At 61.2% G+C, this 63,247-nt stretch overlaps 4 protein-coding genes and 13 non-coding genes across 32 annotated transcripts in view; 15 read left to right on the top strand and 2 right to left on the bottom strand.

Annotated features, from left to right (window-relative positions):
• Positions 1-8,818, top strand: part of ZNF205 (zinc finger protein 205) — a 9,979-nt gene extending 1,161 nt beyond the window's left edge. Inside the window, exons 1-7 of one of the 3 annotated variants that reach the window (XM_017338719.4) lie at positions 1,227-1,378; positions 1,966-2,104; positions 3,988-4,174; positions 4,465-4,556; positions 5,068-5,188; positions 7,264-7,374; positions 7,580-8,818. In XM_017338719.4, the coding sequence (XP_017194208.4) occupies positions 2,048-2,104; positions 3,988-4,174; positions 4,465-4,556; positions 5,068-5,188; positions 7,264-7,374; positions 7,580-8,643 (1,632 nt within the window). In that variant the 5' untranslated portion in view covers positions 1,227-1,378; positions 1,966-2,047 and the 3' untranslated portion in view covers positions 8,644-8,818. Of the gene's footprint in view, positions 1-1,226; positions 1,379-1,965; positions 2,105-3,987; positions 4,175-4,464; positions 4,557-5,067; positions 5,237-7,263; positions 7,375-7,579 lie in introns of those variants that run through there. The other 2 variants (XM_008250634.5, XM_070064036.2) reach the window with 2 other exon arrangements.
• A 9,168-nt stretch (positions 8,819-17,986) lies between these two features.
• ZNF213 (zinc finger protein 213) lies at positions 17,987-24,343 on the top strand. 8 transcript variants are annotated; one of them, XM_070064041.2, is made up of 6 exons: positions 17,988-18,233; positions 18,774-19,019; positions 20,047-20,538; positions 21,186-21,309; positions 21,450-21,523; positions 23,186-24,343. In XM_070064041.2, the coding sequence occupies exons 3-6, from the start codon at positions 20,140-20,142 to the stop codon at positions 24,224-24,226; spliced, it is 1,638 nt and encodes a 545-aa protein (XP_069920142.2). In that variant the 5' UTR covers positions 17,988-18,233; positions 18,774-19,019; positions 20,047-20,139; the 3' UTR covers positions 24,227-24,343. The 8 variants fall into 8 exon arrangements, with proteins under 8 accessions (XP_069920139.2, XP_069920141.2, XP_089177447.1 ...); XM_089321320.1 differs by adding an exon at positions 21,651-21,774 and having other exon boundaries at positions 17,988-19,014; XM_008250639.5 differs by adding an exon at positions 21,651-21,774 and having other exon boundaries at positions 17,988-19,019.
• A 136-nt stretch (positions 24,344-24,479) lies between these two features.
• Positions 24,480-29,119, top strand: LOC100343179 (putative caspase-16). Of its 7 annotated transcripts, XM_008250636.5 has the most exons (11): positions 24,480-25,298; positions 25,392-25,532; positions 25,627-25,822; positions 25,910-25,998; positions 26,747-26,857; positions 26,977-27,144; positions 27,379-27,601; positions 27,831-27,950; positions 28,225-28,299; positions 28,560-28,663; positions 28,899-29,119. In XM_008250636.5, the coding sequence occupies exons 1-11, from the start codon at positions 25,224-25,226 to the stop codon at positions 29,010-29,012; spliced, it is 1,416 nt and encodes a 471-aa protein (XP_008248858.2). In that variant the 5' UTR covers positions 24,480-25,223; the 3' UTR covers positions 29,013-29,119. The 7 variants fall into 7 exon arrangements, 6 of the variants coding, with proteins under 6 accessions (XP_008248858.2, XP_008248859.2, XP_089177464.1 ...); XM_008250637.5 differs by lacking the exon at positions 26,977-27,144; XM_089321338.1 differs by lacking the exon at positions 25,627-25,822 and adding an exon at positions 26,080-26,181 and having other exon boundaries at positions 24,480-25,532.
• A 472-nt stretch (positions 29,120-29,591) lies between these two features.
• Positions 29,592-29,664, top strand: TRNAR-CCG (transfer RNA arginine (anticodon CCG)). Its single transcript has one exon. It is a non-coding gene; the product is annotated as a tRNA-Arg (tRNA).
• A 685-nt stretch (positions 29,665-30,349) lies between these two features.
• Positions 30,350-30,422, bottom strand: TRNAK-CUU (transfer RNA lysine (anticodon CUU)). Its single transcript has one exon. It is a non-coding gene; the product is annotated as a tRNA-Lys (tRNA).
• A 403-nt stretch (positions 30,423-30,825) lies between these two features.
• TRNAR-CCU (transfer RNA arginine (anticodon CCU)) lies at positions 30,826-30,898 on the top strand. Its single transcript has one exon. It is a non-coding gene; the product is annotated as a tRNA-Arg (tRNA).
• Positions 30,899-31,871: 973 nt separating this feature from the next.
• Positions 31,872-31,943, top strand: TRNAP-UGG (transfer RNA proline (anticodon UGG)). Its single transcript has one exon. It is a non-coding gene; the product is annotated as a tRNA-Pro (tRNA).
• A 2,019-nt stretch (positions 31,944-33,962) lies between these two features.
• Positions 33,963-34,034, top strand: TRNAP-AGG (transfer RNA proline (anticodon AGG)). The gene has a single exon. It is a non-coding gene; the product is annotated as a tRNA-Pro (tRNA).
• Positions 34,035-34,356: 322 nt separating this feature from the next.
• On the bottom strand, positions 34,357-34,429 carry TRNAK-CUU (transfer RNA lysine (anticodon CUU)). Its single transcript has one exon. It is a non-coding gene; the product is annotated as a tRNA-Lys (tRNA).
• A 2,518-nt stretch (positions 34,430-36,947) lies between these two features.
• On the top strand, positions 36,948-37,020 carry TRNAK-CUU (transfer RNA lysine (anticodon CUU)). Its single transcript has one exon. It is a non-coding gene; the product is annotated as a tRNA-Lys (tRNA).
• An 805-nt stretch (positions 37,021-37,825) lies between these two features.
• Positions 37,826-37,898, top strand: TRNAK-CUU (transfer RNA lysine (anticodon CUU)). Its single transcript has one exon. It is a non-coding gene; the product is annotated as a tRNA-Lys (tRNA).
• Positions 37,899-40,353: 2,455 nt separating this feature from the next.
• TRNAK-CUU (transfer RNA lysine (anticodon CUU)) lies at positions 40,354-40,426 on the top strand. The gene has a single exon. It is a non-coding gene; the product is annotated as a tRNA-Lys (tRNA).
• Positions 40,427-41,264: 838 nt separating this feature from the next.
• Positions 41,265-41,336, top strand: TRNAP-CGG (transfer RNA proline (anticodon CGG)). The gene has a single exon. It is a non-coding gene; the product is annotated as a tRNA-Pro (tRNA).
• A 4,988-nt stretch (positions 41,337-46,324) lies between these two features.
• On the top strand, positions 46,325-46,396 carry TRNAP-AGG (transfer RNA proline (anticodon AGG)). Its single transcript has one exon. It is a non-coding gene; the product is annotated as a tRNA-Pro (tRNA).
• Positions 46,397-48,925: 2,529 nt separating this feature from the next.
• TRNAP-AGG (transfer RNA proline (anticodon AGG)) lies at positions 48,926-48,997 on the top strand. The gene has a single exon. It is a non-coding gene; the product is annotated as a tRNA-Pro (tRNA).
• A 2,000-nt stretch (positions 48,998-50,997) lies between these two features.
• Positions 50,998-51,070, top strand: TRNAR-CCU (transfer RNA arginine (anticodon CCU)). The gene has a single exon. It is a non-coding gene; the product is annotated as a tRNA-Arg (tRNA).
• Positions 51,071-59,086: 8,016 nt separating this feature from the next.
• OR1F1 (olfactory receptor family 1 subfamily F member 1) lies at positions 59,087-60,670 on the top strand. Its single transcript, XM_089321391.1, has one exon. It carries the CDS (start codon positions 59,344-59,346, stop codon positions 60,280-60,282), a length of 939 nt encoding a protein of 312 aa, XP_089177517.1. The 5' UTR covers positions 59,087-59,343; the 3' UTR covers positions 60,283-60,670.
• Positions 60,671-63,247: the final 2,577 nt, after the last annotated feature.

Genomic DNA, 63,247 nt, shown 5'->3' with positions numbered 1-63,247 from the left:
TGCTCAGGCTTCGGGGGCTCCGCAGTGCGACCCACACCTCCGGACGCCCCCAGTGTCCCTGCAGTCAGGACACAGCCACTGCCGGGGCCTCCGTGAGCTCCTGGGCCTTTCCCTGCCCTGCGCCTGGGCTGCGTTCTGCACGGCGGACTGAGTGCCGGAGTTGCCGCTCTCCTGGGCGGCCCTCGCTCGGTTTCGGTTTGCAGCTCTCTCTGGATCGACTTCTGCTGTGTTTGTGAACGTCCTTCCTCTTCACCCCGAAGATCAAAATGCCTGGAACTCCCAACCAGAGTCAGCCCCCACGGCCACTTTCCTGTCCTCACATTGTCGGAGGAAGCGAGCAGAACTAAGGCACAAGCAAATGCCGCAGGAGCCCAGCAGGGGCCGTAGCCTCCTGGGCAGCAGGCCCTGAGTGGGGAGGGCGCGTGTCCACACAAAAACCACACAAAAACCACACGGATTTTATGAACTTTCCCCTAAATTTTGAATGTTTGAGACTGTTTATTTAAAAAAAAAAATTAGACCCGTGAAGGCCACACAGCACGGGGTGAGCTGGTCCTGGGGCCAGGTGCCGGTCCTGCTGGGCAGCTTCCAGAGCAGTGGGCGTGGCAGCGTTCTCTGCCTCCTCAGGACTCCCCCTTCCTCACACTCAGGGGCGATGGCTCTTCTCAGAGCACCCCCTGCCCCTTGTTGGGCCTCAGTTCCCAGGGTCTGAAGGGAACAGAATCCGAGAAGGGGACTCAAAGGATCTGAGGCCCCGTGGGGAGCCCGGGCAGATCCCTGTCCCTCCTCTTTCAGAGGGGTGGGCAGCAGGGTGGGCTATGGGGAGGGGAGGTTCCCAGGCTTCTGTTTCCTAAGTCCGCCCTTAGGGAGAGAGAGCTCTGTCAGTCTTCAGGGGACCCACGTCTTGGCAGGGCCCTCCGATGAATCCAGGTTCCCCACGGCGATGCCTAACGATCTTCAAAAACCCTGCCCCTGCCCACTGCGCCCAGCAGAGTGCCTTCTCCTGGGAGGCTGACCACAGTGCTCCTGGAAACGTGAAATCACACAAGCTTCCCACAGAATGCATTTTCTCGTTTTTCCGTTTCGGAGCCCCTGCTCTGCTGGGATCACGAATATGTGCCCAGGAACCGGCATTCCGGATCCGGGCGTCAGCTCTCCAAGAGCAGGTGCAGCCCGCACTAGGGACCCCAGACCCGGAACCTTCGAAGCCAGGAACCCTGGAGGGCTGCAGCTATACGGGGACTGGGATCTGGGAGGACTTCCTGTTGTCCCTAATCCCAGTCTCCACCCGGCTGCTCCAGCCGCCGGTGCAGGCTGAGACTCCCTTCCCAGGGGAGGGGGCCCCGCTGCCCGAGGTGCCCCCTCCACCTCCGCTCCGGTGAGAAGGGTGTGCTGGGGAGGGCACTTGGATCTTGAGATCGGCATGGGTGGCCAGCTTGCAGGAGGGGACAGGGTCAAAGGAGGAAGGCTTCGGACGGGCAGGAGGGAAGGGCGTGAGCTAGGACTGGGCAGGACACTGCCGCCTGCCCGCCAGCGGGATGGACGCCCCTGGGGGAGGGGGTCGCTGGACGAGGGCAGGTTGATCTATGGGCCCCACGCGTGAGAGCATAGGTTGTGTGTCCGGGGCTGGGGACGGCAGGCCCCGATTCCTGTGCCTGTGACAGGTGCCCCCCGCCCAGCTGGGGAGCGTCTCCCGCAGAAGTCTGCTCCCGATGACAGGAATTAGAGATTCCGATTCAGTGCCGTCTTTGCCTGCCGACGGCACTGGACGTGGGGTTCTTGGTTCAGAGGCAGAGAGAATCCTACAACACAGCGTTCTTCCCACAGATGGACGCAAAGACCTTGGAGAAAGCAGGGCCCTCAGGCTGGGTATGGGAGCCTGTGCCTCACTGGGACCTCAGCCTCGGGTCCGCCGTGGGATTTCAGGGCCCCTTGGCGGTGGCTGACTTTCTTCCTCTCTTCCAGGCTCCTGGCCACAAGCTGGAGGGGGCTGGGCAGACGCAAGGGAGAAAACACTCGGCGGATCTTCCCGGCTCTGAAATCAGAAATGTCTGTGGAGGGCGGAGGCAGCCGGGCTACCGAGGACCGGGAGCGAGCCTGGGAGGTATGGATGGGGGTCCTGGGAGGGAGGCATGCCATGGAGGAGATTCAGGGCAGGGCGTGGCCCTGGGAAGGGGCAGACTCCCTGGGGTTGGGGGTCACTGCGGAGGTGGCAGGATGGGAAGTAGCGGGGCTGGGATCTGCCTGTTGAGTTCAGTCAGTGGGCACACAGGACAGCACAGGGCCTGCGGCTAACTCCCTTCTGCCTGGGGCCATGTCGCCCGTCCTTCCTGGACTGGTGTGTGTGTAATTACCACCTGCAGGGTCCCCAGGTGTCCAGTCCTGGAGGCAGGAGTCCGAGTTAGCTGCAGGCAGGTGTGTCATCTGAAACATCTGTGGGTCACAGCCTGCTGGGGGGCTGCAAGGAAACCCTGGGCCCGGGAGTCTGGGGGCGACTCGGCAGCCCGTCCGTAACAGGTAGTTACTGCGGGAGCACCACAGGGCCAGAGCCCGCACCCGCTCGGCTGGCATCACCAGCGGTGCGTATAAAGTCCCTGTCAGGGTCAGTCCTGCCGCTTCCACGCCAGGTCATCACACAATGACTTCTTAGGCGTGCATGAAATGCCCGTCGGCGTTCTCTGCTGACGCTGGTTCTGTCTGGTTCTGTCAGGACGCACAGGTAGGGTCGTAATTACCAGTGTTGCCCTGTGTTTACCCAGAGCCTCCCAAGCAGCTGGTTCTCACTCATTAAGTGTGCAACTCTGACAGCTGGCCTGAGGGTTTTCCCTTTGAGCCCCAGACGCAGACGGGGAGGGGCGTGGGTGCTGGCTTCCTGCGGGAGCCGGGCCAGCTCCGTAAGGGGCTGCAGTCTGATGTCTGGGCCTGGGTGTTTCCTGCGGCTGCTGTAACAAGTTAGCGCAGCCGGGTCCATCCTCTCAGGCCTGGAGGCCGCAGGTGCAGAACCAAGGTGCCAGCATGGCCACACTGCCCCTGCAGGCTCCGGGGAGGGTCCTTTCTGCTCCTCCAGCTTCCGGGGGCTCCTGGCATTCCTTGGTGTGAGTGCCACTGCATCTCTGCCTCTGCCTCTGCTCTGCGCCCTGTCCTAGTTTCTCTTTTTAAGATTTATTTAATTATTTGAAAGGCAGCATGACAGAGAGAGAGAGAGAGGGACAGAGAGAGAGAGCAGTGTCTTCCATCTGCTCACCTGGCTCACTCCCCAAGTGCCCACAACAGCCAGGGCGGGCCAGGCTGAAGCTGGAAGCCATGAACTCCATCTGGGTCTCCCATGTGGTTGCAGGGGCCCAAGCGCTTGGCCCATCCTCCGCTGCTTCCCTAGCACATTAGCAAGGACCTGGATTGGACGTGCAAAGTAGCTGAGGCTCGAACCAGGCGCTCCAGCACGGGACGCAGTGTCCTAAGCTGCCGCTTAACTCTCTGTGCCACCCTGCCCTGTGTCCTATTCGTGTAAGGACACAAACCAGGATTTAGGGCCCACCCTAAGTCCAGGGTGACTTCAGGAGTGGGGTGACTTCAGGATCCTGCAGCCATTTGGGGAGTGAACCAGCAGATGGATCTCTCTCTCTCTCTCTCTCTCTCTCTGCCTCTGTTTCTGTAACCCTGCCTGCCTTTAAAGTAAATATTGAAAAAAAACTTTAAAAAATAGTTTAAAATAAAAATATTTAAAAAATAAAAATATTGTTTAAAAAGTTTTTAAAAAGAATAGCAGGCCGTGCTGCGGGGTCTGTGTGAGGCTGCAGGTGAGGCGAGCCACCTGCTGGGGGCACCTTGCCACTGGCCCGTGGCGGTCTGGCCGCTGCTGGCGCGACCTTGCCTTTGGGTGTGCGTCCTACCAGCCAGGTGTCTGCTCCCGCGGGCCCTCAGGTGCGCAGCTCTAGGTCTTTCCCCCACTCTCCCCATCTGGGTGCTGATGTGGGCTCTCATTCCTAGGAGCCAAGTCGAGAAATGCAGTCTGGGCCAGAGGAGACGGTGCCTCTGGGAGCTGCTCAGGGGTCAGCATGCGTTAAGACGGAGCCGGAAGAGCCGCGTCCAGAGGAGGCACCGCAGGAGAGCGTGCAGGGCTGGCCGTCGCTGGGCCCTGGCTCTCGGGAGAAAGCGTGCTTCCTGCCTGGTGCAGGTAGGAGGCGCTCCAGAGAAGGTGCTCCCAGGGAGGCGGCTGTGGCTGAGCCCAGGTGGGGTTGAAGGTGCCTACCTGGGGGAGGGGGAGGAGCTGGGGGCTGGGCAGGCTGAGCTGAGGCCCCACGTCTGCCCACCTGACTCTCAGGCCCCTCAGCGGTCTCACAGGTTTCGGCCTCTTCTTGGGTGGGGTCAGAGTGGAGTTTGAGGCGGGGGGGGGGGTAGGGTAGGGGGTATGGGCAAGGCCCAGCAGGACAAGGGAGCCGCTCTGAGGACGCCCTCCTCCCGCAGCCCTGCCCTCCTCCCGGATCCCCGTGCTTTCCCGCGAGGGGAGGACCAGAGACCGGCAGATGGCCGCAGCGCTTCTCACGGCCTGGTCCCAGGTGAGTGCCCCGTTGTCTCCCACGTGCCCTGGGGACCAGGCAGGGCCCTAACCTCGGCCCCCAGGTGGTGCGCAGTCCTTCCTGCAGCACCAGCCGCATTCCTGAAGCCAGGTCCCTGCCCCCACCCCACCTGGAGCTGGAGTCCATGCTGGAAAGGCCAGCGGGCTGCCCTTGTCCTGGCTCAGGGCCCACCGTCAGGCCCGGCAAGCCCCGTGGAAATGCGCAGGTGGAGAGTCCGTGAGAGCCTCTGGCTGTGACTCGTCCTCGGGGGTCTGAGCTGAGGCTGGAGCTGTGTGGGAGCCTGCGCTTGGCTGTGGTCCCTGAAGTTCCACTTTGTTCTTGTCCTCCACTCCCAGCCCCGAAGGCCAGCTGTGCCTGATGGCTCCCCCGCCCCAGCAGCAGAGCCAGGGGGCAGGGTTGGGGCCGGGGGCCTCCCTGCAGGTGTGGGCACCACTGCGCCCCTCCACCGCGTGCACGGTGTGTCCTGGAGAATGGCCGCTTCGTGTTTCAGATGCCGGTGACCTTTGAGGACGTGGCTCTGTACCTGTCCCGGGAGGAGTGGGGTCGGCTGGACCACACACAGCAGGACTTCTACAGGGACGTGCTGCCGAAGAGGAACGGGCTGGCCCTGGGTGAGGGCTCGCCTGGGGCCCTGCGATGGGGAGGCCGCCCTGTGCCTGGTGTGTCTCCCCTCCTTGCCCATCTCCTGCACTGCTCTCCAGAACCTTCTACAGTGAGGGGGACAGTTGTGTTCTGCATCTGTGCGGGCAGGGGAGCCACGAGCCTGTGGAGCTCCTGAGATGTGGCCAGAGCAGCTGAGTTTTCAGAGTTGTCAGCTCCGGCTTGTGCTGCAGTAGCCACACGTGGCTCCCATGCTGCACAGCGCTGACCCGGACCGTGTGTGTCTGCTCGCCCTCTGCTGGTGCCTAGCGTCCATGCTGCGTGTTCCTGCTCGGAGCCCCTCTCCAGGGTGGTGAGCGGAAAGCTGGGCTCTAGGCCTGGGTGCTGTCCTTGGGGGCCATGTCTCCCTGGGTTTCTCTGAGGGAAGTGTTTCAGTCCCAGGGATTTTTTTTTTTTAAAGATTTATTTATTTGGCCGGCACCGCGGCTCACTAGGCTAATCCTCCACCTTGCGGCACTGGCACACCGGGTTCTAGTCCTGGTCGGGGCGCCAGATCTGTTCCGGTTGCCCCTCTTCCAGGCCAGCTCTCTGCTGTGGCCAGGGAGTGCAGTGGAGGATGGCCCAAGTGCTTGGGCCCTGCACCCCATGGGAGACCAGGAGAAGTACCTGGCTCCTGCCATCGGATCAGCGCGGTGCACCGGCCGCAGCGCGCCAGCCGCGGCGGCCATTGGAGGGTGAACCAACGGCAAAAGGAAGACCTTTCTCTCTGTCTCTCTCACTATCCACTCTGCCTGTCAAAAAAAAATTTTTTTTTTATTTATTTATTTGAGAGCAGAGTTAGGCAGAGAGAGAGAGGTCGTCCATCTGCTGGTTCACTCCCCAAGTGGCTGTGGCAGCTGGAGCTGGGCTGATCAGAAGCCAGGAGCCAGGAAGCTTCCTTTGGGTCTCCCATGTGGGTGCAGGGGCCCAAGCACTTGGGCCGTCTGCTGCTGCTTTCCCAGGCAGGGAGCTGGACGTGGAGCAGCTGGGACTTGAGCCAGCACCCATATGGGATGCTGGTGCTGGAGGCAGAGGCTTAACCTACTAAGCCACAGTGCCGGCTTCTGAGTTCATTTCAGACTCATTTTCTGGTCAGAATTTTAGGAAGACTCAGTGTTCATTCATTCATTCAGCATTCAGGCAGCATCTGGCTGTTGCACACCTGTGAGTCCACACCGAGCTCAGGGGCTTGGCACTTCCACCCGGCACCTCCGTGGTGGCCCCAGCCCCTGCTCACCCCTGACTTAGGTTTGCTCAGCACTGTTGCTCACGGTCCTCAGGGCTCAGAGCAAGTCCAGGCAGTCCTGGGGGATCAGGGGGACCTGGCACCCACGTTCAGGCTCAGGGTGCCCTAAGCCACCCTGCTGGCCCAAGGCAGATGTCTGCTCCCATGGGCCCTGGAGGCCACACCCCTACCTGGCACCCACGTTCAGGCTCAGGGTGCCCTAAGCCACCCTGCTGGCCCAAGGCAGCTGTCTGCTCCCATGGGCCCCAGAGGCCACACCCCTACCTGGCACCCACGTTCAGGCTCAGGGTGCCCTAAGCCACCCTGCTGGCCCAAGGCAGACGTCTGCTCCCGTGGGCTCCGGAGGCCACACCCCTCCGTGCCCCTCCTGACTTGACCACTGTTCCCAGACTCCTCACCACTACTCTTCCCCGCCCCCACCTGCAAATGGGCCTTCCTGCCAGGACTCCTTGTTGTCAGTGGGTGCCTTCAGCCTCTTGGCCCAGGCCTTCCACTTGGCCGCTCTGCCTGCTTGCCCTGTTCCTGCCCTTGCTGGGCTACCACCTGGGGGCAGTGGTGCTGGAAGGGTTATCGCCCACTCACCTGGCCCAGCTCCCCTGCCCCCTTAGCCGTGGTGCCTGTTCAGGGAGACACAAGCAGGAGTGGGCGGTGACCCTGACCAGGGACAGACCCCAGACCCAGAGGGATTTCTCAGCCCACTCTACTTTGGCCCAGGCCCCTGGGGCCAACCTGCTTTTACCCTTCTGTCTGCCTGCGGGCAGCCCTGGAAGTGCCGGTCTGAGCGCCGCCTCTCTTGCACAGGCTTTCCCTTCGGCAGGCCTTTCTGGGCCGCTCACGTGCCGGGGAAGGGTGAGGCCTTGAGTTCGGGCCGGCCCGCGGGAGAGGCGAAGGAGAAGCGAGGCGCATGCGCAGGTGAGGGCTCCGGGGGCGGGGTGCCCCTTGTTCTGTGGGTGCAGATCCCTGGCCCTTCCTGTGGCGGGGCCAGACCCCTTCTCTGTAGAGGGAGGGTGGCTCTTGGTTCCAGGGTTTCCCCCCGGGTCCTGACCTCTTTTAGCCCTGCGCCCCCATCCCGCGCCGGGGCCCCTCCAGTCCTGCTGGATACCCTTTCTTCCTGCAGAATCGCTGGAGGCGGGGAAGGAGGCGCCATTCCCCTTGGTGGCCGCCCCTGGCGATGCGAAGCCCTTCGGAAGCCGGCTGGGGGCTCCAGGGGACGCCCTGCAGTGCGGGCAGCAAGCAGCCAGCGGCCAGGGCGCAGAGCCCGTCCGAGTGGAAACGGGGTCTCCGGAGGAGACGCAGCCAAAGCCAGTCCCGCCCGACCCTCGTGGCCCGAAGCCCCAGGAGGGCCGCGCCCCTGAGAAACCCAGCGAGGAGGAGAAGGGCGCCCCCGAGAGCGGCGAGGAGGGCCTGGGCCCCGACGGCGACGCGGCCCGGAAGACCTACAAGTGCGAGCAGTGCGGCAAGGCCTTCAGCTGGCTCTCGCACCTGGTGACGCACCGGCGCACGCACACCGGCGAGAAGCCCTACGCCTGCACGGACTGCGGCAAGCGCTTCGGCCGCAGCTCGCACCTCATCCAGCACCAGATCATCCACACGGGCGAGAAGCCCTACACCTGCCCGTCGTGCTGGAAGAGCTTCAGCCACCACTCGACCCTCATCCAGCACCAGCGCATCCACACCGGCGAGAAGCCCTACGTGTGCGACCGCTGCGCCAAGCGCTTCACGCGCCGCTCGGACCTGGTCACCCACCAGGGCACCCACACGGGCGCCAAGCCGCACAAGTGCCCCATCTGCAGCAAGTGCTTCACGCAGAGCTCGGCGCTGGTCACCCACCAGCGCACCCACACCGGGGTCAAGCCCTACCCGTGCCCCGAGTGTGGCAAGTGCTTCAGCCAGCGCTCCAACCTCATCGCGCACAACCGCACGCACACGGGCGAGAAGCCCTACCACTGCCTCGACTGCGGCAAGAGCTTCAGCCACAGCTCGCACCTCACCGCCCACCAGCGCACGCACCGCGGCGTGCGGCCCTACTCCTGCCCGCTGTGCGGCAAGAGCTTCAGCCGGCGCTCCAACCTGCACCGGCACGAGAAGATCCACACCACCGGGCCCAAGGCCCTGGCCATGCTGATGCTGGGGGCCGCGGCGGCGGGGGCGCTGGCCGCTCCCCCGCCGGCTCCCACCTAGGAGGCCGGGGACACTCAGGGCGCCTGGGACAGCCCAGTGGAAGGTGAGGCCCAGGGAGGAGCAAGGGCCTTGACACTGGGAAGGGAGCTGGGGCGGAGCAGGCATGGGGTGGGGCATGAAGATGTGGGCGGAGTGAGGGGAGGAGCAGCTGCCTATTAAAGGCCTTGGAATTCCAGCGATGGCCACAGCTCTGTCTCAGGGGCCCTGGCGCCGAGCCTGAGTGTGGCGGGTTCTGGACCAAGCGGGCGTTTGTTCAGGCATCCTGAGTCTGCCCCGTCGTCGGCTGCATTCCAGAGGGCTGGGGCCCTAAGTCTGCCAGCAGGTTTCTGAGTAGCAGGCTTCCCAGTGTGAAGCCAGCCAGTTGGCCACTGGTGCCAAGGGCACAGCCCACTGAGCCCTTTTGGGGGCCAGGAGTAGGGCAGAGCCAGCTAGGACACTTCTGCCACCCCACTGCCCATCTCAGGCGTGTCTGAGCGCTGGTCCATTCTTGCAGCCGCTGCATCACCTCCTTGGCCCCGTGGTAATTTGCCCTGCCCACTGTTCCCAGCTCTGTTTGGTTCCTGGCCTTCCTTTGGTTTTTAACTTCCGTGGCTTCCAGGTTCCAATCCCCCCCCCCCCCCACTGAAGGAGGGGTGGGCTCAGCCTGAGATGACATTCAGCCCTGACACCAACTGGCCACGAGACTGCAACCGGGAGGCCACAGCTAGCTCCGTGGGTCACAGGGCACCTGGGTGGCCACAGCCCTGGTTGCTCCTGGCTCCTGGGGGCTGCAGCGGCTCGAAGTCGGTGGAGGTCAGGCTGCCGGGCGGGGGACAGGCCCCGTATAGACGGCGCCTGTACTCAGCAAGGCTGACCAGGTTTATCACCCCAGAACAGACCAGGTGGTGGAGGCTGAGAGACATTCTGGAACAACTTGGAATCCACGTGTGGGGCTGCAAGGACCAGCCCTGATCCAGGGCCTGCAGCGGCAGACTGAGCGGTGTGTGGGATGGTGAGGCAGGGCTGTCGGGCGAGGAGGCCCATGGAAGCAGCTGGACGCCCGGCAGGACGTGGTGGTCTGCGAGGTCTCAGCGGCCGCTGGCAGGGTTGGTTGAAGAGGCCGGAAAGAAAGCGGATTGTCTCAGCCTGTCATGGCTGCCGGTACTCAGCTAGAGATGGGATTTTTCCGCTCAATGAGGTGGGGCCGGGGTGGGGGGCGTATTAGCTTTTTGTCATAACTAAAATACTTAGGAAAGTTTATTTCTAGCTTATAGTTTTGGAGGCTCACCGTCCAAGGTTGGGGGGCCCAGTTTGGCGTCTGATGATGGCAGAAGGTGTGCCAGGGAAGGGTCACCTGGCGAGCCGGGAGGCTCAGAGAGAGGAGGAGACAGGAAAGAGCCAGGTCAGTCTCCAGGAAGCGACCCTTTCTCAAGGAGCCAGACTCCTCCCACAGGGCCCACCGCCCAGATGCCGTGATTAGATCCAGAATCTACTCGATCTACTAGTATAGGACCAACCCCTCAGTATGTGGTCCTTAGGGGACATTGAGACCACTACGGGGACTCAGTCCTAAAGCAGGCTTGCGCTCACGGGGCTGGCTGATGACCCAGCGAATTATCCAGGGGCTGCACTGCCTCCCGGGAGCCCAGGGGCCAGGGTGTGGGGGGAAGGCTTCCCCTTCACAGCCACAGGACTCCAAGCGACCCACTGACTGTGCCACAGGTGGCCCTCCCCTGCCCGCTTGTGCCCAGGGACCCTTCCAGAAGTCACCATGCTGGGACAAGTGTGGCAACAAGAGTGGAACTGGGAAGTCCTAGATAAGAGCCAATGAGACCAGGGAGGCAGCTGGCGCTGTGTCGCGGCGGTGGGGGTACGCGTGAGGGGTGGGCGTTGGGGCCCCAGGTCCGAGATGGGGAAGCCAAGGGTCGTGGCGTGTCTGGGTGGAGGGGAGGCGGCTCAGGGGCTCGCCTTGGCTTCCACCGCAGACCCCGTCCTGACGGGGTTACCGCTGACCTGCGCGGTCAGCAGCAGGCCGAGGGGTGAGGGGCCGGAATGCTTCCGTGTCCGCTTCCACCCCCTTCCCTGCGGCCTGTGCGAGGCCGGCTGTGGCTCCAAGGCCCTGCTGTCGGTGCGTGGAGCCCACCGAGGGCTGCCGCCCCCGGGAGGGGCTAGGGTTTGCGCGCGCCTGGCCCCTGGGTCTGGAGGCCCGGGGTTCCCACGGCGCCGACCGCCGCGCTGGATCGAAGCCGGACGCTCCGCCCTTCCCGTGGCTCTCAGCCAATCAAACGTCGGGGCGGAACTAGCAGAACTGGCCAATCACGACGGGCGTTTGTGCTCCGAGCAGCTCCTCCCCTTCCACGGTTGCCCGGGTAACCGCCCACGGCCCCGGGCTGGCCCGCTTCGCGTTCTCCGCGGAGATCCCACAGATCCTTCCCTGACTTCCGGCTTCGCGCGACCGCTGCCGGTTCCGACGTCGGCCTGGTCGGAGGCGCCCTGAGTCCTCTGGGCTCCCGGGCAGTGGCGGGCGGAGCGTGCGGGGAGCCGGCCGCGGGGGAGATTGAGGCGGGCGAGGCCCGCGGTGAGGGTGAGGATGAGGGTGCAGGGCCGGGAGACGTGGCCGTCCCAGGTGCGGCCCTGCTGCGTCCGCGCGTTCGTTTTCCAGGACGAGGTGGATGCTCGCGGAGCTGAGGTGACGCCGGGGCTGGGGGCTGTGGCCCGTGGAGCGGACAGTGGCGAGGTCCTGAGGGCGCCCCTCGCGCTCCGGCACCCGGGGGCACCCCGCTGTTAGCTGACGAGGCTCCGAGCGGGCCGAGGGTTCGGAGGAGCCTCCCGAGACCATCCGAGCGAGGCCCGGGCGAGCGTTGCGGGGAGCCGGTGCGGGAGGCTTGGGGGCGGGAGCCGCTGACCTCTCCCGCCGCCAGCGTTTGCGAGTTGGCAGCAGCGGGACTGTGGCAGGGAGAGGGCGGGCGTAGCTGACTGACGGCGGGGCAGGTCTCCGCCCTGCTGTCCCTTAGGTGGCGGGTTCCCCCAGGGAGCTCGGCTGTTTGGGCTGGGGCTCTGGATCGCTCGCTCCCCCGAGGTCTGCGTCTTAGCCGTTCCCCGGCAGGTAGCCCCTGAAGGTCGCAGGCAAGCCCCTGCTGGAGAGGCAGTCTGGCTGGTGACGAGGCGGCCAGCGAGCTTTCTCCTGGTGCAGGAGGTGCCTTCCGCTGAGAGGAGCCTCGGGTGGGGGGTTCGGGCCGTGCTCAGTAGCTCTCCCTTCGGCCTTAGGTCCGTCTGGCGTCTTCCCCCAGAGCCGCCCACCGCGGAGCCCAGGTGTCCTCCCGCTGACTCTTTAAGCTTGAACTCTACCACGAACACCCTGCCCTGTTCCGCGTGCCGCCCCTGGAGTCCACTCTCGCCCTCCATCCCCAGGCTTCTTTTGTGCAGACAGGCACAGGCCGATACAGACTTCTCTGTGTGTGAGCCGTCTCCTCTTGGTGGGTCATCGGCGCGCTCTCAGCTGGGAGCGTGCTGAGCTGAGACCCCACTCGTGGCTCTGTTGCTAACCGCCGCGTGGGGGGGGGAGGGGCTCGAGGACAATGGGCACTTATCCCAGGATGCGCAAGCAGAGGGTTTCCACCGTCAGGGGAGGCTCAGAAGGAGGGGTCATCAAGACTGTGTTTCATCTGGACCCAACAGGTGCCGAAGCACCGCCCAGTAACTATGTTCTAGTTCTGGACTTGACCAAGAGAAAGAAGGAGCAAGCTGGAGAATAGCAAGCAGCACGTGTGGTTTTTTTTTTTTAATACTGTAATGCTGCAATGAATGTCCTTGAAATTTTTTTAAAGATTATTTATTTGAAAGGCAAGAGTTACAGAGGGGCAGAGAGACAGACTGACCTTCCATCCACTGGTTCACTCCCCAAATGGCTGCAACAGCCAGAGCTGTGCACAGTGCCGGCCCTCGGGCACTCAGGTGTTAGCAGTACACCACTGGGGTGGACATTTGTGCAGCAGGTAAGATGCTGCTTGAGGGGCCGGCGCTGTGGCGTAGCAGGTAAGCCGCCACCCTCAGTGCTGGCATCCCGTATGGGTGCCGGTTCAAGTCCCAGCTGCCCTGCTTCTGATCCAACTTTCTGCTGTGGCCTCGGAAAGCAGTGGAAGATGGCCCACGTCCTTGGGCCTCTTCACTTACGTGGGAGACCTGGAAGAGGCTCCTGGCTCCTGGCTTCGGATCAGCGCTGCTCCAGCCCTTGTGGCCGGAGTGAACCAACAGATGGGAGACCTCTCTCTCTGTAACTCTGCCTTTCACATAAATAAATTAAACATAAGTTGCTTGGGATACCTGCATCACCTGCATCTCACATCAAGTGCCTGGAATAGGGTCCTGGCTCTGCTCTGTAGTCCACCTCCCTGGTAACGCACATCCTGGGAGGCAGTGGGTGCTGCCCTGAGAGCTGGGTCTGTTCCACTCATCCAGGAGACCGAGACTGAGTTCCTGGCTCCTGGATTTGACCTGGCCCAGCCATGGCGGTTGTGAGCTGGGTCTGTTCCACTCATCCGGGAGACCGGGACCGAGTTCCTGGCTCCTGGATTTGACCTGGCCCAGCCATGGCGGTTGTGAGCTGGGTCTGTTCCACTCATCCGGGAGACCGGGACCGAGTTCCTGGCTCCTGGATTTGACCTGGCCCAGCCATGGTGGTTGTGAGCTGGGTCTGTTCCACTCATCCGGGAGACCGGGACCGAGTTCCTGGCTCCTGGATTTGACCTGGCCCAGCCATGGCGGTTGTGAGCCTTTCAAGAGTGAAACAGCTGGCCCCGCGGCTCACTAGGCTAATCCTCCGCCTGTGGTGCCGGCACCCCGGGTTTTAGTCCCCGCTGGGGCACCGGTTCTGTCCCGGTTGCTCCTCATGGGAGACCAGGAGGAGGCACCTGGCTCCTGGCTTTGGATCGGCACAGTGCACCGGCCGTAGCGGCCATTTTGGGGGGTGAACCAACGGAAGGAAGACCTTTCTCTCTGTCTCTCTCTCTCACTGTCTAACTCTGCCTGTCAAAAAAAAAAAAAAAAAAAAAAAAAAGTGAAGCAGCAGATGGGAGACCTGTGTCTTTTTCTCTGCCGTTCTAAAACACTAAAAACAGACCTATACTGCTGGACTTCTTGGGTCTGCAGCTTGCATATCATGGAATTTCTCAGCCTCAGAATTGTGCAAGTTAATGCTTTATCTTAAGCCTATATGCATTAGCAACTTGACATTAACAAATTGTACCAGGTAAAATATTTATTGTTTGGGTTAATTACATGATTAAAAGCACAAAGCCCACATAGCCAGTGATCCTGTAATGCTTAGGGTTCCCTGCCAACAAGGGGCCAGCATCGTGGCACAGCTGGTTAAACCACCGTCTGTGAAGCGGCATCCCACATGGGCACTGGTTCGTGTCCGGGCTGCTCCACTTATGATCCAGCTCCCTGCTAACGTCTTGGGAAAGCAGTGGCGGATGGCCCAGGGGCCACCCCGGATGAAGCTCCTGGCTCAGTCCTGTCCATTGGTGGTCATCTCGGGAGTGAACTAGCAGATGGAAGGTCTGTCTCTCTCCCTCTCTAACTTTGGCTTTTAAATAAAAATTGAAAAAAAAAAAATTTAAGAAAGCCAAAAAACCCCAAAGGAGACATTTTTATAGAGGGAAAAAGGTCTCATGGGACATGCAGGTCTGGGGCCAAGGAGCTGGCCTAGTCCCCATCTCTCCTGCCCCTGCTGCAGACCACTCCCACCCCTCACCCCCACATGCTCGCATTCGATTATCTTGTGCCTCTCAAACCAGAGGAGACGCAGCCTGTGCCAGTTCATGTGACCGTGCAACTGCAGGGAGAAGCGACTGGAATCTTCTGGATTCTGGCCTCCGGGCGGAGAGCAGCTCTCTGATCCGGTTTGAGCAGACTCAGGAGACACAGACGTGAAAGCCGGGAAGCCCCAGGGGCTGGAGTGAGAAGTGGAGGGGCTCGGGCGGGCTAAAGAGCAGCAGAGAGAGGCGTCACAGCTGTCACCTGTCACTCAGGACGACATCTGTCATGCATTTGCATTCCAGGAACATAACACATCCTTCACATTCCGGGGGACTGCGCCAGCCCCCACCCCAGGACCACAGCTGGAAAAACGCTGACCCCGGCGTTGCCCGCTGTCCACCATTCGTGGCTCCACTCCGCTGCTGCCTGTCTGCTGGCTCGTGGTCTCTTCCAGGTCACCTGTGTACCTGGGACACAGAGCTGGCCACTGCAGCACCGGTGGCTCAGGCCGGGCCTCCACGGCCTGCTGGTGCTGTCTGCGCACAGACGCGGCCTTGCTGAACGGCAAGAGGTGCCCGCTCTGAGGGCAGCAGGGAAGAACCAGGTTTGCCTTTCTGTCTTCTGCGACTTCTCCAGCGGAAGCCTGATGTCGCTCGCGGGCTGGCCAGTGTGTGCCGGCGGAGGGCGATGGGAGGACGCCGCCGGCCGCAGCTCCAGCGGGGGACGCTGTGCTTCCCGGCGCAGTGCTCCTCGGGGCCGGCAGGGGCCAGGCAGGGCGCCCCGCGCTCTCCCGCGAGGTCTCCAGGGGCGGCCGCTCGCTCTTATCGGGGGCGAAGCTGCCTCGACTGGAAGAGAGGGGCTCCTGTGACCTAAGAGCTGCTTCCTGCAGGTGCTGCTTCTGTAGCTTTTAGAAATCTCTGCTGCCCTTGGTAGTTAACCTTGCTTTTCAAGTTAGCATTTTTTTTTCTTATTAGAGAGAGCGCTGCTGTCGACGGCTTCATTCCCCAGCTGCCTGCAGTGGCCCGGGCTGGGGCCGCCACTCACCCCACGCTGCTGCCTCCTGGGCTGCAATCCCAGCTACTGGGCCCTCCCCTAACCTAACAGTTTTCATATCAAATATTATCTATTCAGATAACTGGTGTGGTTTTTATTTTGTGATCAGAGCAGACATACAATGGGGATAAACAGTCACAATTTTAAACTACCTTGGAATACACTTGAGATGCAGCAACTACATTTAAAAAGAAAAAAAGGAAAAGCTACAACATTTTTTAAGTAATGGAAGAGTTAAATACATGTTTCTGGATGTGAAAACTTGTATAATTTCTCCCCAATATTAAGCCATTTGTTTAATGAAAATAAATAAATTTCTGATCCAGCTCCCTGCTAACATTTGAAATTTCTGTATTGGAATAAAAACACAACATCCAAACACTTGATTAGTATGAAAAGATAAGCTACAATATGCGAAAATATTTGCAACACAACATATTTTAAAGAGTAAATTAACATTCAATACAATAAGCGGCCACTGAGTGTTTACTGCATGTCTGGCTGTGTTAGCATACCCTTGATGTGTAAAGTCAAACATTAATGTCCCAGAACAAGTGTTTAACCTAGTGGTGAAGACATCTGTGGGGCTTAATAGCTCCACTTCCGGACTCCAGCTTGTTACTAATGCAGACCCTGGGGGGCAGCAGAACAAACTGAAGTACTTGGGGTCCTGCGGCCCTTATGGGAGACCTGGATTGTCTTCCTGGCTCGTGGTTCCTGCCCTAGCTGTGCCCTGGCTGTTGTGGGCATTTGGGGAATGAACCTGTCGAAGGGAGCTGTGTCTGTCTCAAAATTTTAAAAAGAATATTGCAATAGAAAAACCAGGATATAATAATGGTCTGTTCACAAAATGATAAATAGAATAGTCAGTAGTAACTGAAGAAGAAAGCCTTTCAGCTTCCTTAGAAATGATAATGTAATCTGGAATTCTAATCGTGGACTAATCTGTGCGTGCAGTGAGAGCCGAAAAGCACTGGGCGCGGTGCCTGGCGCAGGCTCCATCTATCTGCTCACCGAACTGACTTCAAGGTTTAATGTGCACAACCCCAGAGCTTATCGGAAACTTCATGAAGCTGTTCACGAACCCTGTGGAACTGGGTTGTAAATCCCCGCATGTGGGGGACGGGGAGGATAAACATGCGCAAGATTTTTAACCCTTTCTGGAGGAGGACAGTTGGAAATATGTATCCGAAGCTGATTCACCGACTTCCTTACTACTTTTTCCCAAGGGAAGTTTCAGCAAATACACCAGGGTGTGTGTAGAAGGCAGATACAGAACAACGGACACGGTGAACGTCCAAGGGCCGGTCACTTTACGTAAGACATGCAATGCCGCGCTATGGAATACTGCTGAGCTTGCAGAATCGATGAATCATACACAGGGACATGCAAAGAGCCGGATACACTGCTGAGGACATAAACAAGGGGACGTTACCGATGGTCCCCGACGCGCTTCACAAATGCATCCATGGGCCAGCGCCGGCTCACTAGGCTAATCCGCCTGCGGCGCCGGCTCCCTGGGTTCTAGTCCCGGTTGGGGCGCCGATTCTGTCCTGGTTGCCCCTCTTCCAGTCCAGCTCTCTGCTGTGGCCCGGGAAGGCAGTGGAGGATGGCCCAAGTGCTTGGGCCCTGCACCCGCATGGGAGACCAGGAGAAGTACCTGGCTCCTGGCTTCGGATCAGCAGGGCGGTGACGGGTCTGCCCCCCGTGGAGCCCAGGCATTGGGAGACAAACAACAGGTGAATATATGTCAGCTGGCGAGGAAACAGGCACAACATTAAGGCAAGGCAGAGGCTGCCTACATGGCGGTGGCCTGTTTAAGGGTGGCACTTGGGCAGAGGGAGCGAGCTAGCGAGTATCAAGGGAAAGGGATGGCTTATTTCTCAACATTTCTTAATTTTCTTTTCCAAGCATGCAATACATGCATCATTCAAAATAAACCCTTTGCATTTCTGGAACAAGGAGGTCTGGAGCCCGGAGGCGCGGGTCCGAGCGAGGCGAGCCCGGGAGTCCGGACGCAGCCTGCCGGCTCTGGGTCCCTCCGCACAACCCAGCGGGACTCGCCGTGGGAAGCTGCTCCGCGCCCCTCGCTGGATTCCACTTCCAAGGGAGCTCCCCGGCCGCCGAAGACGAGGAGCGCGTGCCCGAGCAGCGGCTGGGCAGGCTCCCCGGCCGCCTTCGGACTGCTGAGGCCGGCCCGGCGCATCCCCACCGGCCGAGCGGGCCTCGCGGCTGAGGCAGCTGCGGTCTCCGCTCGCCAGGCCAGCCTCGGGTTCCTCCGCTCGCCTCATAGGGGCGCAGGGAAACGCGACACAAAGGCAGGGACCAAGGACAGGCCGGCCAGTCAGGCCGCGAACCCCCGCCCTCCATCGCAGGTGCCTGAATGAGGCCGCGCACGGCGCTTGGCGTCGCTTCCTTCTGATTGGTCGGCTCTGCGCATCCTCTCTGTTCATTGGCCACAAGGCAAGGGCCGTGGCCTTCTGGGGGATGTAGTTTTGAAGTCTGACGCGGTGTGGTCGCCGGCGAGCCTCGCGCGGACTTCCGGCGCCGAGAGCGGTGGCGGAAGTGGGCGGGCCTGGGAGGCAGTCGGGGGTGTGTTTCCCGGCGGCGGGGAGCGGCGTCGGAGGCATCCGCGGTCCGAGTCCCGCGCGGCGGCCGGAGGGGGCGTGCACCGCTGGCGAGAGCGCGCTCGGCCCCTGGGCTGGCCCCCGGGCTGGCCTCCGGCCGCCCCCTCCGCTGCGCGCGGGGTACCGGCTGGGTCGGCGTCCCCGCCCGCCGCGTCCTGCCGAGCGACCCTGGTGAGTCCGGGCCCTCTCGGGAGAGACCCTTCGGAGGAGAGAATGGCGCGCGTGCGTTTCGGGGGTTTTGTGAGGAGCGGAAGAATAAAGAAGGTGCTTGGTGTGGCGTAGCCACCCGAATGCCGCGGTCGGCTGTGGTCGAGCCTCCGGAGGAGCTCCCGCCGCCGAGGAGCCGGAGCGTGTGTGCCGCGAGCTCGCGCCCGCGGGGGCGCGCGTCAAGCCCCTTGCCCCCGTGTCTGTGGAGAACATTCCGGTAGAAAACGGGAGACGGTCCGGACGTCGGGTGTCGGACTGTGGGGGTGAGGCACTTGGCGAGGAGGGGAGAGCCGCTCTTTAGCGTTTCCTGCGTTGTTTAAATATACACCCCCCCCCCCTTTTAAATTGAATGGTGTGTGTGACTTTTATTGTCGAAACCTCAGAAATTAAAGGAAATTCCAAAATACCGCTTTTCGGAGCTCTTGTGAGGAGGCCACTGCGAGGGCTGGAAGCGCGCGAGCGTTCCCACGGAGTCGTGCGTGAATGGCGGGGGTTCTCCCACAGCCCTCGGCCCGCGGGCTCTGCAAGTCGGAGTCTTCGAATCGGAGGAAGCCAGCACAGCGCGCCTGTGATCCATCCCATAACGGCCCCCGAGCACGGTCGGTGGCACGCGCGCGCCATTTGTGACCGAGTATGCCACACGTGCAGAAGCTCAGGCCGTGAGGACGCCCCGGACGTCTGCATAGAACAATAGGCTGCCGTGTCTGCCGTGACACTGGACTGGCGCGGCGTGGAATCCGTGCAGGTTAGGTGCGTCGCCGTCGGCGCCGGGGCGTGCAGTGCTGCCTCCTGAGGGAGGGTAGGTGTTGCTGTCAGCTGACCCTGGCTCCAGGGTGAGGCCTGTATTAGCCGGAGTCACTGAGCCTCCAGTTCCGCTGGGCAAGCCGGCCGGGCATCGCTGGGCATCGGGGGCTGGAGTCCCTGCCGTCCTGTGGGCGGGGCTTAGCTCGTGGGTGGGCACGCTTCAGAAAGTTGGTAGAAAAATGGAATTAAAAGTGAGTTTTATTTTGGTGCAGAAGTTGAATTTCATATATAGGGTTATCATTATTATTATTAATATTATTATTGACAGGCAGAGTGGACAGAGACAGAGAGAAAGGTCTTCCTTTGCCATTGGTTCACCCTCCAATGGCCACCGCAGCTGGCGCGCTGTGGCCGGTGTACCGCGCTGATCCGATGGCAGGAGCCAGGTGCTTCTCCTGGTCTCCCATGGGGTGCAGGGCCCAAGCACTTGGGCCATCCTCCACTGCACTCCCGGGCCACAGCAGAGAGTTGGCCTGGAAGAGGGGCAACCAGGACAGAATCCGGCACCCTGACCGGGACTAGAACCCGGTGTGCCGGCGCCACAAGGCGGAGGACTAGCCTATTGAGCCATGGTGCCAGCCTATTATTATTATTATTATCTAAAAAAGTTATTTGCAAGGCGGAGTGAGAGAGATCCTCCCTGTGCTGGCTCACTCCCCAAACAGCCACAATGGCCGGGGCTGGGCTAGGTCACAGCCAGGACCCTGGAACTCCATCCAGGACACGAGTGTGGGTGGCAGGGACCCAAGCACTTGGGCCACCTCGGCTGCTTTGGTAGGCCCGCGAGCCGGGCTCTGGGAAGTGGAGCGGCTGGGACTGGAATAGGCACTGCGCCATGCCAGCGTCACAGGCGGCGGGTTAACCCACGGCACCAAGGCACCCGCTGTTTTTTCCTAATACACGTTTTCCATGAACTTTCTGAAGCCGGTGTCCCGCCCCCGTCCCCAGTCCTGCTCTTTTCCTCTCTCCCCAGGAGTGTCCAGATGCCAGTGCGGCCGTCGCAAGGGATCCCTCTGGGAGACTGAGAGGGCAGCCTCCGGGCCGGGCCGAGCACTGGGCCGGGGGCATGGCAGCCCCCCCGGAGCCCCCGAGCCAGGCCTGTGGGGAGGGAGAAGAGCTGCTCGTCGTGAAGGTGGAGGATTGCTCCTGGGAGCAGGAGTCTGCCGGACCGGAAGACAGCGGGGACTCGGAGGCCTGCCGCCAGCGCTTCCGGCACTTCCGCTACAGGGCAGCCGGAGGGCCCCACGAGGCCTTCAGCCGGCTCTGGGAGCTCTGCTGCCGCTGGCTGCGGCCCGAGCTGCGCTCCAAGGAGCAGATCCTGGAGCTGCTGGTGCTGGAGCAGTTCCTGGCGGTGCTGCCGGGCGACATCCAGGCCCGCGTGCGGGAGCAGCAGCCCGGGAGCGGTGAGGAGGCCGTGGTCCTGGTGGAGGATCTGCAGAAGCAGCCAGCCAAGGCCGGGCCCCAGGTGAGGGGCCCCCCTGTCCAGGGCACCTGCGCTGTAGAGACGGGCCGTCTGCAGAGACGAGTCCTCAGGAGGCTCGTGGGCCAGGGCAGCGTGTGCAGGCAGCGTAGAGTAGTAGGGAGTGCCCGAGACCCTCTCAGGTAAATGCGGTTCCTGTGGACTTGTTCCGGAAAGTGGGGCTTAGCGCCACGCACTCTCTGCAAAGGTGTATTTGTTTCTGCTCCAGGCCAGGCCTTGGGGATGCCGGGCATGCGCGCAGGTGCCTGAGGGGGTGTGGGAAGGTGGCACCCTGATTTCTCCTCGGGTGTTGGGTCCTGCACACTGGGAGCACCTGGCGGGAGGGGTGTGGGGCTGCTGGGTTGTGGGGTTCTGCCCTTGGCAGGAGGAGCCCCTCCTTCGTCCCTTTCCTAGTGGCTGTGCCTCCCGGCCTGTGGGGCTGCTTCTTGCTCCGAGGTTGACCGAGGCGTGTGCTCCAGCACCCGGCACTGCTTTGCGTCCCATCCTCCTCTGCACTTCCCTGGGCCTCCACGTGGGTTGCTTTCCCCGTGCCGCCGCATCCTCAGGGACACGCCCCGCGTCTCCTTCCCAGGGGTTAGATTCTGCCTCCATCTGCTCTCGGTGCTGACGGGCGTGTTGTGGTTCCCGCACAGGATGTGCCCTCAGAGGATGCGGAATCCAAGGCTGTGGCCCAGGAATCCTCGGATAAGGGGCCTCCTGCAGCGGCCGGGGCCCGGAGCCTGCCACAGGTGGCCCAGGAGCAGCCCCGGCGTGGTGGTGAGTGACCCTCTGGTGGCCGGCAGGGCCTGGCTCCCCTGGCATGGCTGTGAGGGGCACGTGCGAGCCAGTGCAGGGGGGCTGCGAGGCTCCAGGCCCCGGCCTGCGCTGCTGCTCTCAGGCGCCTTCTCTCCCTGCAGCCCCGCTTCCTGCTCCTCCTGAAGAGGGGGCTCCCAGAGACACGGCGCAGGCCTGCTTTGCACCTGGGGTCTGTGTGAGTTACCCGTCCCTCTGCACGCTCTGACGCCCCGCCTGCTCTGACCTCTCCTGTCCGCCCTCCCTCGGCTGCCCGGGAGACCTGATGGGTGGAGGCAGGCCTGAGCCAGGTCTTCTCATCCCAGGGCCCCGTGGCGTTGGGAGAGATTCCTTTCTATTTCTCCCGGGAAGAGCGGGGCTCTCTAGACCCGGCTCAGAGGGATCTCTTCTGGGACATAAAGCGAGAGAACTCCCAGAACACTGCGCTGGGTAGGTGGGTGCAGGACCTCTGGGCCCCTTCCCCGTGGGGGTCCCTCTGCGAGCCCTCAGCCGGTTTCCAAAGTGGGCCTTCCCTGGCCTCCTGAGAGCCATGTGGTTCCTCTTGCGCTGGCTGTGTTCCATGTACGCCATGCGTGTATCGTGTGCCGTGTGCAGACGTGTGCGCCATGCGTGTATCACATGCCATGTGCAGGACGTGTACTCCGTGTATCGCGTGCCGTGTGCAGGATGTGTACTGCGTGCGTGTATCGTGTGCCATGTGCAGGACATGTACTCCATGTATCGTGTGCCGTGTGCAGGATGTGTACTCCATGTGCGTATTGTGTGCCGTGTGCAGGACGTGTACTCCATGTATCATGTGCCGTGTGCAGGACATGTGCTCCATGTATCGCGTGCCGTGTGCAGGACGTGTGCTCTGTGCGTGTATCGCGTGCCGTGTGCAGGATGTGTGCTCCATGCATGTATCGCGTGCCTTGTGCAGGACATGTACTCCATGTATCATGTGCCTTGTGCAGAAGTGTGCTCCATGTGTGTATCGCGTGCCGTGTGCAGGACGTGTACTCTGTGTATTACGTGCCGTGTGCAGGACCTGTGCTCCGTGTGTGTATCATGTGCCGTGTGCAGGACGTGTACTCCGTGTATCGCGTGCCGTGTGCAGGACGTGTGCTCCATGTGTGTATCGTGTGCCGTGTGCAGGATGTGCCCGTGTTGGCCATTTTTCTCTCCGGTTCTCACACCTGGTGCATCAGGGTGTTGTCCCCACTTCACAGAGGAGGGAGCAAAGACTAGGAGCGGGTCGGGTGTGCTGTGAGGTCATGTCAGCAGGTGCAGGGGTGTGGATGGAGTGCACCAGCTGCCCACCAAGCCTGGCCTTGTCCCTGGCCACACGGGGCCCTCTTCGCCCAGGCAGAGCCTCTCAGCGACATCTCATTTAACCCGCACCACCCGGTGGGTTGGACCAGGACCCCTCCCTGTCCAAATGTGTGGCCTGAGACCGAGCACCCGAGCTTGTGGAGTGAGGGAGCCGTGGCAGCCAGCCCCAGTGGGTCCCTCAGCTTCCCACAGGGCGCTTGGGGGAGCTTGCCGGGCTAACGTGACTCTTCCGTGTTGGGGTTTGGACAGCCAGGTTCGGAGAGGGAGCGCCTGACTGAGAGAGACTTGTAGTTGGCCCAGGGTCAGAATTAGCAGGCGCCTCCGTGGGCCGGAGCTGGACTCCTGGACGCTTCCTGGGCACCGCTCCCTGCGGGAACTTGATCATCGTCCCCACTTTGTAGATGAAGAAGTGGAGGCCCAGGCTGTGCGAGAGCCAGGGAGGAGGGGTCCCCCTGAGCAGCGTTGTCCTCACTTGGCCCTGACCCCGAGCCGCGCGGGACTGAAGAGGCTGCCTCCTGTCCCCTTGCAGGCGCGGGGCTCCGAGGGCAGAGCAGGAGGTCGCGGCCAGAGGCGGCGGTGCCGGGCCAGGCGGGCGCCCACGGGACCGTGGCCTGGAGCCCCGAGGACAGTGAGGCCTGGGAGAGCGAGAACCGGCCGGGGATGGCCTTGGGCCGGTTGGCGGGGGCGCGGCGGGGGCGGCCGCCCACGCGCCGGCGTCAGTTTCGGGACCTGGCGGCCGAGAAGCCGCACAGCTGCGGGCAGTGCGGGAAGCGTTTCCGCTGGGGCTCGGACCTGGCGCGGCACCAGCGCACGCACACCGGCGAGAAGCCGCACAGGTGCCCCGAGTGCGACAAGAGCTTCCGCAGCGCCTCGGACCTGGCGCGGCACCAGGGCGTGCACACCGGCGAGAAGCCCTTCTCCTGCGCCGCCTGCGGCAAGAGCTTCAGCCGCAGCGCCTACCTGGCCGACCACCAGCGCATCCACACGGGCGAGAAGCCCTTCGGCTGCAGCGACTGTGGCAAGAGCTTCTCACTGCGCGCCTACCTGCTGGACCACCGGCGCGTGCACACCGGCGAGCGGCCCTTCGGCTGCAGCGAGTGCGACAAGAGCTTCAAGCAGCGCGCGCACCTCATCGCCCACCAGAGCCTGCACGCCAAGACGGCCCAGCCCGTGGGCTGAGCGGCCTGGGCGGGGGAGGGGTGCTCCACCCAGCTCCCAGGACCTGCCCAGCGCCAGCCCTTGTCGCCTGTCCTGCCTGCTCCCCTCTGGTTTCCGCAGCAGGGGAGCGGGAGGAGTCAGGCCTGGCCTGAGGACCCTTCCCAGAGCTGTCCTCAGTCCCCTTCCTTCCCTGTGTTCTGCGTGTGTCCACGGCCAGGCCCTCTGCCTCGCCAACCTGTGCCTTCCAGTGTGGGTGGAAGATTGGCCACGGGCAGCTGCTGGCTTTGGGATGGACATCGAGGCCTTCCGGCCCTCACCTCTCCAGTCATCGGGGCAGGCTGTGTGTCCTGGCCACGAGGAGGCGGGCGGCTCCGCTGTCTGCAGGTCTGCCCAGCACGGGCCAGCGTGGTGAGGGTGGCAGCGGGTGCAGCCACGGGGCTAACCCCGGAGACTGACGGGCCAACAGAGGCCGGCCGCCGCCCGCCGCTGCTGAGGCGAGGACCGTACTTAACACGAGCACTCCACTGCAGTTCTGGGTCTGTGCCGCTGTGTTCTCTAGTCACTGCCGCGGGCTCGTGGGCACTGGGATGGTCCTCCTCGCCCTGTGGGTCCTGTGGCCTGAGTCCCAGAGCAGCCATGAGCCCTGGGCCTCAGGACTGGAGGAGGGGGAGCAGGCCTTGGAGTGCTTGCTGGCTGCTCCCCCCACGAAATGAGGAAGGGGCTCGGAGACCCCGAGGGGAGTGGTGGCACTTAGGCTGCTGGCTGCGGACCCGGAGCATTCAAGCTGCCTCTGCGAGTCCCTTGGGGGAGGGGCTGACCGTAGCAAGAGGCCCCGCCCCCACTGCCCAGCAGCCTGTAAGATGCCAGCCTCTCCTCTGGCCCCGCCCAGGCTGGGTCCTGTGCGGGGCTCCTCCCACTCTGGCAGAGCCCTGCCTGCTCACCTGGTGGAGGCTGTCACTGTCCCTTGGTGCCTGTGTGCCAGCCCCTCTGTCCCCACGTAACACAGGGTCACACCGTCACCGGCACAGTCCCGTGGCTCAGATGCAGCAGCCGAGGTCTTGTGGCCCAGGCCGATTCCAGTTGGTTTCTTCCTAAGGGGCTGGGCGCTGGTGGGGTGGGTGGGGGAGGGTGGCAGGAGCAGCACAAGGACTGGCTGCACAGGGAGACACTCGGGTGTAACAAGATCAGATAGGAGCGGGCCGGGAGCTAAAAACAGGATCGGGCACAGGCTCTTGGTGCAGGTGAGGGCACGCCAGGAAGTCACCGGCTACAGCCAGAGGAAGGAGCCCGGGGACAGAGTCCAGCTTAGGTCCTGAACCAGCTGGTGGAGAGGGCAAGGGTCAAGGCCCAGGCTGCTGGGATCCAGGGCCAGGAGAGCTGGTGTCCAGAGGATTCCCCGCCTGTCCGCCATGGCTTTCCTGGTGGCTGGGACCCTGCAGGCGGCTGCACAGGTGGCAGATGCTCGAGACAGCCTGGGGAGAAAGGTAGTAGGAGGTGCCTCCTGGCCCTGCCTGCTTCGGACTCCCGCCCGAGCCTGGCCCTGCCCTGCCCTTCCCGCTCTGGCCTTGCCTCCCTAGGGGAAGTACAGCGTGCAGGGTCTGAGGGTGGCCCTGACACTCAGCAGCCCGGGGGTGCCTGCCGCGACGGTCGCTGCCCTGGAGGCCGTGTTCCAGGCCCTGGGCTTTGAGAGCTGGGAGAGGAGGGACGCCTTGGTCCAGGTGAGCCCACACCCCTCCCCTCCTCCCCAGCACCCCTCACCTCACCCCCACTGTGAGCTCCGGGCCACAGCCAGGCCTTTACTGCTGCTCCTAGGACTTCCTCCGGGAGCTAGCTTTGTTCAGGAAGCAGCTGGATGCCCTCCAGAGCCCCGTGGGCTGTGCCCTTGTGGCCCTGGTGGCCCCCCGCGGGCAGCTGAGGCAGCCCCGGCAGCTGGTTCAGGAGCTGAGCTGTTGTGAGGCCCTCCAGGGCTGCCCCAAAGTCGTCCTGCTGCTTTCAAGCGGCGCTGGGGGTGAGTGGGCAGGGACCTGGGTCCTGGGAGGGCCGGGTGGGGTTGGGAGAGCTGGAGCCCCACTGTAGACCAACGCTTCTCCACCAGCTGCCCTGGAGCCCGGAGCCTTCCTCGCCGGCCTCAGGGAGCTCTGTGGCCGCCGTCCTCACTGGTCGCTGCTGCAGCTGCTGACAGAGGTGGGGGGGCTGTGCTGTGCTCTGCTGAGCCAGCCAGTCTTGGCAAGTGGTTCCCCCACCTGTTCACTGCACCCTCTATAGGCTACACATGTGTCGGCCGCAGGGCCCTGCCCCCACCTTCTGGAGTGCACAGATACCCCAGACCAACCCCCGCCACACCTATCCTGAGCTGTTCTTTGCATGGTATGGCCTCCCTGCTCTGCTAGCCAGGATTCTACAGTCCCTTCCAGGCTGTCACTGGTGCCTTCCTCACTCTCCCCGCGTGCACACTTGTACCTCCAGCCTCCCGTGCAGGCGGTGGACGGCTGCCCTGTTATGCTGCAGGACCCTGGGGGCTGGGGTTGGGCCCAGGTCTGCTCCCGAGGCCCGAAGGTCCCTGGGTAGTTGAGTAGTCCCTGGGGTGGGCCCCAGCTCTGCTCCGTGGCGCGCTCAGTCGTGGCACCCTCCCCGGAAGTGCCGATCCTGGGAGCCTTCCCTGCCAGCCCTGCCCTGTTCCAGCGAGCATCCCCACCACAGTGCACCCTGACCCCGGGGTAGGGGACGTCCAGCTGGAGCCCCTCATTCCCAGGGCAGTCTGTGGCCTTGAGCCTGGACGAGAACTTCTGTCTTGCTTAGGCCCTTCTGCCCTCCCTGCCCTTCCTCTGCCTCCCCCCACTCCGTTCTGGCTGGTAGAGCCCTGTGGAGTCTCCCTGGGTGCTCCTCCCTACCTCTGGAACAGCCCCTCTGACGTGTCCTTGCCGCCCCCCAGCTGTTCTGCAGGGTGGCTGAGGAGTCCGCGGGGGACATACGCTGCCCCGTCTTTCAGAGCTCTTTGCGGGGGGCACTGTGCCTGACAAGCGAGGAGCCCTGGAGGCCTGAGGTGCTCGGGACAGGGCGGGATCCAGTCACGTGGCCATGGGACGAGAGGCAGGGAGCCCCGGCAGAGGAGGGAGGGGCTGGGGTCCCTGAGGCCACTGTGAGTGCCCGGCACCTCTGCAGGCAGAACCCGGCCCCGGGGCTCAGTATGACATGTCGGGGGCCAGAGCTGCCCTCCTGCTGGCTGTGATTCGAGACCGGCCTGGGGCCGAGCGTGACGTGGAGGCACTGGGGGGCCTGTGCCAGGCCCTGGGCTTCGAGACCACCCTGAGGACGGACCCTACAGCCCAGGTGAGGGGAAGCCCGAGACTCCTGGTGCTGTTCCCGAGGACTCTCCTGGGCCTCTCACCCATCACAGGCGGGAAGTGCACCTGCAGCTCTGGCCTCCACCCTCCCTGCTGTGTGCATGGGCAGTCACTTCCCTGCTTCCAGAAGCCCCCCCCCAACCCCCCCGGGCCCAAGGCCCGTGCCACTGCCTGGGTCTCCTCCCTGGCTCACAGTCCCCAAGGGTCTGTCTCCCTGTAGGCTTTCTGGGAAGAGCTGGCCCAGTTCCAGGAGCAGCTGGACACCTACAGGGGACCTGTGAGCTGTGCCCTGGTGGCCCTGATGGCCCACGGGGGACCACAGGGGCAGCTGCTGGGGGCCGACGGGCAGGAGGTGCAGCCAGAGGCGCTGGTGCAGGAGCTGAGCCGCTGTGGGGCACTGCGTGGCTGTCCCAAGGTCTTCCTGCTTCAGGCTTGCCGTGGGGGTGAGTGGCGCCCAGCATCCCACCTCCTCCTCCTGGCTTTCTCGGTCAGCTCTCGGCCACCCCAGGCTTGCTGCCTGGGAGTCTGGGGCACATCCTCTCCCCCACCCTCTCCTAGAGGTCAAGGCCATGAGCCTGAGCCCTCAGCGTTTGCAGCGTGGCAGGCCTGCCCGGGGGCTCTGGGTGGGGTGCCCACCCCCAGATAGCGTCTACCTGTTTCCCATTTTCCCAGGGAACAGGGATGCCGGCAAGGGCCCCAAGGCTCTGCCCTGGTACCGGCGCTGGTTGTGGGTACCACAACCTGCTCTCCCCTCCCACGCGGATGTGCTGCAGGTCCACGCCGATGCCCAAGGTGGGTCCTGTCCTTCCAGAGCCTGGGCTTGGGAAGGGCTGATGGGAAGGAAAAGTCTCCCTTGACCGCCGGGGCCTCTGGGAAGCTGGGGCGGCTTCCCCCGTGTGAACCTCACACCAAGCCTGGAGACAGCCCGGTGAACCAGCTCCTCTGAGGTCACCCAACTGGTCATTGGCAGGGCGTCCACCTGCCCCGAGCTGCCCTAGAGCCAGAGACGGGACACCTGGGGCTGGAGGCATCCGGGGCTGACGGGTGCCGGTGACTCTTCCCGCAGGCAGCTCCTGCAGTGGCCCTGCTCCAGGGAGCTCCGGACAGGCAGACGTGCTGACCGTCTACGCAGCGGCCGAGGGTGAGGACAGGGCCTGAGGAAGCCCGCTTCCTGGGGTTGGGGTGCAGAGGCTGCTTGCTCAGGCTGGTCAGTCAGCAGGCCCACGGCAAGGGTTCATTGTTATCTCCCCGAGGACTCCCCCTGCAGCCCCAGGCTGGCTCCGGGTGCTGGAGGCCCTGTCCTCTGCCCTGACCTTCGGCCGCCAGCTCCCAGCACTAGGCCGCTGCGGGTGGGAAGGCAGAGAGGCCGTGCCCAACCCGGGTTGGGGTCCCTTGGTGTAGGCTGTGTGGCCTATCGGGATGAGATGGGCTCAGACTTCATCCAGACGCTGGTGGACGTGCTCAGAGTGGACCCCGGGCGGGACCTCCTGGAGCTGCTCACTGAGGTGCGCTCTTCACCCTGGGGTCCTGAACACCCCCACCCCCGCCCCACTGGGGAAGGAGGAATCCCCGGCCCCGAACAGTAGAGACCACCAAGCCCGCACGGAGGGGAAGCAGCGTGGGGTGGGTGGGGGCTCTGGGCCCTGGCCACAGGGGTGGGGGTGCGACCCGGGAGGGCCTGGGGGCGCGTTGATGCCGGCGCTTGACGCCTGGCCTCGCCGGCCTCGCGGGGCCCCGCAGGTGAACAGGCGCGTGTGTGAGCTGGACGTGCTGGGGCCGGACTGCGACGAGCCGCGCAAGGCCTGCCTGGAGATCCGGAGCTCGCTGCGGCGGCGGCTCCGCCTGCGGGTCTGACGGCGGGGGCTCGCCCGGGCCATCCCCGTTCCCCTCCTGTCAACCCGGCGTGGCCGCGTGGGCCTGGCGCTCTGCTGGCCAGCAATAAACAAACTCCTGCGGACGTCCCCGGGCCTCTCGGGTCTGAGAAGCGAGAGGGCGGACGGGGGTGCAGTGTCTGGGGCCAGGGGACACCGCGAGGCTGGGCAGGGGTCCTGAGAGCACCCCAGGGGGCCCACCTGGGAGGCCCCGCCCCTCTCCCAGGCGCGCCCCTGTGCACCCTCCCAATCTCCACCACAGACACGAGCCTGGGCCCAGAGGCCCCGGAGCAGGCCGGCGCAGGGGCTGCGCAGCGTGGGCGGCGAAGGCGGTCGGCGCGTGGGGGTAGAAAGGCCGGCCACGCGGCCTGCGGGCCGACTAGGGCTCGAACTCGTGCTGTAGCCGCGGTCCAGGGCAGGCGGCTCCGCTCCCAGCTCCGCCCGCGCCCAGCGCCGAGGGGCGGGGCGACGCTGCAGGCCGCGTGCGCATGCGCGCTGGGGAGCCTGGCGCAAGCGGTCGAGCCGGGCTTTATGGGAAAAGCGGCAACGTCTGACGCCGTAGGGCCGCGTGGCCTAATGGATAAGGCGTCTGATTCCGGATCAGAAGATTGAGGGTTCGAGTCCCTTCGTGGTCGCTGCCGGGTTGTCTTTTAGTGCCGAGAGATAAAAATTTTCCTGCCCTCAGGACCACACCTCACGCGGACCTGGGACCCCTCCGTCACTCCCTGGCTGCCCGAGCTGTGACGCGGGTGGCCCTACCCACTCCCTGAGTCCACCCAGCTCGGGTACTACAACGGCGCTGGCCCCCGAGAGCCCGGGGTCTCCGTGGAAACCTGCAGCGGCAGGGTCCGGGCGGGACCGCGAGCCTCAGGGGCCGGAGCCCAGGCCGTGGAGCCGGACACGCGTGTGGGGAGCTGGGCAGGGCAGGAAGACGCGCGCGCTTCCGACCGCGCAGTGGTGATGGGTGTCCGGTGCTGTGCCCGCGCTCAGTGCGCTCGAACGCGACTGAAGTGGCCAGATCTCCTTTCAGCGTGCATTTCGCAATTTTAACAAAGCAAGCCAACGGCTCAGAGGGTATCCGGATTTCTCGCAGCGAGACGGCGCCTGTGAGAGGCGGTGTGGAATGTGCCGGAACTTCGGTGTTCAGCCTTGCAGGGTGGGGTTGACAGCCCACGCGGGGGGAAGCTCCTGTGCACCCGTGAGCCGCTCGTGGGGCTGCGTGGTGCGGGCGTCGCCGGCACCTTCCTGCGGTTTATCAAGGGTTCATAAACGCGAGAACCGCGTTAAACTGAAAAAGCTAAAATTATGGAAAAAACACAACGCCCAACGTGGGGCTCGAACCCACGACCCTGAGATTAAGAGTCTCATGCTCTACCGACTGAGCTAGCCGGGCGCGCTGAATGCTGGATCCAGGGCGTTCTGTAAGGGGCCTCGCACACCCGGGTCTGCCAGGGCGTCCCGACGCGGGAGCGAGGGCGCAGGCCGTCGTGGGCAGCACCCGCACCACGCCCGCTTCTGGCTACACCCGGGTTAAAGAATTCACCCGGATCAGAACCCGGGAGCCCCGCACGCAGAGCGTGTCTCGCAGGCCCTAGGCCGAGCTTCGCTTTCCGCATCTCGGTTCCAGCTGCGCGTGTGCCGCCTCTTAGGGTCCCGCGGAGGCCTGGAGCGGGCGAGACCCGCGGGAGCGGCGCCCGGGACCGACCTGCAGGGTTGCAGCGGGGCTGGCTGGGTGCGGGAGCCCCGCGCAGCAACTGGAAGAGCGGTCTACAACTCGTCCGCATACCTGTGTGTCAGCCCCGGTGGCCTAATGGATAAGGCATTGGCCTCCTAAGCCAGGGATTGTGGGTTCGAGTCCCACCCGGGGTAAGGAGCTTGCGTTTTAGGAATTTGCGGGAAAAGCGAGCCACAGCTGCGCCTTTGACCACGCACAAGCCTCCCTGAGGGACCGGCGAGGCCGTGTCTGCGGCCCAGGGCAGACATGGAGCGGAGTGCGCCTGTTCCATCCCAACCTCGTGATCTCACCTGTGAGCCTGAACCACGCTTTGTGGTCGTTTGCACTGCCTGTGTTTTGGAAACAAAGCTGGGTTTGCTTTAGAGCCACACCGGGTGGATGGAGTGTAGACGAAACGCTGTGAGTTGGTAATGGTGTAAACCGGGGGGGTGGGGAGGGTGGGGTTTTCGTGCGAGGCGAACTCCGTATTACTCTCTTGTAAATCCGTGCAATGCATAACTTGGCTCTGTGCACATTTTAAGAAGCTCATCTGGACTTGGTAGTGGTTGGCACTACCAAGACGCGGTGCCGAGAGCAACCTGAGTCCCCCCTGTGAAACCGCACCTCCGGTTTGCCTCTCCGCGGCCCTTCGGCTTTGCCGCCTGCGGAGGGGGCGCGCGGGCGGTTCCAGGCCAGGTCCCGGAGGCCCCCGCGTGTCCATCTCCCGGGCCCCTTGGGGGCGGCAGCAGGGCAGGCGCGTCCCTGCTCCTTCCCGATGCCCAGGGTGCCAGAAGCGAGGCGAGTTCGCAGCCTGTTGGGGAAGAAACGAAGCCGAGGGTCTGGCGTGGCTCGCGCGCGGCCCCAGGTCCCTTCGTCCTGCGATGATCGGGGTCGGGGCTGGGGTCACCGGCAGAGATCCCCGCGCCCGCACCGGCTGAACAGACCCCCTCGCCGGCGGACGGCGGCCGCTTGTCACCCGCGTCCGAACTCGGGCGCGCGCGGGGCGCGGCCAAGCCTGGGCAGGGTCCGAGCCACCTCCCGCCGCGTGACCCTGGGGCGGGACCCGAGGCCGGGGCGGAGCCGCGGGCCGAATCTCCAAGGATCAACGCAGCGGGATACTGACCTGTCGGCTCGTTGGTCTAGGGGTATGATTCTCGCTTTGGGTGCGAGAGGTCCCGGGTTCAAATCCCGGACGAGCCCTCTCACTTTTGCCGTCTGTTTCGGGTGCAGGCCCGGTAGTTCACGTAGCCGGCGGGAGCCGGGGCCCCAGGCTTGGCGCGGACCGCGGCGAGGAGGGGCTCCGGGTAAGCGCAGGCGCAGCGGGCGGTGGACCCGCGTCGCGTGCGCGGTTTCCAGCTCTCCCCAGGCTGCGTGTTAGCCCACTTTTTGCGCGCCGCAGGCGACATTGCCACACGCGTTCGTGCAGCCTGATCCGGCCCGGCCCCGAGCACACCCGCGGCTTCTTCCCGGTGCTGGGCGTCTACAGGCTTCTCTCTTCTCGGGCGCAGCCCGTCTCTGGGGGCGGTGAAAGCCGCGGCTGCCTTCGGACGGTGACAGGCACCCATCACCCGTCTCCCTCTGCCCTCTGCCAATCACTACCAAGTTCAGATGAGCTTTTTAAAACGTGCACACGGCCAGCGCAGGGCTGCCAGAGGAGGGAAAGCAGGGGAACCCCAAGGGTGGGGACCATCTGTGCCCCCTGCAGGTCAAGGGCAGAGGGGGCGCGGGTCGCTGTATCCGGGCCCCAGCCACTGCACGGCCGTTCCGTGTGCCCCCAATCCGGGGGTGCTGAGGCCAACACGCGAGGATTGTCTTTGGGAAAGCTTTGTGGCAGCTTCCAAGAGGAGGAGCCACCAGGCTGTGGGGGTGGGCCCGTGGGGAGCCCCTGGGTGGGCGGAGTGAGAGGGGGGCTTCCCTGCCGTGGTTTTTGGGGGAGGATGTTGGAGGCGGGCAGCAGGGGGGTCAGCAGGCGCTGGGGCTGGAGTTGTGTCTCCCTATCCCGGCCTCGGGCTGATAAGGGTGGGTGGACAGTGGCTTGTGGGGTGGAGCCCACTACAGGGCTTTTGGGGGATGGGCTGTGGATTGGCCGTTTGCATTCGCGACACACAGGCTGCTGAGCTCCTGGAGAGGCAGACTCCCCCCCCCGCCCCCCAGAACACAGTCCCGCAGGTAGGGATTGGGATGAGCGTCGGATCCCGCTCCCAGAGTCCCTCCCACCCCGGACGGCTGTCCCTGCAGGAGGCTGGAGCCGCCGGACACCCACAGAGCAGACCGTGGCCCCCGCTCTGCCGGGCACAGTCCCGAGCCTCTGTCAGCTGGGGGTTCTCGGCGCTGCGGCCCCTACTCAGAGCCAGATCTGCACGGAACCCAGGGCCCGAGCTGCGCATGAGCCTGAGTCCACACGGGGAGGAGGCCCACGCTGGGGGGCTGGGGGTTGGTCCCAGTTCGGCTTCAAACCCCAGGGAGCAGCAGTTTGCTTTCCTGTTCATTTCGGGGCCTGGCTGGAGCTCCCTGCAGAAGGCGGCGGCCGGAGTCAGACCTGCGGGGTCGGTGGGCGGCAGTCCCAGTGTGCGCCGGGCACAGATCCGAGCTGACCCGGGTGGCTGAGGCTGGTGTCCGCCTGGCCGGGGGCCCCGCCTCCCATGTAAGCCCTGAAATCCTTCCGCTGAGGCCGGGGCTAGGCCGGGGCTGGACCGTGGAGGTGGGTTCCTGGGCCTGGGCGGAAGCGGAAGGGGCGCGGAGTGAGAGACCCCGGAGGCCCCCAGTGCAGTCGGGGACTGAAGAAGCTAGGAGATGGAGGCTCGGTCTGGAGACGCCCGTGGGCAGGTTTCAGGGGACACAGAGATGCGTGGGTCCCTGGAGCGTCTGCCGTGAGAGGGTGTTGGGGGTTCAGGGAGACCGGGGAGCCGCGACCCTGAGGGGACTCCAGGCCCCGCTCCCAGCTCCGCTCCACAACCCGGCCCTTGGCTCAGAGACTTCAGGACTGGAGGCGCTTCCCCAGGCTAGTGGTGGGGAAACCCTGGCGGGGGCTTCCTAACCCGCGGCCACAGGGTGTGGCCACGCTGGTTCTCTCCTCGCTGCGGAGACCAGAGTCCAGTTGTTTCCCACAAGTCACAGCGAGAGGAGGCGGCTCATGGAAGCAGAAACCGGGGCTGGTCCAGGCCTGGGTGCGGGAGGCGTGCAACTCACCAAGGAGGGCCAGCAGAAGTCCTTATGTGTGGCTCGTTGGTCTAGGGGTATGATTCTCGCTTAGGGTGCGAGAGGTCCCGGGTTCAAATCCCGGACGAGCCCTTGTTTTTAAGGGTGTGGTGCAGGAGATAAAGGCTCAGTACTGCTGGCGTGACCTCTGGGGTGTGCTACCTGGCCAGTGCTCCTGGGGTGACCTGTGGGGCTGGCTACCTGGCGGTGGTCGGGCCGCCTTTGAGTAACTGAAAACGTTGGTGCCCAGGTTTTTATGCCCAGGTGAGCGGTGGTATGGGCAACGTGAGCCCCTTCCCCAGGACCGGGCTAGCAAAAGCTGACCTGGGATGTGGGCCTGGTTCCTTGCCAAGCTCGGTCGCAGGTGGGAACCCACGGATCTTTAGCCTGGAAGGACCACAAGTTATCAAAAGAGCGCCCAGCGTGGGGCTCGAACCCACGACCCTGAGATTAAGAGTCTCATGCTCTACCGACTGAGCTAGCCGGGCGCCACACAGGGTGGCCCCCTCCCTCTACCGAGCCTGAATCTCCAGGAAGGGACACAGGGTTACCGGCGCCGGCCGCCCATGCGTTCCCCTCCAGAAGCCCTGTGGGCCTGCAGCGCCCAAGCCCGTCCAGCGGCTGATTGCGGGCGTCAGGGCGGCGTCCCCAGCGTGCGGAGCGTGAGAAACGGGGCGAGCAGGGGCTGCTGGCTGGTGGGGCGCCGCCCTGAGCTCTGGACCCACGGAGCGTAGCGGCCCCGGGGCCGCGTGCACACACAGGGGGACGCGCGCGAGCGGAGCCCCTGCCCACCGACGCGGCCGCATCCCGGTCGTGCTGGAACAAACCCGCCGACTTCACTTGGTCTCACGAAGACCTCATCTGCGCTTCCTTTGAATCCTACGGAATCCAATTCGTTTTCATCTAAAATTTACAAAACTGCTTCGGACCACGCTGAGCTGCTGGAACCGGCGGGAGGCCGGCGCGCATCTGCCGGTCGGCTTCCGCCGCTGCTTCCAGCCTCCCCGGAGCGGGGGTGGGTGGATTTGGGCTGGGGCGCCCCAGCTCCAGGCGCAGGGGAACGCCTCAGACGGCTCCTTAGCAGAGGGCTGGGGGCGGAGGCCTGGGAAGGGGGCCCCTGGACGGGGCCGAGCATCCGCTGGGGCTGCAGACTCCCGCGAGCGCGGACGGTGGAGCTGGCCTGCGCCACGGCGGGGACCAGCCTGGGCAGAGGAGGGCGGGAGGATAATGGGTGAATAGCGGGCGAGGCGGCCCTGCCTGTGGCGTTGTAGGGGTGCGGATGGGAGCTGCCCTGCGGGTGAAGCAGTACTTCCTGTGCTCTGAACTATGTCGGGGCAAAGTGGGGCGAGTTTTTAAAACACGCACAGGAAAAAGACACAGGGGACTCTACTTTCCACTCATCTTGCCGCGAACCAAAGCTGCTCCCAAAATAAACCACATTTTAAAAAATGCAGTGGGAAAAATTCAGCTGAGTTATTTTTTGTTCATCTCTTGCCTCGGCTTCCTCCAAGTCAGATCTTTTTCTGAAGTCCACTCCCCGGGGGCCTCTCCGGGCTGCCTGGTTTCTATCCCCCTTCGTTCAAGGTCGCAGATTCTTCAGGTCGGTGTTCCACGGCTGCTTTTGACTTCGGTTTTCGTACTTTTCTATTTGCTTGTTTTTCTATCTTTGCTGCGCCCTTTCTGAGCCGGGTGGGAATCGCTCCGTGTGGAAGCACTGTTGTGATGGGGGCTTCCCGTCTGCATTGCTGGCGCTGACCGTCCCTTCCCTGTCACATCGGGGCCCCCCAGATTCTTGGCCAACCAAGCATGGGCCTGTACTCTCCGGGTGGGAGCAAACCCGGTGGGCGAGGGAGAGAAAATTGAGCCCACCTCGGAGCCCACCCTCAGGGGTCGGGTTGTCCACCCTGACGGCCCTGGGCTCCTGATTGGACTCGCAGGGGAGCCTAGGAGAAACGCAGGGGTCCATTCTCGAGGCGGGTCCGTGGGAAGGGTCGTCGTGGTGGGGGCAAGGGGCCCAGAGCAGGGCTGGGCTCGCAGGAGGACCCCTGCCACACCATAGCAGCCTAAGACACTGAAGACAAGCCTGAGAGGGCACGAGGGGCAGAGGATGGGGCTGACCCCCGCTGCCCTGGCGTCTGGGAGCCTCGAAGTCCCCGCCTCCAAACCACCTCATCTGCGGCTCCAGCTCAGAGCTCAGGGGTCAGCTGATCCTCGGGCCTGGGCTAGCGGGTGCCTGGGGCCAAAGAGGCGACTGCACACCTGCAGGAGCCCACGCCAGCCCCGGGTTCCCGCCGGGATCGAGCCCTAAGAGTGTCACCGAAATCCCGGGGCTGGGGCCCGAGTCCCGCCGCCCGAGTCCAGCCTTTGAGAAAGCAGAGGAAAGCTGGGGAAGACCCGGGTCGGGCGGGAGCTGGATCCACGGCCGCTCCCACCCTAAGCAGAATCACCTGCGAGGCCCCGCCCCCGGGCCGGGTTGAGGGGTGTCTTTGCGCGTGCTCGTTTCTGGCAGCAGCACCCGCACTTCCCCGCGAAGGCTCCTCCGAGCAGTCTCGGGGCTGCAGGGGAGCGGCGAGGCTGAGCCTCGCGCCCCCGCCAGCTCCGGGCCCCTGGAGCTCTGCCGTCGGGGAGCTGCCGCAGTTCGGGACTCAGGCGGCCTCTCCACGCCCCCTAAATGAGGCCCGCGCCGGCCAGGAGCTCGGGAGTCCAACCTGTCTGCCTCGCCCCAGCCCAGAGACATCGGGGGCCTCGGGAGTGCGGTCCTCGGAGTCTGCAGCATCAAGAGTGGTCGCGCAGAGGACCCGCGCGGCCGGGCAGTGCGGGGGTCTTTCCCGGGCCCTGCTTCCGGACGCTGCACCCCGGGCCTGGATCCTTGTCCGTAGCGCCGGCCTCCCAGCCCCTCCTCCCCGGGCTTCCCCAGCCACCCTCGAAAACCCCAGAAAGGTTCCTGGCTGGACACCTGCGCATGGGTCAGTTACCTACACCCGTCCCACCGGCCCGTTTATATCCGCCCGGCTAGCTCAGTCGGTAGAGCATGAGACTCTTAATCTCAGGGTCGTGGGTTCGAGCCCCACGTTGGGCGCACCGTACTTTTGATTGACAACCGGGGTAAGTGATCCTCTCATTCCAACAAAGTAAGGGAATCCGCCGTTGATTGATGGGTGCAAGTAATATGTTGTATTGGTGGCTGCATCTTCAGACCCAGGGACGGCAGTGTGGCCTTCCGTGCCTGACCCCGCACCCGTGGGACTCCTGCTTAGCCCCGTGGCTGGCACGTGGGCCCAACGTTCAGTTCAGTGTTCCCTGGTGCTTTTAGGAAACAGAAATAACAGTTCAGGTTACACACTGTGCTCACTTTTTGAAAAAAGAAAAGGCGCTGTCTCCAATTCGAGCCGTCTTAGTGTCCTGGGGCCGCCGTGATGAAGGGGCACACATCAGAAAGCTTCAATCGCCGAACTTGTCTTCTCCCTGCTGTGGACGCCAGAATTCGCTCAGCACCAGCAGGCTCGCCCTGTCCAGGGGCCAAGGGAGAACCCTCCTTGCCCCTCCCCAGGACCACCCTGAAAAGTCCCCTCCCCCGCCCCCGCCCCCGGCTTGTAGCCAGTGCTCCCAGGCTACAAATTCCACTTGGGGGCAGGCAGCACCCCCACCCCGAGGGTGAAGGATTCACATTCCTCCACAGCTAGCTGACAAGGGGCTTTGGGGTGGTGACAGGCCCCAGATGCTGGGAATGCCCGGGCAGGGACTGTGCCCAGACGACTGGCTCCAAGGTCACCTCTCCAGAGCTGGAGTCACCATTGCCTTTTTATTTCCTGCCCGTGACTTTAGGACGCCAGAGAGCAGGGTGTGGACTGTCTACACCCCTCCCATTAGGCCAGCTGACATCTGCCTGGCTAGCTCAGTCGGTAGAGCATGAGACTCTTAATCTCAGGGTTGTGGGTTCGAGCCCCACGTTGGGCGCACTGTACTTTTGATTGACAACCGGGGTAAGTGATCCTCTCATTCCAACAAAGTAAGGGGATCCACCATTAACTGATGGGTTCAAGTAATATGTTGTATTGGTGGTGGCTGCATCTTCAGACCCAGGGACGGCAGTGTGGCCTTCCGTGCCTGACCCCGCACCTGTGGGACTCCCTGTGGCTGCACCTGGGCCCGAGGTTCAGTTTAGTTTTCCCTGCTGTTCTTAGGAAACAGAAATAACAGCTCAGGTTACACACAGTGCTCACTTTTTGGAAAAAAGCCGCTGTCTCCAATTCGAGCCCGTCTTAGTCTCCGGGGCCGCTGTGAGGAAGGGGCACAAATCTTCAAGCCGCCAAACTTGTCCTTTCTCGGTTGCTGACGCCAGAATTCAGAGCTCAGCGCCAGTGGGCTCGCCCCGCCCAGGGGCCGGGGTGGGGGAGACCCCTTCCTTGCCCTCCCACCCTCTGCTGGCTCCTGCAGTGGTGGGCGTCCTGGGCGGGTGGGCATAGCTCCTGCAGTCTCCGGCCCCTGCAGCTCTGCCTGATCCTGTGCAGGCGCCCTCCCTCTGTGCTTCCGCGTCTCTGCATAAACATCTCGGACCCCCTCGTGGAAGTCAGGGCCTGGCTTCTGCAGCCTGAGCTCAGCTCAGCTTAACCAGTTACACCTGCAAAGACCCTGTGTTCTGAGATCCCGAGAGACATGAACTTGGGGCGGGACGCCGTTCAGCCCAGTGCAGAAGCTTTTGGAAAACACAGAATTTTTATTTTGGTTTTAAACAACCACAGGGATGCGTGTGCTTGTCTCGGCCTCAGGCTGGACACCGCTGTCTCAGGTCCTGTTCCACCGACTGTGCTGCGGGCTGCTTTCTGCCAAGGAAACCGCAGAAGACCCAGTTTTGCCAAATGCAGCAGCATGGAAAGCTGCCCGACCTGAGCTGGCCGCTTACAGAGCGTGGTGTCTGAGGAAGGAAGTGTTGCCGCGTTTCCCGCAGAGTGTCCGATGCTCTGAAAGGTGTTCTGGTCTCTGAGGGCGCCTTCACACACAGCTGGGAGCCGTAGAACCCGGCCAAAGGCACCGCGGCACACACAGACAGACCTGAGTGTTCTGGGAGCACCATGCAGGCACCGGGGGAGTTCAGATGTGCTTCCCTGCACCGGGCGCAGCGCTGGGGGCTGGGCGCCACTGCACCCAGAGCCCAGCCCCCCAAGGACGCTGTCGGTGTGTGCCTGGGCTCCCAGGAGTGCAGTCCTCGGAGTCTGCGGCCTCAAGAGGGGTCGCGCGGTCACCCAGGGTGGCCGGGCAGTGCGGGGGTCTTTCCCGGGCCCTCCTTAAGGAGGCTGCACCTGGGCCGGGATCCTTGTCCATAGCCCCCGGCCTCCCAGCCCCTCCTCCCCGGGCATCCCTGGCCGCCCTCGGAAACCTCAGAAAGGCTCCTGGCTGGATGCCTCCAGGTTTTCTCTCAACCTGCGCAGGGGTCAGTTGCCCTGGCCTGGCCCTCTTGCCCCTGCTGCCTCGGTGACTGTCCCCACAGCCGTGCCCTCCGGCTCCTTGCTGCATGCACCCTGCACTCAGTCTGAATCCCAGCCCTGTGCGTGCTGGGATCCCAGTCAGCAGGGAGCCAATGGGCCGCCCAGCCCTGCCCAGGAGGGGATGGCCTGGGCAGAGGCACTGCTCTAGGTGGTGCCCTGAGTCGACGGTGGGCAAGGGTAGGTGGGGTTGTGGGGGTGCAGGTTTGTTGGGGGACAGCAGGGAGAAGCCCTCGGCTAAGAGCCCCCTGCCCACACCTCCTGGGCTTGCTTCCTCCAGTGGTCCAACTTGGCCTGGCCAGGGGCCCAACCCTGCAGCACTGGGACCGGGTGTGGGGATTTTTGGCCGTGGTGGACAGAGCTGTGGCTCCAGGAGCCCACTCTGGGACAAAGGCGGCCCCTGAGCCCCCCTCCAGCAGCACGTCAGGAGCCGCAGTGTCCACCCTGAGCACAGTTGGCAGGCAGCGGAGGGGCTGCTTCTCTGGCTCACTTTAAATGGTCAAAAGCAAGAGAAGGCTGGCCTCCATATTGGTTTATGCTGGCCGCGGGAGCATGGACCCAGGGTCCTCCTCAGCCGTTCCTTGCCCCTCCTCAGGACCACCCTGAAAAGTCCCCTCCCCCGCCCCCGCCCCCGGCTTGTAGCCAGTGCTCCCAGGCTACAAATTCCACTTGGGGGGAGGCAGCACCCCCACCCCGAGGGTGAAGGATTCACATTCCTCCACAGCTAGCTGACAAGGGGCTTTGGAGTGGTGACAGGCCCCAGATGCTGGGAGTGCCCGGGCAGGGACTGTGCCCAGACGACTGGCTCCCAGGTCACCTCTCCAGAGCTGGAGTCGCCATTGCCTTTTTATTTCCTGCTCGTGACTTTAGGACGCCAGAGAGCAGGGTGTGGACTGTCTATACCCCTCCCATTAGGCCAGCTGACATCTGCCCGGCTAGCTCAGTCGGTAGAGCATGAGACTCTTAATCTCAAGGTCGTGGGTTCGAGCCCCACGTTGGGCGCACTGTGTTTTTGACTGACAAACGGGCTTCCGTGCCTGACCCTGGGGACACTGCCCAGGCACTGGGGGGAGCTCAGATGTGCTTCCACAGGCCGGAGGAGGCCTGGGGGCTGGGGGCTGCTGCACCCGGAGCCCAGGTGCCCCGTGGGCCCTGTCTCTGTGTCCCTAGCACCAAGGCTGCAAGACCCCGGGCTTGTGTTGGCCCCTCCTTTTCTGGGCTAGTGAAGATGTCACAGCACGCCCCCTCTGCCTGCTGCAGCAAACACGAGTTGGGAACGTGTCACTTTCACTTTTAAAGCTTGGGAACACCATAAGGTCCAACAGTCCCTTTTGCTGCCAGGAGGGCTGAGCCCCCGCCCGCACCGCCGGTGTTTTCTTCCTAAAATCGCACCCCTCGACGAGGAGCCACCACTGCCAGTCCTTGGTCCACCCCCTTGTCCCAGAGGCCTGGCTCCGGGGAGGAGGCTCAGCTTCCAGGTCACCGGGGTCCTAGTCCCGGGGTCGTCTGCGGGGCCTCTTTTACCCCCCAGCCAAGGCAGCTGAGGCCCGTATGCGGGTTCCCGCACTCCCCCGCACCTCGATTCAAGCTGAGTCTCACGCTCCCGGCCAGAGGCCCAGAGGCCCCCGCAGACCCGGGCCTGTGTCCCCCGCCAAGCCGGCCTCCGCTGTGCTGGCCGCTTTGCTTGCCACGAAGGCCGGGGTCTCTTTCCCTTCTCAGCAGGGGCGGCCCTGAGCCGTACAGACTCCAGTTCCCCGGGCGCTGCAGCGGGTGCCCAGCCCACCGCCTGCGGGCATGGTGACGGTGATGGAGGGTTAGGAACCGCCCCCTTAGCGTGGGTGGCTCGTTGGTCTAGGGGTATGATTCTCGCTTCGGGTGCGAGAGGTCCCGGGTTCAAATCCCGGACGAGCCCTTGAGGGTGTTGTGTTTTATTTCCTTGTTCAGATTCTTTTCCTCCGTAAGGTACGAGAATAGCGCACACAGCCGCCAGGTCCGGCTCGCTGCAGGCCCAGGATAGACCTTGCCACGCGCCACAGGCCCAGGACAGACCTTGCCAGCGCCACAGGCCCTAGGGCCGCCCCCAGGCCCAGGACAGACCTTGCCGGAGCGGCAGGGCTGCTGCGGTCCCAGGCAGGGCAGCTTAGGGGCGCGCGGGCTCCTGGAGCCTGGGGTGCTCCGCTGGGGCGCCCCGCTGCGCCTGTCCTTTTGGCAAAGGCGAGCGCCCAGACCCCTGGCATTCCCCGACCTCCTCTCGCCGGCCCGGGAACCGCGGTCCTCCCAGACGCAGCTGAGGCTCGTGGGAACCTGGGAAGCTCCGCGCGGGTAAGGGCCCGGGGCTGCGCTGCCCCGCACGGGGCGCACGAGTCCTGGGGAACACGAGTGGACTCGCACCCTGAGGAGAGAGCCAGGTCCAGGACCTGTGGTTAGGGCTCAGCTGGTGGCACTTGGGGTTCTTCATCTTGAGGTTCAAGCCGTACACTGGGCTGAATTTTTAATTATTATTATTAATGATTTACTTGCTTATTTGAAAGGCAGAATGACAGATAGAGGGAGACACAAAGGGTGAGAGGGATCTTGCATCTGCTGGTTCATAGCCGCAACAGCCTGGGCTGGGCCATGCTCAGACCAGGAGCCGGGAGCTCCGAGAGTCCTACATGGATGGCAGGAGCCCAAGCACTTGGGTCCTCCTCCGCTGCTTTCCCGGCACATTCGCAGGGAGCTGGACTGGGAGTGGAGTCGCCGGGACCGGGATGCCTTTGTTGCCTGACCTGCTGCACCACAGTGCTGGCCAGGGCTGAACTTCAAGGCCTCCAGGGACTTACCGAGGGCTTTGTTCTCTGCTGTCCTCACTTGCACCTGCATCCTGCCCTGAGCTGACTCCCTACCTGGTGTGAGACAGGGACCAAGATTCATTTTGTTCTCCATAATTCAGAGTGGTTTATTTAAAAGGCCACGCTGTCCTCTGCTGCTCTGCAATGCAGCCCCCCCCCCCCAATAAATCAAGCGCCTGAATACTTGGGGTCCTCGTTCTGCGCTACTGGGTCTGTTGTCTCCTTGTCCACCTTCGGGCTTGGACGGTGTAAGTCTTGCTGTCCAGGAGATTCAGTCTCCCAAGGTATTTTCCAAATTTGCTTTGGTCATTGTGGAACCAGCTTTTCAGCTTCCACGAAATAGCAGCTGGGAGTTTGAGGAGCGCAGCCCTGCTCTGGACAGCGGTCTGGGAGTTTGAGGAGTGTAGCCCTGCTCTGGACGGTGGTCTGGGGCCGTCTGACAGCAGGAGAATACTGAGACTCTCATCTGATGAGTGTGCAGCACCTGCGCCCTTCACCTGTTAAGGTCTCTAGGTTCTTAGGCATTGCTCATCTGTCCTTGGAAACTTGCCTAGGTAGCTGACATTTTTGATGCTATCATAAACTGCATTACTTCAAACAGTATTTTCTATTTTTTTGCCACTATATAAAAACACGACAAATTTTTATTTACCAACCTTGGATTCGGTCCAATTGTGAAACTCGCTCAGACCTAATCTATATAACTTTATACATATTCAGGCATGCTATTTGTGAATAATGGAAGTGTTCTTTCCAACCTGTGTGCATTTTAATTATTTTCTTGCCTCATTGCACTGTCCAGGACCTCTGACAAAATATTAGGTAGAAGGGTTGTAGAGGGCGTTCTTACTTTATTGTGGGATTCACAAAGGGAAGTTTCAAAAGGCCACTGTGGAATATGAAACTGGGGTGTCTTATTTTAAGAGTTAGCATTTATCAGTGCTGCTGTGTAACAGATGCCCCAAACTCAGACGTGTGAACACCATCTACCAGCAGCTCTGGGCTTGGGCAAATCGGGCAGAACCAGTGTCTGTTACATGTGCACTCCGGGAAGAACTGGAGGCTGGGGCTCCCTTCCTCACATCTGTCCCCTGGCTGAGCTGTGCTGGGACTGTGAGTGGACGCCCTCACAGGACCCCTCCTGCAGCCCGGGTGTCACCGCCCGTCCTTGGCGCTTCCTGTGTGAGCAGGACTCCCACGTGTGGGTTCCACAGGACAACATGGGAACTGCTTCCCTCTTTGTGACCCACCCTTGGGAGCTGTACAGTGTCTGGTCTGCTATACAGGAAGATGCCAAAAGAAGGGACACAGATCCCACCTTTTAGCACAAAAAGTGTCAAGGAATTTGGGGGGCTGGTGTTGTGGTGTAGTGGGTAAAGCTGCCACCCGCAACACCGGCATCCCAGATGGGTGCCCGTTCATATGCCAGATGCTCCACTTCTAATCCAGTGCCCTGGCAATAGCCTGGGAAGGCAGTGGAAGATGGCCCAAGTGTTTGGGCCCCTGCACCCACATGGGAGACCCGGAAGAAGCTCCAGGCTCCTGGCTTTGGGTTGGCTCAGCCCTGGCTCTGAGCCCATCTGGGGAGTGAACCAGCAGATGGAAGATCTCTCCTCTTCTCAATGTAACTCTGACTTTCAAAAGCACTTAAAATTTGTGGTCATTTGGACAGGCCCGGCTGGGCTGTTGTGGACATTTGGGGAATGAACCAGTGGATGGAGGATCTCTCTTTCTCTCTGAAATACATAAATTTTAAAATCAGTTTTTGAGTTATTACTGACATAATAGACTGTACGGAAGGACAGTGTGCAACTTGACAAGTTTCGTTATCACCTGGGAAAGCCCGCGAGCAGTCAAGATGATAGACAGGTGCATCACCCCTCCCACCCCCAGATTTTCCCACGGCCATTTGCAATCTGCTTCCCACCTTTCAAATCCGGGCAATCACAGGTTGGGGCTCTGCTGCTGGTGCCTGTTCTGAGGCCATCGCTGGTGGCCAGCTGGTGGGAGAGTGTGATGTTAATACCAGCAGAAGTACTCAATACCCATCAGGCTTATTATGGTGCCTAGCAGACGGCTGAGCTCTATGCCTGTCTTAACTTGACTAACGTCACGACCGCTCCACACTTACCACTGCAGTCATAGAGCAGCCTGAGGTGCTGGCCACGGTGGGTTAGGAGAGGGAGGTGTGCTCCTTGATTGAGGTACCGGGGACCTGGGTTCAACCCGGATCTTCCATTTTTTGTCTTAAAAATATATGCCCGACCTTTCTCTCTGTCTCTCTCTCTCTCACTGTCTATAACTCTCTCTCTCTCTCTCACTGTCTAACTCTGCCTGGCCAATATATATGTATGTATATGCCCACATATTTAAAAATGTACACGCCTGGCTCACTGTCCAGATGCCTGCAAGGAAGCCATGAACTGGGAACTGCATCCAGGCCCACACCTGGCTGGCAGGCGCCCAAGTACTTGAGGCACCACCTGCTGCCTCCCAGGAAACACATTAGCAGGAGGCTGGAATTGGACATGGAGCCAGGCACCTAGGCACTCCAATATGGAATATGGCATACGTGAATCCCAAGAAGCCTCTGTGCTAGTGCGTGCTGGATGTCTTAACTGGTTTACTTGAGTTACACGCGCGCGCTCACACACACACACACACAGGTCTTCCATCCTACGGTTCACTCCCCAGATGGCAGCAACGGCCAGCACTGGGGCCAGCCCGAAGCTAGGGCCAACCTCTGCTGCTTTCCCAGGCAATTAGCAAGGAGCTGGATCAGAACTGGAGCAGCTGGGACTAGAACAGGTGCCCATATGGGATGTGGGCGCCACAGCCTGAGGATTCATCTACTGTGCCACAGCGCTGGTCTCTCCCCACCCCCCCAACAGTGTAGCCTTGAGTTTGTCACATATTGGATTGTCATTTATCATTTTTTAAACAGTGTGCAAGGTCTACACGTTTCCTTTGCGATCTCGTGCCTGGGAAGTCACTTAACAATACCTAAACCCACCTGTGGTTTGTACTAGGAAGCTGTTTTGGGGGGGATTACCAGCTCTTGGGCCCCGCGGCTAACCTTGATGGGTCACACAGCCGAGATCGCTCTGCAGTGTCGGCTGTGAGGCCGCAGGTGCGCACCGCTGGGCTCACCAATGGGCGCGCTGACCCCGGAGCCACAGCCGCGCGCCAGCCTCGGAACCACGTGTGTTCGCGAAAACGGCCGCCGGGCGGTGGGAATGGCTCCAGGAGGCCCCGGATTCAAACCCCAGGCAAGCCTCTCCAGCGTTGGCGGCCGCAGTCAGGGGCGCCAGGCCTCCTGGCCGGGTCGCGGTCTCTGCCCCTGGGAGAGGTTTCCCGAGGGGCGGGAGAAGCCCCCGCAGCCCCGCTGGGCTCTTAGAGGTTGGGTCCAGCCTGGACAGCGGGAAGACCTGAGTGACCTGCAGACCCCACATCCTGGGGCCGGGGGACCAGCCAACTCCCCCTCGTGAGTGGGGAAGGCCAGCGCTTCTCTGGCCGCCTGGCGCCAGTCTGGATGGGGCCTAACCCCCCGGGGACCACCCCTTCCAGCGCGGCCATCCTCGACCGGAGCGCCGCTGGGCGGGTGCAGTCCTGGAGCCAGGTGGCGGTGGGTCCCACGTCCCACGCCCCACGTCCCACGCCCCACGCCCAGGGCTCCTTTCTTGCTTTGGCCTCGCTGGGGCGCGACGGGAGACGCGGGGCGGGGACGAGGAGGAGGGGTGGTGCGGAGCCCCCTTGCCGTGCCTCAGGGCAGTCACGGCCCCGCTCGGGGAGGTCCGTGTCCTCTGCCGGACTGGCAGCCCCGGGACGTGACCTGAGCGTGACTTTGGACGCGTGAGCTGCCAGCTCGGTGCGCGGTGGCGTCGGCAGGAGACCGGCGAGGGGCTGGGGGCTGCTCCCCGCCTCTGTGGCACTGGCGGGGCAGGGGTGGGGTCCCTTGGCGCCCCCGCACTCCGGAGCTCACCCCTACCCGCGGGTCGGAAACCGATTCCTCCCTAGCCCCAGGGCGCCTCCCAAACCCAAAAAAGAAATCGGTGTCAGCCTCTGGCATGGCTCGTTGGTCTAGGGGTATGATTCTCGCTTAGGGTGCGAGAGGTCCCGGGTTCAAATCCCGGACGAGCCCTCCTTTGGTCTTCATTTTTGTCCGGAGGATGGGTTTGAGAAAGTGCCACAAACCAAGGATTGCAAATCATCCCAATTTCGTGCTTTTGAGGGTAGCTGGAAAAAGCTCATGGGAAGATCCACAGTGACCTTGAACCCCTGGCACAAGGAAGCCAACAATTTTCTGTGAAGAAAACACACTTTTATTCTAAATCTCACCGAATTCCTCACACAGAGATTCTTGAGGAAAACAGACGGTTTGCCATCAAGGCAAACAAGGGAACAAGGCTTTAGGCAGCGACCTACAAACACCAGGCACGGTGGGACCTAGACGGTATACGGGTGTCCAGAGAAACGGAGACCAGCTGCGACAATGTCTTTGAGAACAGCAGCTATGAACAATGTTCTTTCAATCTTCTAAATTAAACAAACAAACAAAAAACCCAGCAAATTCTTTTAGATATTGAAACTTACAGATATTGAGACAGGGCGACCAGAATTCTTCAGTTGCACGTGCAGGGGGTGGTAGTGGTCAAGATGCCACCTGGATCCGAGATGGTGCCTCTTGCTCCACTTCTCGCTCTTGCCAAGCCGCTCTCAGGCTCTAAGCAGGGGCTGGAGCCCCGAGCCCGAGACCCCGTGGGGTTTGCCTGCCTCAGGAGGTTCCTCACGCCGGCCAGGCTGCACACACTCCTCGGCTCAGGCTCCCTTCCTCCACCCCCACAATTAGCCGGGACCATCGGGTCCGCCTTGTGCTGCCGTCTGTGTCTTCCACTTGTCATCAGACTGGTGCCACCTCCACAATCCAGGACACTCTCTCTCCGTCACTCAAAGTCATTTGATAAACAGTCCTGACCTCATCTGCAACCCAGTTCTCTGCCACAAGCCTAACCCATGCACAGATTCTGAGGATGAGGGCGCTGACATCTTCAGGGGACCACGACTCCACCTGCGACAAAGACTAACCTTTTCCTAGCTCAGGTTCCCCGCCTTCCCTGAGCTCCCAGGAGGCTGTGGGCGCGGTGCAGCCCAGAGGAAGGGGCCCGTCTTGCCGATATCCGGCACAGCTACCTCTCCTGTTCCTGTAGCTCAACTGGCCTTGGAGAGAGGTTACGATGCTGTTTTAGGCGTGTGGAGTCGGGACACCTTTTTTCTCTTTCTGCCTTTGCACGGAGGGTGGAGAACAGGATTTATACTCGTCCAGGAGGCTCTGGCTGGCCACCTGGCCCCCTCGTCCTCTCCAGGCCCCTGGGGTCTTGCCTGGTATGAGATCCGGGAACCCTGCAGCAAGCTCCTGGCTTGCAGAAGGAACAGCAGGGGGTGCACAACCAGCACACTGTGGCTGTCTGGGGCTGGGGGCTCAGGTGGAGGGCGGCACTCCCAGGTTCCAACGGACTGGCAGGTGCCACACCCCTGTGCTTCCTCCTTCCCCCCAGCCCAGGACGCCCCACCAATTGCTACACCCCACAGTGGCTCCCCCACACCCTGGACCTCTCAGGTCTACCTGGGTGTGGCCCTGCTGCCTGGTGAGCCTGCATGGGGCGGACCTGTTGGGGCTCCCGGGAGAAGAGGCTCAGGGCATAGATGTGGGCCACGCGCCCTAGGGGTGCAGTCCCTGCACCCTGCCCCGGGGCCATGTTGGAACCTGGGACAGCACGGTGGGGGAAAGAGCTCCGCTGATGCACACAGGAGTCCTGTGGGGTCTGGTTCACTGACCTCTTCCCCCCAGGGTGATGTGGACCAACCAAATTCCAGACTGCATAGCAGCCGTACTGGTGCAGTCCAGGGGCTGGGTGGGGGGCCAGCCTTCCCCAGGGTCCTCGTTCTGAGGTTTCCTCTTCTGGAACCCGGGCTGGGAACCCTGCGGCCGGGAAGAGGGTGCATGAGCCTGTCTTGTGCTGGGGCTCTGGACTGCGGGCAGTGGCCAAGACCCCCATCAGCGGGGTTCTGGGTTCCACTGTGTGCCCCCAGCGTCCGGGCCGGGTGCGGGTTTGTCTCCCGCCCTGGGCTCTGTTTGGGTGTGAGCGGGGCAGGCGTCGTCAGTCTCTGAGGCTTATCTTGCGTGGTTAGACGGCGGCCACGCGGCACTGTGGAGAGCGTGGGAACCGGCCGCTGCAGATGGCGGGAAATGGCCGCTGCCCCCCGCGCAGGACGCCAGGCGGGCGCTCCCGGCTTACTGCAGACCCGGAGTCCTGACAAGCGCAGCGGTCACTGACGGAGCACCCACTGGGTGCCGCACCTCGGGGACGCAGCGTTTCCAAGCGGGGCGTCCCGGGGCCCGCTGCGCCGCTCTTGTGAGGCCAGGCCGGCCTTTGCTTCCGGCCGCGACGAGTGACCCCGAAGGGTCCAGGGGGCGGCAGGGGGACGCGCGGGTCGCGGGCCGGGGGACTGGGCGCGCCAGGGCTGTTCAACTGCGGCTCGACGTGGGTGGGGGCGGCGCGGGGGTCTCTCCTCGCCCGGGAGAAACCGGAGCTTCCTCGCCAGGTTTCTCCGGGGCCGCCCGAAGGAGGCCACGACGGTCAGATGGGAAAGGACGAGCCCTGGATATCGTGGCTCGTTGGTCTAGGGGTATGATTCTCGCTTAGGGTGCGAGAGGTCCCGGGTTCAAATCCCGGACGAGCCCTTGGCTTTTTAGCCACGACCTTCGCGCGTCCCGGCAGTGGAAACCCCACTTGCGGAAGGGAATGGAGGGAAAAGTATGAAATTTCCAGGCTGGCTGCGGAGCCGAAGCCTTTTAACTGGGATTGGGGGGCGGGGGCCTTTCCGGCCCGGGTCAGTCTGGTTCAAGGCCAGAGAGAGCCGCGCCCTTTCCAGGGTTGGAGCGCGGCGGTCAGCGCGGCTGGGAGGCCGGGCCAAGGCGCGGGGAAACGGCGCCGCCCGCGGTCAGGACGGGGAAGGGGGCGGGGGGCGGTGCACGCGCCGCGGGTGGGAGTCCACGCCGGGCTGCGCGAGCCCCTCCCTCGGCGGTTTCCTGCGGCCGCACGGGTGGGTGCGGGGCTCCCGCCGACTGCCGAGACCCAGCTGTCCCCGTCTCCGTCCTCATCTCCGCCGTAAAGGTCGTTTTTAAAAACGTGTTTTCTGGGTCAAGAAACTGTCGGTTTGGGAAATGACACCCGCTGGCGGAGACCGGTGGGGTTGTTGGCGCCAGCTGCCTCGTTACAAAAGACGGAAAATACTGGGTAATTTTTAAAAAATCAAAACCTTAAAAGCGGCGAAGGACTCTCAGGATAGATAGTGAAGAGACCAAATTTAAACAGTCTTGGACGGTGTTTGCGGGCGTGGAGGGAGCCGGAGCCCCTCGAATCCGTGCCCCCCAACACGGGAGTGCACCGGGGAAAAGGCGTGAGGCCTCCGGTGTGGCCGTGGCCGCTTCTCCTGGGGGCCGGGCTGGGGACCCTCAGGGGTCTTCTCACGGCCCCCACGGAAGCCCGTGATCTCGGATTCTCGCGCACGGACCTCACGGAGAGACCCCTTCGCGGCCGGGTTGGAGAAATAAAGTTGCCAGGAGTCAGCGTTAGGAAGCGAGACGCACCTGTGCACGGCTCGCTTGACCAACGTGAGCTGCCCGCTGGGCCGACCGCTTAACTGCCAGGGCCTCCCGCCGGTCCGCGGGTGGGGTGGGGGGAGGGGTCTCACCTCAGCTGTGTTGCCTGCCTTACAAACATGTTTAACCTGGATCTAATCCTAACAAAAACTAGAAAAATCCAGATTGAGGGACAGTCCAGGAGGCAGTTGGGCCGGTCCCCTTACGCAGCGGTCAGCCGTGCCGGGCAGGTGGTCGGTCCCAGTCCCCTCCTGCAGCCTGCTTGTCACCCGTGGCAGCGTCATGGGTCTCGCATCTTCCAGGACCCTGGGGCGGGGTCCGGACCGGGGAGACGCGGGGAGGGAGTGCGGACCTCCCGCACCCGAATGGCGAAGCCCAGCCCGGAGCAGGGGCCTCGCGTCTGCAGGCCGCGTCCAAGACCAGGAGGCCGGCCTGGGTCGCCCCCTCCCCGCCTTTTTTTTAAGCGGCAAAACGCTTAGGGGAAACTGGAAAGTGGAACGCCTGCGAGGTGGTCTCGGAGCACGGATAAGAAAGGGTAGCTGGGGTCACGAAGGGTCCCCGAGGCCCCAGAGGTGGTCTTGAGGGGACTGGGTGAGTGACAGGCAGGGTGGAGTGCGAGGACGTTCCCGGGGATGCGCCCCGCGGCGGCGGCTTCGGGCTGTCCGGGGCCCGCGCGATTCTGGAACCGCGAGCGCCAGGGTGGAACCTTCGGTCGCTTCCGGGGTCCCGACGTCGGCCGAGCTCCGGCTTCGGCCAGTGCCGGGCCTCGCGGGTCCCCGTGTCGAGCGCCGTGCACCGCCGCAGCACCGGCCGGGGCCCCTCGGTCGCTCTCCGCCTCTGTTCCCGCGCAGGAGAATCCAGTGCCCCCTCGAGCCTTCCTGGAGGGGGCGGACAAGCCGGGCGCCGCCGAGCTCGGGAAACGCACGCGGGGACGCGGAGCGCGCCGGGTTTGTTCCCGGTTCCCGGCTGCTTGAACTGGACGGGTGCGTCGGAGGAACCCAGCGAGTCCGGGTTCCCTTCGCAGCCGCAGCGAGGAGCTGTTCTTCATTCCTACTGCCTTCAAAGCACAGTGTGTGTCCGCCCCAGTGGCCTAATGGATAAGGCACTGGCCTCCTAAGCCAGGGATTGTGGGTTCGAGTCCCACCTGGGGTAGTGGTGGTGGCATTTCTCTTTAATGTCCAAGATGTTTTGGAATATGGAGAGCACTGGGCTTTTAATCAGAAAATCGTTCGAGGCTAACGTTAGGCGGGAATAATAGGCTAAAGGACTCCAGTTCGCAGGGGTGAGTCGCTGGATGAGTAAGAGTGCTGGGGTCCCTGCAGGAGTCCTATCCTCAGCTCTTAGCTAAAGGCAGCCCGGGCCGGCTTCCCGGAGCGCGATACCGGGGAAACCACGGTGTTTTATGCAGCAGTTTGGCTTTATTTATTTGTATTTTTACGGATTTATTTATTTGACAGGGAGAGACAAAGAATTTCCCATCTGCTGGGTCACTCCCCAAATGGCTGCAACAGCCGGGGCTGGGCCAGGCCCAAAGCCAGGAGTTAGCTCCGGGTCTCCCACCTGGGTGCTGGACATCCCGCCCGCGGCTGGGACTCCGCCAACCCTGGCCCTGTTGGGTGCGCGAGGAAGACGAGCGTCGTGGAGGTGATCAACCCCAAACCAAGACTACCTCGCCGGCTGCCTGGGCCCCTCCCAAGCGAGCTGGGCCCACCGCCGCCTCCACGGCCAGGCGCTCGCTCGGGAAGACGTTTGTTTCCCGCACTTGCCCAGCGTTAGTTAGTTCTTTTCCCAGAGCTGGGTCCAGCACTGAGGGCATCAGCAGGGAGTCGAAGGGGGAGCCACCGGGACTGGGAGAAACCTGAGGCGCCACTACGGGGTCCCTAAGAGTTTCGTTTCGTTTTCAAACGGGGACGTCCTTTTTTTTTTTTTTTTTTTTTTTTTTTTTTAAGAGGGGGGGCGCTGTGGCATAGTGGGTAAAGCCGCCACCTGCAGGGCCCGCTTCCCATATGAGCGCCGGTTGGAGACCGGCTGCTCCACTTCCGATCCAGCTCTTTGCTGTGACCTGGGAAAGCAGTGGAAGATGGCCCAAGTCCTTGGGACCCTGCACTCACGTGGGAGACCCAGAAGAAGCTCCTGGCTCCTGGCTTCAGATTGGTGCAGCGCCGGCTGTTTTGGCCAGCTGGGGAGTGAACTAACGGATGGAAGACCTTTCTCTCTCTCTCCCTCTCTCTCTCTCTGCTTATCTCTGTAACTCTGACTTTCAAATAAATAAGTAAATTTTAAAAAGGGAGAGGGTGGGAAACGGCCACCAGCAGGGCAAGAATCGAATGCCTTTGCCTCCTTAATGTCCATCCCCAACTCTGGGAAAAGAACGCTGCGAGGGTCTAACGCTGGGACCCCCGGGGGAGACGTTCTCAACCCCAGGGGCAAGCCCGGCCCCGGGGTCTGTGCCCGGGGTGCGGAGGGCGGTGCTGGGCGCGGGGAGGGGGCTCCGGTCGCGGGCAAATGGCAAGTGCGGGAAACAGACGTCTTCCCGAGCGAGCGCCTGGCCGTGGAGGCGGCGGTGGGCCCAGCTCGCTTGGGAGGGGCCCCGGGCAGCCGGCGAGGTAGTCTTGGTTTGGGGTTGATCACCTCCACGACGCTCGTCTTCCTCGCGCACCCAACAGGGCCAGGGTTGGCGGAGTCCCAGCCGCGGGCGGGATGTCGGGGCGCAGCCAGCGCCGCCCTGGCCGGTGTGCGGCTCCGTGGGCTCCCCGATGGCACGGGGCTCAGGTCCTGGGGAGGCGGTGGGCGCCCAGGCCTGGCGTTTCTCTCCACACAGGGCAGGGCAGCTCCAGGAACTGGGTGGAGAATCAGCACCCGCCACACTCTCAGGGTTCCTGTGCGCGGGGCACCGTGCGCTCGGCTCTCCCGCCAGCGCGGGCCAGGACAGCTGGGGAGTAAGGGCGCCTCTCCTTCGGTCTTCTGTTTTCCAAATGCGTTTTGTTAACGCTATTCCTCCACCACCACGTGCCCTGGGCGTGGCTTCCCAGTCTGGTTGTTCTGGGCCCCCTTCTCTTGCCGCCTGCAGAAGCGAAAGGAGAGCCGCTCATGGCTGCTGCGGAGTAAGGAGGTGGAGTGAGTTTAACCAGCCTTAGTAAGGTGAGACCCACGGTCCCAGGCCAGCTGGCAGGAGGGACCCCCAAGGGAAGTGGGGGCCGTGGTGTCACCTGCCTGTCAGTGCCTTTTTCTGTAGCCCCGTAGAAACCATGAGTTTTTTGAGCCACTATGTTTTGTTTCACGGGTAAGCGAGATGCATTGCTCTGTTTTTTATACTCAGCTTTCACTTTCGGCCCGTCCCTGTTCCCCTGGGCTTCAGAGCCACCCCTGGCTGGCGGTCATTGCTTTGGACAGCACAGGCTGAGCTCTGACCCCCAAGGCACAGGCAACAAACACATTGGTCAGGGGAAAATGGCCAACCACACAGAAGGGGGTGCAAAGCCGGAGCCAGCCGGACAGACCCGCTTTTATACATGTTCCAGGGGCCCTGTGATGAGGAATCAGGGTGGGCGCTGTAGCATAGTGGGCTGGGCCTCTGCCTGCAGAATCCCATATGGATGCTGGTTCTAGTCCCGGCTGATGCTCTTCTGATCCCCCTCTCTGCTATGGCCTGGGAAAGCAGTAGAGGATGGCCTTAGTCCCTTTGGCTCTGGCACCCACATGGAGACCTGGCAGAAGCTTCTGGCTCCTGGTTTTGGATCAGCCAAGCTCTGGCCATTGTGGCCATTTGGGGAGTGAACCAGTAGGTGGAAGACCTCTCTCTCTCTCTGTCTCCCTTTGTTTCTCTCTCTCTTTCTGAAGTAAATGAATAAGATATGTGTGTGTGTGTGTGTGTGTGTGTGTATATATATTTTAAATGAAGGGAACACCAGGGAGCTTTTCAAATGAAACACAGTAGCTTCTTAGACTGACAGGTCCCAGGAATGCCTACCTCCACTCAAAAGCATTTCCTGCTTGTGACGTCAGGGACTTCTGTGGCTCCCTTTGTACAAGTAGTAGCTCTCTGTTGTCACCAGATAAGCCTCTGTTACACGTCTGTCGTTAAAATTCTCGTGGAGGAATTAGAACACTTTTCCTGTTGTTTTCTGACTTTGATCTGGGATTTGGAGAACCATGAACTCAGGGAAGGGGTGTCTGGACGGAGGTGTTTGTTCTGGGAGTCCAGAGCTGGTCACTGGTGAGGAGGGACCCGGCTCTCACGAGAGTCCACACCTGCTTGTAAATCACCTTGAAATAAAGTTCTGAATGTACTTGGGGAGTGCCTTTTTTTTTTTTTTTTTTTTTGCTATGATCGTTGTGTGGCCACACACACTCAGTCCGAACATCATCCTTCCCTGCTGTTTCCCTCCCGGGCTGCTGCTTTTGGAGAGCAGTATTTTTCCTTTTCGGTCTGAAGGACTTGAGTTTTTACTGTCCTGCGCCTGTGACTGACAGACTTGCCATGATATCTCAACAACCTTTCCCCCGTACTGCAGTTCGGTGAGCCGTGTGAGACTGCATTCGCCTGCTCAGCACCCACTGTGTCCCCTTCTTCCTTCCCTGGGCCTCTCCTAGAGGCTTCTCCAGATGTACAGCGGCTTTCTCCCGGCTCCCTTGCAGCATGTGACCCAGTATTTACAACCCAAGATCTGGGCGCTAAGGTTGTCACTGACACAGGTTTTATCTCTGTTCACCGAATGCAGAATTAAAGCAGTTTTTGTTCATTTCTCTGTGTAGTGAGGGGTTCATTCCCCAGCCCTTGGCTCGGCTCTGCCGGCGGAGCGACGCCAGCAGGTCAGAGTGCCTAGACGTTTGCTCCTGGGTGTTCCTCCCCACTTCTCTTCTGACCTGTTCAGGGCGCTCCTCTCTGCTGCGTGGAGCCCTGGTGAGAATGTCCATCCCGGGATTCCCGCACAGAAGGGACTGGGTCTGTGACCTGCTAGTCTCTCTAGAATGGTTGGTTCAGGGTTGGGCACGTGAAGCAGGGGATGAGCACAGCCTTACCTGGAGTTGGAAAGAGGTCCTGTGAGCTGGTCTTGGAGGAGGTGAGCTACTGATGGACATTTGGTTGTTGTTTTTCTTTAGATTTATTTATTTGAAAGGCAGAATAACAGAGAGAAAGAGAGAGAGAGGAGAGAGAATTGCAAAATGGCCACAACAGCCACTCTGGGCCCAGTCTGGGCCAGGCTGAAGGCAGGAGCCTGGAACTCCATCTGGGTCTCCCATGTTGGTGGAAGAGGCCCAGCTACTTCCGCTGTCATCTGCTGCCTCGCAGGGTGCACGGTAGTAGGAAACTGGATCAGAAATGGAGTGGCCGATAGGGGATGCGAATGTCCAAGTGCTGGAACCATAGCTGGATGTCTTTTGTAATAACTCTTGTCTTAAAAACATTTACTTAACAGTTCAATTCATAATAGCTAAGACATGGGATCAACCTAAATGTCCTGAAGACTGGGTAAAGAAATTATGGGATATGTACTCTATGGAATACTACACAGTGGTAAAAAAAAAAATCCGGTCATTTGTAGCAAAATGGATGAATCTAGAAAGCATCATACTTAGTGAAATAAGCCAGTCCCAAAGGGAATGATACCATATGTTCTCCCTGGTCTGTGATAACTAATAGAGCACATAAAAGAAAATCTGTAGAAGTCAAAGTGACACTTTGAGAAGCAATGACTTGAACAGCCCCTATCTTGACTGTTGAGGAACAGTTTTTTTTTTCTTCTTCATACTATTTGTTGAACTCTTTACTTAACATAGAGTTAATTATATGTATATATAAGGTTAATTGAAAATAGATCTCAGTAAAAAATAAGAATGGGAATAAGAGAGGGAGGAGGAAGTTTGTAATTGTAAAGCTGTATAGTTCTGCATACATTCCTGTGGACTTACTTCTAAGGGTACAGTTTAAAAACTTGCCATGGGATCCCAAATCCCATTAAGCTGGGTGGTAAAAATGCCATCTTAAGTATTAAAGTGATCATATTAAGTGTTAAAGAGATCATATAAACAAGATCAAGTGTCTGGTAATAATAATAGATAAAATTAAAAAGAGAAAGTGTTCTAACATGGGAAGCAGTCCACACAGCAGACTCATAGAATGACAATCACTTTAAATAGCACTCTGACCTAGAATTAGCCCTTAAGGCATTCTGGTCCGGCTGAAAAGCCCGAAGAGCATTTCAGGCATGGAAAGCCAAGACGCTGTGGCAAAAAAATGTCCTAGATGAAGGATCTCTGTGAGTGAGACCCCAGCAGAAAAAAGTGGCCATCAAAGAAGGATGTACTTTTCTCTGAAGAGAGAACTTCCACTTTGCTGAGGGCCTTGTCTAAATACTGATGGAGATTGTGGATTCAAAAGGCTTCCATAGCCCTGACAGCTCATGTCAAGATGCTCTGGTGACCACTGACATCATACATTAGAGTGTTCATTATTACATTAACAATGGGAGTTCCCATGTAGGACCTCTGTCCTCAATGAGTTGTATTATGAGAATTAACTGTAAAACTAGTTCTCAATTTCTGTGTCTGTGTACGCATGCAAATTGTTGGAATATTTACTTAGAATAGAGTTGGTCTTTGTATAAAGTTAATTGAAAATGAATCTTAATGAAGAAAGGGAGAGGAAGGAGGAAGAGAGGTTGTATTTATGAAATTTGTACTCATTAAATAAAAGGTTTCTCTGGGGAAAATATTTATTTATGTGAAAGGTAGAGTGACAGAGTAAGGGAGAGAGCTATCTTCCATCTACTGGTTCACTCCTGAAATGGCTGCAGCAGACATGGCTGGGCCAGGCTGAAGCCAGGAGCTTGGAACTACCCCTGAGTCTTCACGTGAGTGTCTGGGACCCAAGCACATGGGCCATCTTCCACTGCCTTCCCAGGTGCATTATTAGGGAGCTGGATGGGAAGCAGAGCAGCTGGCACTCCAACAGGCACTCTAAGATGGGACGCCGGTGTCACAGATGGCACCTCAGCCAGCTGCGCTACCATGCCGGCCCCACAGATGGACCTCTGGCTGCCACGTGGAGAGAGACTGTCTGCAGAATTCAGTCGGAAGAAAGAAGAGAGGAGAGAGATAAATACAGGGCCCTGGTGTTGTTATCTGGGTCCTCAAATTGAGCCCTGCCTGAAACACACAGGCTTTGCAAAAGGATGCTTTGGATTTTGTAGTTACACCAACCACCAGGTTCCGTCCCCTGCACCCCCTCCCCCCCAGGCTGCTAGGAATTGGTTTCCCATCACTTGCAAATGATGCCTTTGTAATGTCAGTGCCTGGTCTATCTCCCCAGATCTTTCACAATGAACTTCGAGGATTGCATGTTTTGATTTTTTTTTTTTTTTTGGCCACTGGATGGACAGAACTTGATGCTGAACACTGCGTCTGATGGAGACATGGGTGCTCTCATGGGACTGGGTAAATACTCTTTATTAAAACTTTACAGTCAGAGCAGAGAACACATTGGAATACAACTCAAAGGGAAGGTTTCTTGAACACTGATTCCTCCGCCCCGCGATGTTCTCTCAGGATCTCCACTGCCACTGTACAGTTTTCAAGAGTAATTTTTGATGTTATCAACCCAAGAAAGTAAACATTACAGTGCAAAAGCTCAAATTCTTTGTGGGCACCTTAGCACCAGGTCTTGCCTTCTGAACGCCTACTGAGGAAAATTCTTCAAGAGTGACACCTACTGGACCAGGAATTCTCTTTCCCTCGTTGGAGTTCACGTTCTACCCATTTATAAACGGAGTCAGCCCCGGCTCCTATTTCTATCTCATTTCCCCAAAATGAAATACAGAAGAGACTTGTCATCTGGCCCCTTAAAAAAGTGACTCCGGACCCACGAAGATAAGCGTGTGGTTCTGTTTCCAAGTGATGTTTATCAGAGCAGACAGCTGATGGAGCAGAGAGAGAAAGACGCAAACACTGCGTTACAGCCGGAGCCTCCGTGCAGCAGAGGAGGTCCCAGCCCGGAGCACGCCGAGGTCAGGGGTCATGACAGCTCTGCTGTGTGAAGTGTGCACACTTCTCCCCGCCACGAACGGATGAGGGAACTTCATGACTCAGCAGGGGCCGGTAGCTTCCCCCAAGATCACACAACTGGCAGCGGCAGAGCAGGAAGTGGGTACAGATCTGTGAAAGGCCATAGGTTATTCTAAGCCTCAGACAGCTTCCCAACAGGGACGCCACCGCTTGGCGTGGGCAGAGGAGAAAGCTCGGGTCTGTGAGTTTTCTCTGTTCTTCCCGTGTCTTGTGTCTGGTCCACGGTTACCGCTGAGATTGCATCATTGTCGCGGCTGCCGAGTCCCCGAGCAGGGAGCAGAGTCCTCGAGGCCAGGCCTGAGTTACCGTTCTCGGACTCCGGTGAAGCCGGGGAGGAGGGATGATTACTGTGCCTCTAACGAGGCCCTCAGGGACTGGGGCCCTGGCGGCCACGGAGACGGCCGTAAAGGCCTCGTCCTGTGTTCTCCCCTGCCTTCTCCTGCCCCGAGAGCCCAGGCTGTGTCCCCAGCTCCTCCTGGAGGCAGACAGCCCGCAGACCCCAGCGGTGGCCCCTCTGCTTTGGTCCGGGAACCTCTGGCAAGCTCTGAACAAGTGTAGCGAGTCCAGGACTTGTGACAGTGAGGACATTCTCTCCGGGTAAGAGCAGACAGTGGGACTTGATCCCCCGCCTGCCAGGCTGGTGGGGACTCCCCTCACCTCCTGAGACAGCCCGGCGGTGATCAGCGGCTCCCCGCCATCTCTGTCTCGGCTGGTGTCTGCCTGGCCTGAGAACCCTAACTGCGGGAAACGCAAAGTGACGGACGGTTTGTGCCCACGCCTCAGGATACTTCATTTTAATTTTACGAGTGTGACTCAAGACGCTCAGCAGAATACACAAGGCGGCCCGGCTCGGACCCCGGACAGGTGCCCGGGAAACAGGAGTTGGGGGGGGGGCAGCAGTGTCGCCCACCCCACCCCAACCCACGCAGGGAGCAGCTGTCGGCAGCTCACAGATACGGGTCCCAGAGCAGATGTGCTGGGGGCACGGGACGTGGCCAGCCAGGAGGTGAGGGGCGGGGTGGGGGGACCTTCACTCCAGGCAGCACCACTGCCTCTGGGAACCGGACAGTGCCGTGTTGGCTTCTCGCTGTGCACCTGTCTCTATGGCGATGGCTCGGTGTGGGTTCTCTTGACCTCGGCACAAATAGAGAAGTCTCTGGATATCTTAAACATGTAACGTTGTATAGAACTTTGTTGTAAAAACCAAGTGCCGAGAGAACCGCCGTTGTGTCTGCCTGAATTCCCGTGAGCAAATGCTCTCATTTTGCTAGTGAGAGCAGGGAAGCCCAGGGCCCCTGCCTCACCCGACCCGAGCTTTTGAACTGATCCTGTTTTGGCTCCTGGTCCAGGCACCCAGGCCCATGGGAGGGGCCAACGAGTCGAGCGTCTCCGAGTTCCTCCTCCTGGGACTCTCGCGGCAGCCCCAGCAGCAGTGGCTGCTGTTTGCGCTCTTCCTGAGCATGTACCTGGCCACGGTCCTGGGGAACCTGCTCATCGTCCTGGCCATCAGCACAGACTCCCGCCTGCACACCCCCATGTACTTCTTCCTCAGCAACCTGTCCTTCGTGGACGTCTGCTTCTCCTCCACCACCGTCCCCAAGATGCTGGCCAATCACGCCCTCGGGAGTCAGGCCATCTCCTACTCTGGCTGTCTCACGCAGATGTACTTTCTCTTCATGTTCGTGGACATGGACAATTTCCTCCTGGCCGTGATGGCCTATGACCGCTTTGTCGCCGTGTGCCACCCCTTACATTACACGGCGAGGATGACCCGTCAGCTCTGTGTCCTGCTGGTTGTTGGGTCCTGGGTCGTTGCCAACCTGAATGTCCTGTTGCACACCCTGCTGATGGCGCGACTGTCCTTCTGTGGGGACAACGCCATCCCCCACTTCTTCTGTGATGTGACTCCTCTCCTGAAGCTCTCCTGCTCGGACACACGGCTCAATGAGGCGATGATTCTGACTGAGGGGGCCCTGGTCATGATCGCCCCGTTTGTCTGCATCCTGGCTTCCTACGCCCACATCACCTGTGCTGTGCTGAGGGTGCCATCCACGCGGGGCAGGTGGAAAGCCTTCTCCACCTGCGGCTCGCACCTGGCTGTGGTTTCCCTCTTCTATGGCACCATCATCGCTGTGTATTTCAGCCCTTCGTCCTCGCACTCGGCTGAGAAGGACACCGCGGCCACCGTGCTGTACACGGTGGTGACCCCCATGCTGAACCCCTTCATCTACAGCCTGAGGAACCGGGACTTGAAGGCGGCGCTCAGAAGAGCGGTCGGCAGCAAGACGTTCTCTGCCTGATGAGAGAATCCCAAGGCAGAATCTCACTGCCAAGGAAACGTGTTTTTTGCCGCTTGGGCTCAGTGTGGCGGCTGTTTGATCCGAGGCAGACGGGAGCGGGCGGGAGGTGATGCCTCGCCTGGAGCCCTGTTGCTTCTGAGAAAACGCCGGCTTTTGAGCTATTTTACAACAGGTCAGCTGCTTCCTTTTTAAGGGATGTGTGTGGAGGAGGTGCACTCGCCTGGGAAGCCTTCACAGTTCACCTGCGCCCGGTCCCCAACACTGAGCCCAGGCTCTCTGGAGGCCGGGTCCTCGCCCGAGAGCTGAGACGCCACCTCGGTGAGTGGCACCGCTGTCAGGGGGGGCACCTCCCTCCACAGCGGTGGGGCCACACAACCCCACAAACTGGTTTTGGGAGTCAAACCAAAGGACGGTGGAGTGGGCAGTCACCGTCCAGAGGCGGCTCCCTGTGTGCACGCGGCCCCGGCGTCGGGAGGCAAAGCTCTCCGCCAGGCTGTCCAAAGGCGAGGACCCTGTGCGCAAGGAGCCATGGGTGTCCGGAGGTGAGGTCCCTGTGCGCACGGAGCCATGGGTGTCCGGAGGTGAGGTCCCTGTGCGCACGGAGCCGTGGGTGTCCGGAGGTGAGGACCCTGTGCGCACAGAGCCAGGCTGTAGGGAGGTGAGGCTCCCAGTGCAAATGCCCCAGGGCTGTCGGGAGGTGAGGCTCTCCCAGTACGCACAGAGCCGTGGGTGTCCGTGGGTGTCCGGAGGTGAGGTCCCTGTGTACATGCCCCAGGGCTGGCGAGGCTTCAGTACCTGACATTTGCCGGGGAGGGAGTGGTTCAGCTGGGGTCATGGATGTCTTTGATATCAAGGAAACAAACTAACATTGGCTGTTCCCACTGCCCAGACCACCTGCTCCGTTCTGACTGGCCCCACCCCTCCCCCACCCCTCCTCCCTCCGTCCGGAGTCCTGGCTGGGCATTTGTCGCAGTGGTTAAGCCTCCGCTTGGGAGTACCTGGTTCGAGCCCTGGCTCTGCTTCCTGCTGCTAATGCAGACCCTAGGAGAGAGCTGGTGATGGTTCAAGTACTTGGGTCCCTGCCATCCACACAGAAGACTTCGATTGGATTTTAGGTACCTGGCTCTGGCCTGGCTCAGTCTTGGCTGTTGTGGGCATTTGGGGCATGAAGGGAGATCCCTCTCTCTGTCTCTGTAGGTCTGTCTCTCTGCCTTTCATAAATGAGAAAGAACCGAGTCAAATGCCTCCTCCCCCTCTGTGGCCCCCTGACTCCTTGTTGTGGTTCTCATGGCTCTGTTTTGCCTTTTTTCTCCCCTTGCAATGAGGGCCTCCCACAGATGCTGAGACACCCCCAGACCCAGTTGGGCACATGCCCCAGTGTCTGGCACCCGTCCTAGACCACGGGAAAAATCAACTTTAGCTGAAAGAAAATGAATGGAGGACCGAATACTTGCCTTGACTTGTAACTTGGACATTCTTGCTTTAGAAAGTTAACAAACCGTTTCCGTATTGAAAGGAGGGGCTTACACATCCCCCTGGAGAAGCAGAGTGGCCCATGTCCTTGCTGGAGCCAGGCGCTGTGACTGTAGCTGCTCAGAGCTGGTTACCGGGGCTGGCACTGTGGCTGTGGCATAGCGGGTAAAGCCACCGCCTGCAGTGCCGGCATCCTACATGTCCCAGCTGCTCCACTTCCGATCCAGCTCTCTGCTATGGCCTGGGAAAGCAGTGGAAGATGGCCCAAGTCCTTGGGCCCCTGCACCCGCATGGGAGACCCAGAAGAAGCTCCTGGCTTTGGGTCGGCACAGTTCCAGCCATTGTATCCACCTGGGGAGTGAACCAGCAGATGGAGGACCTCTCTCTCTCTCTCTATCTGCCTGTCTGTAACTTTGCCTTTCAAATAAAATAAATAAATCTTATTAAAAAAAAAAAAGCTGGTTGCCATCTGCCCACGACTTCTGTGATGTCCTCTTCCTTTGTCCCGTGTCAGCAAAGACCTTGGGTGCGCGTTTAAAACCTGCAGGGATTTCATCACACGCGTGCAGTGTCTGTCATCCACACCCCAACCCTGAGCTGTTTGAAGTGTCTCTGTGCTGTAAGCCACCTTTCCCGGTGTGTCCGTCCCAGCAGCGTGAGTGACCCCACAGCATGCTTGCTTGCTTTCTCCGAGTGACACATTTCTCCAGCTTGGAGAAAAAAATGAACATCACCTTTCTTTCATTTCTTCAGTATTTCTGCCTGACACCAGCTGTCTTTGCTAGCGGACACCAGACTTGCTCAGAGGAGTCGGCCAGCCCTTGCTGCGTATCCTGCCGGGGAGAGGGAACTGGGAGTCGGACGTGCCCGCTGGCGTGAGCTCTCGCGCTTCAGTGTGTAGCGTGGCTTCCAAACCCTCATGCCGGTGGTCTGCTGCGTATCCTACCAGGGAGAGGGAACTGGGAGTCGGACGTGCCCGCTGGCGTGAGCTCTCGCGCTTCAGTGTGTAGCGTGGCTTCCAAACCCTCGTGCCGGTGGTCTGCTGTTTGCCCTGTGGCCCACATCGTTTGGGGACCACGCAGAGACCTCCTCTGAGGTTTGGGTGACAGGCTACCTGCATTCGAATACGGTCAGCCCTCCAGTGAAGGGTGACTGTGGGCCCTGGTGGATACACCCGCTGTGGCCTCCCACCCCACGGCGTCAAGCTGGCTCTCCCATGAACACCCAGCTCAGATCACCCTTCTCCCTTGCAGTCCCCTCTGGGTCCTTTTGTGTGGAATGGACTTGAATCAAATTTTCTCTACTGTATAGTTGTATTTTTATTTTTAAAGATTTATTTATTTGAAAGAGTTAGAGAGAGAGAAAGAGAGAGAGAGAGGTCTTGCATCATTGGTTCACTCCTCAGATGGCTGCAACGGTCATACTGAAGCCAAGAGTGTCTTCTACTGTTTTTCCTGATTTATTTAGTCAATGTATAAACTATGATAATTAA

The sequence above is a fragment of the Oryctolagus cuniculus genome, chromosome 19, assembly GCF_051225735.1.
Source record: "Oryctolagus cuniculus isolate XC-2025 breed Fujian yellow rabbit chromosome 19, ASM5122573v1, whole genome shotgun sequence".
NCBI lineage: Eukaryota > Metazoa > Chordata > Mammalia > Lagomorpha > Leporidae > Oryctolagus > Oryctolagus cuniculus.
This window is presented reverse-complemented; position numbering and strand designations above follow the sequence as displayed.

Coding starts and splice junctions, on each gene's coding strand:
- ZNF213 (XM_070064038.2), top strand. CDS start 20,140: ATGGCAGCCCCCCCGGAGCCCCCGAGCCAGGCCTGTGGGGAGGGAGAA. Junction 21,310..21,449: donor GGAGCAGCCCCGGCGTGGTG/GTGAGTGACCCT, acceptor CTCTCCCTGCAG/CCCCGCTTCCTGCTCCTCCT. Junction 21,524..23,185: donor GCTTTGCACCTGGGGTCTGT/GTGAGTTACCCG, acceptor GTCCCCTTGCAG/GCGCGGGGCTCCGAGGGCAG.
- LOC100343179 (XM_008250636.5), top strand. CDS start 25,224: ATGGCTTTCCTGGTGGCTGGGACCCTGCAGGCGGCTGCACAGGTGGCA. Junction 25,823..25,909: donor GCTTTCAAGCGGCGCTGGGG/GTGAGTGGGCAG, acceptor CTTCTCCACCAG/CTGCCCTGGAGCCCGGAGCC. Junction 27,602..27,830: donor GCTTCAGGCTTGCCGTGGGG/GTGAGTGGCGCC, acceptor CCATTTTCCCAG/GGAACAGGGATGCCGGCAAG.
- OR1F1 (XM_089321391.1), top strand. CDS start 59,344: ATGGGAGGGGCCAACGAGTCGAGCGTCTCCGAGTTCCTCCTCCTGGGA.